The following is a 72,089-nucleotide window of genomic DNA, read 5'->3' on the forward strand; positions in this document are numbered from 1 at the left end:
GCCCCGCGCATAACAACTCAGCCTCAGAATGTCGGCCTCATACTCGGGCACTGTACGATCTCCCTAAGTAAGATTCAGGAACTCACGCCTCCTAGCATTGATATAGCTGGCTCCCACATACTTGCCTTGGAAAGTCATCTTAAACAAATCCCACGTCAGACTGTCAGGCTGCATGCCATCCCTAACCGTCAGCCACCACTGATATGCTTCATCGCGAAGCAATGAAATAGCCCCCTTGAGCTTTTGCTCGGCGATGAAATCAATATCATCCATAATATGCTCTGTGGCCTCCATCCAGTACTCAGCCACTTTAGGAGCAACTCCAGCGATGCCCCTAAATACCTCAGCCCCATTAGACCGAAGTCGTTCTATAACCGACCCACGGCCTCCAGATCCAATATTAGCCACATCGACCCTTTCTACAATTTGCAGCATGACCTGGGACAGTGCATCGTCCCCAGCTGCACGGTCCTGAAACTCAGCATCAGTCTCAGTAACAGGTGACACCAGCGTCTCGCTAGTGTCCAGATTAGGGATCGTATCAGATACGAAGGACACAGTTTGAATCCCTCTATGGCCTCTAACTCGGTCTCTAATACCTCGTCCATGAGTAACACATGTGCTCATCATAACTATCAAATTCATCTGTATTAAAAATTTTATGCAAATCAGTTTACAATTTCGATAATTATTATCAAATATTTTATGGAAAAGAGTTTATCAGCGTATTCAGAGTCTGTTATCGCAAGTCGCAGTTTTCAACAGGTTGTACTTTACACTACCTAGAGTGTTTCAGTAGAGTTTACTACCTATAGTTGTTTCACAGCATACAACAGTATTTCCAAACAGATTCAAACAAAATTCTAAGTATGCTTTCAAAGAATTCTAAATAGAGTTTCAGAAACTTACAGGATCAGAGTCGGAGACTCGATGAACCACATACTTTATCAGACTATTTTGAAAAAATTTGAAAATAACTCTTTAAAACAAATTTTGGAACCTAAAATTCACAACCGAGTTTTGAACCTGGCTCTGATACCACTAAATACAACACCCCAAACTCAGCCTAGACGTTATGACCGAATCTAGCAATGTCACATAAGAGTGTTTTAGGTAAACCATTTTGATCCATAAACCATGCCATTTGTTGTCTTTTACTTAGTCGTAAATCATGAAGAAAAAGTCGTATTGTTTTGAAAACATTTCTTTATCGCGGAAGCGTTTGAAACTCAATTGTTGATTATTATCTTGAGAACTCATTTTTATTTATGAAAATTCTTAGTTTATTTTAAAAAAACCATAATATTTAGGTTGTATTTTATAATCCACATCCACAGTTCAAAACCCAATTAAAATCCAAAATCACATCAACCCTCAACAAATAATAAATAAACCAAAGTAAAAGTCATAACCAAAATGAATGCGGACGTGGTCACCGTCGAGTCCTCCTCTGCACCGATCCACCTATTGCTGGGGATTACCTGAACAGATAAATAAATAAAGGGGTGAGTTTTCGCAACTCAGTGTGTACATCCCCACAGTATAGCATGCAAGCAAACAGATAACAGAATACAATCATACTTCGGGCCTAGGCCCTAACAGGATCATTATCAGATATAGACTTAGAGCTTCATCCCATCTCAAATATAGCATGCAAAATAGATCAGATCAACAGTATATGCCCACCAGCCCTGCACACCAACTCCGTCCAACCCAACACACCATGTGAGGACAAAATCGACCCACCCATCCCTACACACCATATACGGGGAAATAATCGTCCCATCCATCCCTACACACCATATACGTGTGGCATGCGCACGGCCTAGCTCATCAATCACATGGCCGTGTCTTACCACACGGCCTGTCCACACGCTCATGTGGCATCGACAGTAGTATTTTTGACTTTCACCGAAATACGATTTCAGATCGATTAGAGTACACACCTAGTTTCGATTGAAGCCTAACGCAATCCCGAACACTTTAAGACCTATAATCAGTATATCCAACCTATTAGAAACTCATAAACGAGTCTTTTCATTTAACCCCAAACGAAATATCCACTCAACGAATGATCAACTTACCCTTGAATGGAAAGTAGCGAACTCGAATCCTTAAAACGTTAATGGTTATTCTCCAGCCCCTTGTTCCACTCCTATCAAATAGCAGAAACCTCTTAGTAGACACTTAACTTGAACAATATTCAAGTCGAGTGAAACGAAAAACTTACCAATGAGGAGAGCGTCAATGAATCGTAGAAGCCCGTTAGAATGAGGAGAACATCAATGAATCGCAGAAGCCCGTTAGTACGAAATCAACACGAATGGGAGGAAGGTAGGGGAAATTTTGGCAAAACAAAAAAAAATGTGGAGGGAGGAAAATAGTAGGGAATTACGGCAGAGAGAGTTCTTTTGGGGAAACCACTCAGAAAAATCTAATAAACCCTACCACTACAGTTTTTTAGTTCGCCTCCAATTCTATCACGGCTTTAGTGGCAAAAATAATGCCCAAGCCAAGATTCGAACATAGGACCTCTAACATAAACCCTTGCCACTTAACCACTAGACCAGTAGGCCCATTCTATTAAGTTTTTACCAAAAAAATTCTTATAAGCCTATTAATCAAAAGTCAAGCTTTATTTCAATAAAAACCAAAATTTTGCCCAAGTTGAGACTTGAACTTGGGACTTCCCCAACACACCCCCAACACATTTAAACGCAATAACAAACAGATATTATGCAAATTCATGCCAACAACATTTTCAGTTATTTTCCGATGCTACTATTTCACAAAAGCTGAAACTACAGAAATTTGAGGTGTTATCGTTTTGATATGTTGAAGACACTATGGTCCATCTATGAAAAGTAATCTATGGCTATTGAAGATTGGAATGGATTCAAGTGAATTAATCCAACTCGTATTATGTGGAGATTTGATCGAGATTGTGCTGCTGATTTTAAGAGACCATAATCTTCATCAGACTATGCTTTTATTAGTATATTATGTAATTGCTATTTGTAAGGGAGTTGCTTTGTATTCATTTAATTTCTATATTAGCAAGTCGAAACCTATATATGGTTTGAGGCTTGTCTAGGTTTAAAAGAGAGCTTTATTGAGAGCACTTTGTTTTGTTCATTGTGGAACTATTTTTGAGAGTTCAATTGAATTGGAAACCATTAGAGTTTGCTGTCTAAATTCTTAAGGGGAGAATTTAGAGATGAATATTCTAGTCTTATGGTATAAAGTGATATCTCTATACTTGGGGAGTGATAGAATCTAATTCACTTGTTGTATATTGAATTAAAGATAATGAAATTAATCACTAAAATAAACTCCATAGATGTAGAGAAACCAAACTGCATAAACAAACCTTTGTGTTATTTGTTATTTTGTTTACATAAATGTTGTGGTGCCAAACCATAGTGGCCACTATGGTTAGGCACTTCCATTCAACTTTGATTGTTCAAGCAATTAACGACTTTAGATAATAACACTTTTAATAGTCCAACATTCAAAGATAAATAAATAGATAAAGACATTACTTTTATAAAAACTTCTAAATCAGACGTAGCTTTTTTAATTCCTAATTTACCTATTAAAATCATGTTTTACTTGTTTTAATTGGAATAAATTATTATTTTACTGAAATTATTAAATCGAATATTTTATAAATTGGTTAAAAAAGGTTTTATAGGGAATTTTTGAATATCATGTTTTAAAATTTCCTTATGCTTATGAATTCAAAAACGAATTTTGAATAAAATTGAAATTCTATCACCCTAGAAGTTGCAATTGTGGTTCAATATTTGTGTTGTGAACATATTGCTAGGAACGAAATCATTCATTTAGGTCAACTATAGGTTTGGATTTGTTTACTTAGAAAAAGAGAAGAAAATATTTCGAACCTTTTTTCTATCTACAATCTATCATCTCGCACATGGATCTATAGTGTGGTCACTAAATTTTATTTTTTGTTGCATCGATAATGTTTCGACATCTCAAAACAATCATATTATTTGTCATTAGTATTACAATAGTTAAATAATTACGATTTAAAAACTCTAACTAACAAGACAAATATCCTAAGCTATCAAATATAAATATTATATTCTACAAATCTGGATATTTGTAATCAAAATAGAAAATATGTAAATATCAAAGGATAAAGAAAGCATAAGTGTACCACCCATAACCCGTATCTGTCACCGGAATAGGGTTACGAAGTATTACGGAATATACAGATCAAGTAAACAAATATTTCATTTTATACAGTATTCATGTCAGAAATCAAACATAAAGTCCCTTGTATGAACCCTCGATGTCCAAAACATGCAATAGAAATGAGTCAAGACTAAACCGGGTACCCAGAGAATTTTTCACAAAATCTCAAAAATTTTCCTAGGTTTAGGGGTCACACGCCCGTGTTGTCAAGCCGTGTGGTTCACACGGCCAAGGGACGCACCCGTATCTCAGGTCATGTAACTCTCTGACATAGGTCACACAGCCAAGTTACACGCCCGTGTTAGGCCGTGTGTAAATACCTGGGCATCCTTTTTGAAATTTTAAAGATGTAGAGGACATACGGCCAGGTCACACGCTAATGTGCTGGGCCGTGTGTCACACATGGCTGATACACACGCCCGTGTCTCTGCCTCTCAGCCCATGTGGATGAAAATAGGCTATTTTCCAAGCCATATTTCTCACCTCATTTTGTCATCATTCTACACCAACACTTTAACATATTCACAAGCTATTATAGGTCATTTAACCCAACTCAAAATCAAGTCCTATACATGATATAATACCTCATATAATCAAGTATACACACTTGCTTAAATTACCAAATTCACATATATACATATCTTATCAAATATGCTAACTTAATTCAATCATCAATATGCCAATATAATTTCTATCAATCAACCATTTCAAACACATACCAAGTATATCCATCACAAGCCATTCTAATGGCTAGTTACACTTAAAGCATTTATATGCCTATATTGGCCAATTAACCTATACATGCCATTATAACCATAATTGATTTACGATATATATACCGAACTAAGCTAATGGATAGTGTGAGTGATTTTTGCCAAGCTTCCAATCCAACGAGCCTCCGAATTACTATAGAACAGGGGAAAATAAAACAGAGTAAGCATGAAATGCTTAGTAAGTTCGTATAACATGGTAATTAACTTACCACTCATTTAAATTCAATATAAACATACAAGGCACATTCAATCAACTTGATTACGAGCCCTAACACATATCTTCATCACCCTTGTTAGTCATATATTTCATATAAATATCAAGAAACATGTATGGTCTCAACAATAATTAGATTTTAAAGTACATATACTTTCCACATCATGTATTCATATAACATATACAAATCATATCCTTGTATTTCAAGTACATTTTCATAATAATTTGTCTCGCGTTCAGATTATTTCATGTCAGAACTTTGCCCATTAAATCATTTGAAATGTCAGTGTCACACGCATAATACACTCAAGGTGTACAAATCTATAATCATGGATGAACATATTCATCAAACAAATTCCATTTTCATATATTATCATCTTGTATTTTCATAATCATTTGCATGTATTTCAGGCAGATACGTGTATTAATTCATTTCATATTCATATTTTCTCATGTTAGTATTTTTCCCATTGAATCATTGAAAACATCAATGGATACACAGGTAGTACACTCGAAGTGTACAAATTAGAAATCCATCAATTCATATTCAGGAGTGCTCTTTAAAGCACATAATTAAGAAATCCTCTCACAAGCCATGTAACAGGAATCTCACAAAGGGCCATTAATTAGGAAGCTCACAAAGAGCCTATTAGGAAGCTTATCTGGGCTATACAACAGGAAGCTCATAAGAGCCATAATCAGGAAGTTCACAAAGAACTTTTAATCAGGAAGCTCACGAAAAGCCTTTAATCAGGAGCTCTGAATAGCCATATATCGGGAAATTCAAGCTAGCCATATCAGGACGCTCACAAAGAGCTGCATTTGTATCTGCAACATATGCAGGATCACAACCAATCATAAAATAGGATGCTCATAAAGAGCTGTGTTTGTGTCCGCAATATATGCAGGATCACAACCGATCATATAACAGGACACTCACAAAGAGTTGCGGTAGTTCGCAACACATGCAGGATCACTACCGATCAGAATGTTCGTAGGAACCATGTAACAAGAAGCTCGAGAGGTCTTATAACAGAATGCTCAAAAGAGCTATGGTGTGTCCGCAACATATGCAAAACCACAACTAATACGGGAAACTTGCATCCATCGATTTTCATTTGACCAATGGGACTTAACATTTGCCGGGCATTATCGGATGTTCAATCAAATTTAATATACATGACAATAATATAATTCACATATACATCACTTAATTTAAACATATAAACTACATAATTTAGTTACACAAACTTACCTCGACAAATATTCTTGTACATGAAATCTACTAATCCGACATTTTCTCTTTTCCTCGTTCTAACTCTGAATTTGGACTATCCGAATCTATATGAATGAATTTAACATTAATTTATGTTCATTTCAATTCAATTCACATCTTAGGTAAAATTACCATTTTTCCACTAAACTTTTAATTAATGACGATTTCGTAGGCTCGAAAAATGAAGTTCATGCAATTTAATCCTTATTCCAAGCCTAGCCAATTTTTACATGTAAAATTTACATCTCATGTATTTCATAAAATTTATAATTTTTTCATGAATTTTACATCTTTTCAATTTAGTCCCTAAATCATAATTTCGTCAAAATTCCTTTTACAAAAGTTGTTTATCTATCAACAACCTTTTATTTTGTACCATAAAACTTCATAATTCATCTATGTTCATCCATGGACAAGCCCTATTTCTTTGATGACTTTACAAATTAGTCACCGAGATAGCTAGATTAAGCTATTACGATCTCAGAAACATAAAAATCATTAAAAACGGGACAAGAAAACATACCTAATTGATAAAAATAAGCTTCTTGAGCTACTTTCTCTTAGCTAGGGTTTCCATGGAAATAATTTGGGAAGATGATGAAAAAGATGATATTTTTATTATTTAATTAATTATCATCTTTTATTTTTTTTTCACTTTCCAATTTCATCCTTTTCTTTATTTTATTTTCCATGGATGAATCATCATCCTTAACCACTAAGCATTTTTAAATGGTCTATTTACCATATATGGACCTCCACTTTAAAGTTCTATAACTATTTAATCCCTTTAGCTATTAGAACTTAACTTTTGCACTTTGTGCAATTTGGTCCCTTATCAAATTAAACAAGTAACATGTAAAATTTCTTTACGAAAGTTTTATACGACATTACTATCATACTATGGATCATAAAATAATATAAAAATAATTTTTCTTCCGAAATCAGATTTGTGGTCCCAAAATTACTATTCCAATTTTAACGAAAACGGGATGTTACAATAAGATTAGATTAGATTAGATTTCACAAACATATTGATAAAAAGGTAAAAAAAATATGAATTAAATAAAATTTATCATCTATCTAAGTATAAAAATCTTTATTTACAAATATTAAAATCCTAAATAAATCAAATAAACTTGAATAAAAATATATAATATAAATACTGTCAACTCTATTTATTACAACACCTTTTGTCTGCCTAGATCTACCTATCATAGAGAAATGACTATTATATACCTATAACAGCATGCTATTATAGAATAATAATTATTGTAAACCTACAATAAAATTCATATTGTGAATTTTAATCAAATAAAGAATGTGTGAATTATATTTAAAAAAGAAAATGAGAATCAAATCAACAAAATTAAAAGTCCTATAGCAGGTGTATGCATTATTACTTTTATGCACTTTCTTTTTTACATTTTTTCACAGGATTAATTATAAATTCCATAAATCTAACAAGTTCAATTAACTAGTATGAGTTATCAAATTAAATCAATTAATTTATAATGAATTAATAAATTTATTTTATAAGTTTATGATGTTTGAAATTCATAGTAGAATATTTAATTAGGAAATTATTAGTTTATTAAATTGATATACTTGATTTCACTTATAAAAGATTATTTTCATTTAATAAAATATGATTAATAGATTTTTCATGTAAAATTTAAACATTTTATAAAATAATATTTTAATTAAGATAATATTTTATTTAATAAATTATAATTAACAGACTTACTTATATGAAATAATTATAATTCTACTTAAAATTTTAGACAATATGTTATTATAAAAAAAACTAATTTAATAAATAATGTACTTCAGAACTATAATTATTGCTATTATAAGTGAAAAGCTATTATATAGGATTAAAATAAAATATAAAAAAATCAATTGTACTAAAAACTTGATTGTTAGAACGAAATTTTATTATAGTGGGTATACAGATGACTGATTGTAATTGTGAAAAATAGAATGCCGGTAATGACAATGTATAACAAAGAAAATAGAAAGAAAAATAAAGAACACATAGATTTTTACATGGAAACCCTTTCCGAGAAAAACCACGGGCAGAGCAGAAGATAATTCACTATATCGAATTTGAATGATTACAAGAGGAATGATTACAAGAGGAGTAGACTATATTTGTTTATAGGCTTGAAAAAACCATATTCTTATAGAAGGAGTGTAGTAAGGTTGAAACACATTATTCTAATCAATATCACATAGATGAAGTGTAATAAGGTTAAAAAACCTTATTCTAAAATAAAATAAAAGAAATGTAGTTTTATATGGATTTTACTTTTATTTTATTTTACCACTGTGTTTTATTTTAATAAGGATTCGGGTCACTCAATTTTAAAAATCTCCATTTTGACACGAATTTTTCAACAAACAAGTTCTTCATCGCAAACTCTCAATGAACAAGTTCTCCACCTCTTCCATAAAAACCCCTTAAGGGTTTAACTTCAACAATGAACGCTAACCAAGTCTAAGCAATGCTCAAACTTAGTTATGGGAAGTGACTTAGTCATCATATTTGCAGGATTTTCATGAGTACTAATTTTGCTCACAACATATCACTACGGGTAATAATATCACAAACAAAATGATACCGAACATCAATATGCTTTGTTCTCTCATGAAACATTTGATCTTTTGTAAGGAAAATGGCACTTTGACTGTAATAAAATACTATACTGATTTGAAGGTCTTTATTAAGTTCACTAAAGAGTCCCTTCAACCAAATGACTTCTTTATAAGTCCCAGTAATCGCCATATACTTAGCTTTAGTGGTAGACAAAGTGACTATAGTTTGCAAAGTGGTTTTCCAATTGATTGCACAACCTCCGATTGTAAAAATATAACCTATAAGAGATCTTCTTCTATCAAGGTCTCTAGAAAAATCAGCATCAACATACCCAATGACTCCATCTCTAGTTCTCCAAATTGTAAGAAAAAATTAGTAGTACATCGTAAGTATCTTAAAATCCACTAAACTACTTTCTAATATTCTTTACCAGGATTCACCATGTATTTGCTAACTGCACTAACTGCATATAATAAATTTGGATGTGAACAAACCATAGCATACATGAGAGATCCCACTGCACTAGAATATGGAACATGTGACATGTACTCAATATCACCATCTGATTGTGGAGACAAAGTCGATGTAAGTCTAAAATGGGCTGCTAAAAGTGTACTAACAGGCTTAGCACTCTGCATATTGAACCTGCAAAGAACTTTCTCAATGTACCCCTTCTGACTTAAGTACAATTTTCTTATTTTTCTATCTTTGAGAATCTCCATACCAAGCTAGGCTTTGACCTTTTTTATCTCTCATTTATCTTTCACTGCTATCAACATGTCATCAATATAGAGGAGTAAATACACAAAAGAACCATCACTATTTTTCTTAAAGTAAACACAACTGTCAAAGCTACTTCTTTTGAAGTCATGAGAAGTCATAAAGGAATCAAACCTTTTGTACCACTGTCTTGGTGACTATTTCAAACCATAAAGGGACTTTTTCAGTAAGCAGACATAGTCCTCTTTTTCTGAGATTATAAAACCCTTTGGTTGTTGCATGTAAATATCCTCCTCAAGTTTTCCATGCAAAAATGCAATTTTTACATCTAACTGCTCAAACTCCAAATCATGCATGGCCACAATACCAAGAAAAACTCGATTCAAACTATGCTTCACAACTGGAGAGAACACATCTATTAAGTCCACTCCTAGAATTTGACTGTAACCCTTTGCAACAAATGTTGCTTTATATATGGGTTCTTTAACTCCTAGAGTCTCTTCTTTCTTTTTAAACACTCATTTACAATGAACAGCCCTTTTTCCTTTAGGAAGTTTCACAAGATCCCATGTTCTGTTTTTGTGGAGTGATTCCATCTCATTTTACATAGCAAACATCCACTTTTTTTAGTCTTCACAGCTAACCACCTTAGAATAATTAGATAGCTCTTGGTTTGCATCTATATCTTCAGTCATATCTAAATCATAAGCAACTAATCAACCTCGACATACTTCTTTGGAGGTTTAATCTCCCTTCTAGTTCTGTTTTTGGCGATAGAGTATTATGGTGAAGAAGCAGCTCTATTCTAAATTTCTGTATTGGCTTGAAGAGTCGACTTTATTGTAGATTCTGGATTAATCTGATACTCCACCTACTTTTTTTGTTCTTTATTAGAAGAGTTTTTAGGAGATAATTTAGGTAGCATTGCAGTTTCATCAAAAACATCTCTATTAATCACAACTTTTCTATTTTCAGGACACCATAACTTGTACCCTTTTACACTAGTTTTAAAACCAAGAAAAACACATTTAATGGATCTCAGTTCCAATTTTCCATTATCAATATGAGCATACACAAGAAACCTAAAGATCTTTAAATAAGAATAATCAGCAAGATTACCAGACCATACCTCTTGTGGAATCTTTTTCTCAATGGCAACGGATGGAGATTAGTTGATCAAAAAACATGTAGTAGAGGTTGCTTCGGCCCAAAACAACTTTAGTAAGTTGGCATTCGACAACATAAATCGAACCTTCTTCATGATCACTCTGTTCATTCGTTCTGTAACGCCATTTTGCTGTGAAGTATGACAAACTCTCAAGTTTCTCACGATCCCTTCTGACTTGCATAGTTCATTAAACTTATCAGAACAGAACTCTAAGTCATTGTCTGTGTGGAGGTGTTTTATTTGTTTTCCCATTTGCTTCTCAATCATAGTTTTCCAAGACTTAATGCAAAAAACACATTTCTTTTCTGCTTCAGGAAAAATGCCCAAACTTTTCTGGAAAAATCATCAATAAGTGTTAGCATATAATTAGCTCCACCTCTCGAAGGCACTCTAGATGGCCCCCACAAATTAGAATGAATATACTTGAACATTCCCTTTGTGTTATAGATTCCTCTAGTGAATCAAACTCTCTTTTGCTTTCCAAAAACGCAATACTCATAGTACTTCAGTTTGCAAATTACTTGCCCATCAAGAAGTCCTCTTTTACTCAACTATGCCATGTCATTCTCACTCATATGCCCTAGACACATATGCTAAAGTCTAGTAATATCATCATCTGACAAGGAAGAGAAAGCGACAACTGTATCACTAGTAACAGTAGAACCCTGTAAAACATATAACTTGGCAGTCTTTCTCAGCCATTTCATCACAATAGTGGAACCTTTGGAAATTTTCAAAACCCTACTTTCAACTGTGTATTTATACCCTTTTAAATCAAGAGTACTCAACGAAATCAAATATCTCTTCAATTCTGGAACATGTCTCACGTCACTAAGTGTTCTGACAACTTCATCAAACATCTTAACTTTAATTGTTCCAACACATGTGATTTTACACGAAGCATTATTTCCCATCAAAATAACACCTTCAGACACTATTTTGTAAGTTATAAACCAATCCTGGTTGGGACTCATTTGGAAGGTGCAACCTGAATCAAGGATCCACTCCTCGCTCACTTTAAAATTGTTGGCAGAAGTGACTAGGAGTTCACCATCGCTGTAGTCTTCTACAACATTAGCTTCACCAAATTTTTTTTGGTTGTTTTCACTTTTTATTTGCAGCCTCCCTTTTGATCTTGTTCTGCAGCTTATAGCACTCAGATTTAATGTGTCCATTCTTCTTACAGAAGTTACAAATTTTACCTCTGTTTGAAGACTTTGATCTTCCCTTAGATTTTCCATGTGGATTCTATTCCTGTGTCCTGCCACGGTCATCATTAGCATTCCGATCTTATCTCTCATGAACAATGATACCCTCTGCTTGAGAGTCAAGTTTAATCACAAGATGTTTCATCTTATCATACGAGGTTAAAGAATAATAAACCTCATCAACTATGAGAGACTCGCAGCTATATAAAATCGTGTCTCTAAAGGTTAAATAAGAAGGGGGCAATGAACAAAGTAGAATAAAACCTATATCTTCCTTATCATACTGAACCTCCATGGCCTCCAAGTTTAAGAGAATTTCTTTAAACATTGTTAATTGTTAGTGCACAGACGCACCTTCCTCCAAACGGTAAGCATAAAGACACTACTTCATATGTAGCTTGCTAGTTAGATTTTTTTACATACATATTTTTTTCAGCCTCTTCCATAATGCAACGGCAGTCTTCTCCTTCATCACATCCTGTAAAATTTCATTAGACAAATGTAGATGTAACTGTATTAACGCCTTTCGATCTTTACGCCTCATATCTTCCTTCGTCAATGTCGAAGGCATCTTATCTATCTCTAGTAGGGCATCCTCTAAGTCCATCTAAGGAAGAACTGTCTGCATCTTTATCTGTCACAATGCAAATCTAGTGTTGCGATCCAACAACGAAATTTCATATCTCAAAGACGCCATTACCGTGATTGAGATGAACAACTCGGAAGTTCGATACCAATTTGTGAAAAATAGAATGTCGGTAATGACAATGTATCGCAAAGAAAAGAGAAAGAAAAATAAAGAATATACAGATTTTTACATGGAAACCCCTTCGGAAAAAAAACCACGGTCAGAGAATAAGATAATTCACTATGTCGAATTTGACTGATTACAAGAGGAGTAGACTATGTCTATTTATAGGCTTGAAAAATCATATCCTAATAGAAAAAGTGTAGTAAGGTTGAAACACCTTATTCTAATTAATATCAAATAGATGAAGTATAATAAGGATGAAAAACTTTATTCTAAAATAAAATAAAAGAAGTGTAGTTCTATATAGATTTTACTTTTATTTTATTTTACCACTATGTTTTATTTCAACAAGAATTCGGATCATTCAATTCTAACAATAATGTTTAACTCCCTTTTTATAAATATAAAAATAACTAAAAAAGGTTAGAGAAGATTCTAAAGAAATAAATACATCTAAATCTCAAGTTTAACTATTTTAATTTATTTAAAAAATTATGCATTTAGGTGTGCTCATGCTCATGCCTTATCTTAAACTTCTTCTGATTTTAAATTTGATAAGATGAAATCTTCATTCTCCTCAAATTGCAAAATTATGCTAAAAATCCATCTCTAAGCTTCTTTTAATTCGATTTTTGCTTTTTCCATGAAACTTCAAATATAATTCGAAACCTCAAAATTCAGCATTTAAAACCATAGAACTAAAAGGGAAAGTTCACTAGAATTGATGCAACACTCAGTCCTCTAAGACATGCACTTGAAAACAATTGAGAGACTTGTCCAATTGAGAGATCCTCAAGTGGGATCGATATAACTTGGTACCTATTCACATGTTATGCATAAAACTGATGTAAAGGCACTAATTCACATGTTATGCATTCATGAGATCAATCTCAATTAAAAAAAGCAGCTTAGACTTTAGAATGTGGTGATTTTATGCCATTCGGCAAGAAAGTTACTTTAGTTGAGGTGATTATTCCACTTAAGACTCTATAAGTATGACAATCATATGTTGTCTAATGAAGTAATCCGTTTGGGCGAGGCAATATTTAAAGTTATAAATTGACACTTCTCTTCATTCTCCTCTTTAATCGGAAAACTAGTTTGAGCGAAGTAATTTCATGTGATAAGAATAAATACGACTTTCAATTATAATAATTATTGTAAATCCATGTAGGAAAATATTTTTGAAAAATATATTTTTTTTAAATGTACTATTAAAAAAACAAAATGGGAAATTAATGTATGTTGCCATGCGTTTAGGCAAAGAAAGAAATAAGGTTAATACATGTGTCAGTACTGGATCTTGATCTCAATGAAGATCAATGAAACCATCTATCCTCCAAACAGATATAAAGATTAACATGCGTAGCTTCAAAGCCAAGAGTAATGGCAAATTTGTTTCCCGTATTTGGATTATCATCAGATTCAGACCAAGAACACAGTTCTAGTTTCTGGAATTTAAAGACATGTAGAGAGGTAAAGTGACAAGCTTAATTTCATTACACAAAAGACAAACATATTCAACCCGATTTGCGTATGTAAATTGTTCAGATCGTACCACTAAACCCACTTTCACACAGATCCTGGTAGCCTCATCGATCGGGATAATTGTTGCAGCAGCAGTGCGGTATCATGTAAAGAAGCGAAGGGATCAAAAGATCATTCCACGCTTAAGAGCAAGGGACACAGGCCATGGTCGCATTGAAAAGCTCGAAAGCTTCCCTCATTACGTAGGTAAAATAATTAACTCATATAAGATTTGTCACATGGTCTTGTATTGGCTTCGTTATCCATCAACGTGAAGCTTTGAAGCCCTCTTTGTCTGTTGTCTTGTTTCTTCCCTGTTTCAGCTAGGCAGATGGGATTTAAAGATAGAAGACATTGCCCTTTGCTCTGCAAGTTAGCAACAGAATACATCAGGAAATGCGATGGTTGCGAAGAGGATATATATACATATTTCTCTAATGAACCAGATGTGGATTCACTGTTTGTTAAGCTCGTGGAAGAGTTTGAGAGATGCATTCTTAGTTATTTTGCATTTCATTGGAGTCATGCAGATCTTATGATTAGTCAGGTCAGCATCAACATGTATATACTATGTTGGTACTATATTGCTTCAAATATATAAGAAAACTACAAAACCTATGATAGATAAATGTTCAAATCCGACACATCCGAGAAAACTACAAAAACTATGATAGATACATGTTCAAATCCGACACATCCAAGTTCAAATAACATATAGTAAATGACTTGTTTTTTATCATATTGTTTCAGGTATTAAGTTCTGATGCTGAACCCAAGAGAAAGCTCAAGCAGATTGTCATGGCAGCAACTAGGTTGGGCATAGTCTATTCTTTGATTATTGTTATTGTCAGATCATAATAATAACTAAAAAAATTTATTGAAATAAGGTAGATCTGAAGATTTTCGAATTAATATATCAACTTTAGATTATATCTATTTACGGCAAGAAACTTGGATTTTAAAACCTTAAAACTAGCGTAGCTATAGTCTCTCACCATCGTCGTCACTGCTGACAAGTAATACTGATTTCTACAAAAAGAACTTCGGTTTTCTAATATAGGGAACAAAGATTTGAGAGGGTGACAAAAAGTCTGAAGGTGGCTAGGGTTTTCAATACGTTGGTGGAAGAAATGAAAGCAATGGGACTCACCTCAACTGATGATTCCCGATGTACAGAGGTGATGGCTCCAGTGGCTCACAGTGATAGAAGCCCAGTGCTGCTACTCATGGGAGGTGGGATGGGAGCTGGGAAGAGTACCGTCCTTAAGGACATCCTCAAAGAGTAAGCTCGTCCTATATCCGACACTTATCACCGAGTAACTCGATCATAACGTAGCAGACAATTAGTCTCCTTTTGTTCCTGTAGAAGTAAAGAAACCATTTGTATGGATGACTATTTTAGTCAAGTAGACCTTCCATAAAGTTTGCTTTTGAAATTAGTAGTAAATATGAGTACTTACAAGGAACTAATGTTGAGTGTTTTGCTTAAAATATGAACAGAACATTCTGGGCTGGCGCAGCAGGAAATGCAGTAGTGATCGAGGCAGATGCATTCAAAGAATCAGATGTCATATACAGAGCCCTCAGCTCCAAAGGTCATGCAGACATGGTTCATACAGCAGAACTGGTAAGAGTCACTTTCTCAGCCTCATCAACTTTCACTGATAGTTTCTTTAGCAAACTGAATGATTTCAATTGCATAGGCTTAATGGCTTAATACAGTAGCTAGCAGTAAACAAAGTTTTCTCCCAGCATGTACAGGTTATAATCTATTGAAACAAAGAGTTTCAATGCATTTCCCCATCTCATTCACTCCACTTCGATCCTATGATTGGCATCTCTATCATCCAAGCTGGTTGCACTTTTGGCCAAAATGTTGAGATCAAACAACTCATGGATTAAACTTCCTTTATTTCTAGAAGTAACACTAGGTTGCCTTTCTTTTTTATGTGTATATGTTTTAGTAATTAACTAGACTCAAAAACTAAAACATAAAATCCATGCAACCTGAAGGAAAATGATTGAGTTGCATTATTAACTGAAAATGTCAAACATCTACATTTAGAAAATGCATACCAACGGCAACCAATTCAAATATTTTTCCAGCCTTTCCATAATGCAAGAGCCTCTGTAATCATATTCTGAGCTACTCTGAGGTTGGACTTTCTTCCATCAACCTTTAACCAATTAACAACATCCCAGTAATCCATGTCCTGTAATATCTTGTCACTGCCACATGTGGCCCTACAAAAGTTTCCTTCCCACATGAATAAGTGTATCTTTACATTCAACAGTAATAAATATTTCATTTTTCTGTTCTCCACCAAGTCAACATAGACTCATAGTTCTCAAACAAAAACTCAATGTTAAATGCACAAATCAACAAAAAAATACTTCATAGGTAAATGAATAACATGGTAACCATATTAATGCTTCTCATTGGTTTTAACAACTGTCCCAAACAGGTGCACCAATCATCTACAGATGCTGCATCATCCCTCCTAGTGACAGCACTCAATGAGGGGCGGGACGTGATCATGGATGGAACACTCTCCTGGATACCATTTGTTGTGCAAACAATAACTATGGCCAGATGTGTCCATCGCCGGCGATATCGTATGGGTGTTGGTTACAAGCGAAAACCTGATGGGACTGTAATTGAGAACTACTGGGAGCAAATTGAAGAAGATCAATTGCAAGAAGGAGGGAAAAGGAGGAAGCCATACAGAATAGAGCTGGTTGGGGTTGTTTGTGAAGCCTATTTAGCGGTTATTAGAGGCATAAGGTACTGCACCATGGAAAACATTAGAGACAGTTGTCTTAGTTTTAGTACGAAGTCTTTTCCCCTTTAGCTGAGATATTGATTTTATCAAGAAATTCAATATTTACAGGAGAGCTATAATGTGTAGACGCGCTGTAAGGGTGCAGTCACAATTGAAATCCCACAAGAGATTTGCAAATGCGTTTCCAACATATTGCCAACTGGTTGACAGTGCTAGGCTGTATTCCACCAATGCTTTGGAAGGTCCACCTAAGGTGAATTAACTATCCGACATTTTCAATCTTTATTTACTTAACAGGTGACATAAAACTGAAAGGAACACCTAGTTCACCAAAGAATTTTATCATGCAAGAAATGCTATTTGTAAATTGTTTGACATTTCAATACAGGAGGCTTTTGTCTCTGGTACAAAATTAGATGAGGAGAACTGGCTTTCTCTTAAAGCCATGAACCCTGCTCAATCTTTCAGGAAGATCATAAGCAGGCTTACCACTAGTCTAATTTTATTGGAAAAAAACCATAGTAGTATGAAAAACAGCTGACACTGTTGTAAAGTAGCAATCTACAAATAGAACTCCTTTCTAGGCATGCAAACTTCCATTTTCTTGTTCAGGACTGAACTCATTCAAGTGTCTGGTTGTAGAATTGGTGAGAGAGTGGTTTTGAACCCTCACAAGTCCAAGACAACTAAGTTGAGATTAAACCAAACCTAAGCGGAGAAAAATTCCAGCAGCCCAGTTTACTCCATTATAATCCTAAAACTGAAATCTAGGAGGAAGAGAAAATAGCCTTGTCTGTTACAGATAACTGCAGGCTGCAGCATGCAGGGATAAACAAATAAATTGTGAAGGAACTTCATTGCTAGCAAAATTACTCCATGCAACCAATTATGTAGCATTAACATGAAAATTTTTGTAAAGTTGATAGGATGGAAAGAAAGAGAGAGAACCTTGCTAGTTGATCCAGATGAAATTGACTGTTTAAAGAAAGTGGGCAGGCTGAATGAAGAAGCTGAGTCCATATATGAACTTTACAAGCACCCCAACCCGGCGTGTGAAGCTGGTTCAATCTGGAAAGACATTGTACTATCACCTTCTAGACTAAATATTCAAAAGGAGCTGAAGTTTACCATCCAGAAAGTGGAAAGAATGACGCAGCACAAAAAGAGTTAAAAGCTTATGAATATTCACCAAAAAATTTACATGCTGAAGGAGGTATCTCAATCCTTTTTCTATAGTTATGACCAAGAATGTCTACTAAGGTTGTATTAAATCATGAAGAATATGTGTAAATTTTTTGTTACTAGCTTAGCTCAGTTCAGACTCTGGAACTGGAAAACAGAATATTCCCATTAATTGTTTCAAATAATCTACTAGTATCGGTAGGTGTGGGGCTGAGCATTGGAACTCCAAAGAGGAATTTAAAAGTAAAAGAAAGAGAAATTACAGCAGCAACTTAAGTGAGATAAATTCTTACTTCACAATTCAATTAACGCAGACTGCGTGGTTGCAATTACCATCAAATTTAAAGACATGCATCCACACAAACATGCACATCTACAACAAAAGATGAGTATGGATGCTAGCTTTCAAGCAATAAAAAAGCATAATAAATATGATAATAACCAAAAGGATCTGCAGCATGAGATAATGCAGACCACTATCAACGAACCTGGACATCCCATTATTTTCCTTAATTACAACTAAGAACCTTTTCAACGTTCAAATAAAAAATGAATTGTTTAGCAAATGGTTGTCAATTGATGATCCACCCATTAACATGAAGAAAATAATGGTAATCCAGATTGTGAATGAAATATGTAACTAGGATCACAATTTATGATACCTGGAAGTTAAAAGTGAAGCATTTCACATATTCAAAAGAATCCCCATTTTCCGTAGAGTGATTCTGCAAATACAAACCATTGTAATAATGAAACCACAGCAATTTTTTCCCTTTTGGAACTGTTCTATAAAATACCATATTGTAGAGCTGTTCTTGAAAAAACAATTGTTCTAAATAGAAGCTGCTCTGAACAACAATTGTTCTAAACATAGTTCCTGAAATGCAATTATTCTAAACAAAAGTTATGGACATTAGCTATTATCAAGAGAAGCCATTCTAAGATGATAGCTACCTTGGATGACAACTGTTCTAAATGAAGCCTTGTTCTGAACATAGTTGTTTCAAATTTAGATTCTCAAACAATAATTGTTCTAAACAGTAACTATTCTAAACAAGAGTTGTTCTTCCAGAAGAGATATTAATAGAAGCAACTCCGCTACTTGTTTCGAGTTAAACTTTGTTACTATCTTTGGAAGTTTAAGTTCTTAAAACATAATCTTAATTATCTCCGAAAAAAGATAAGATATTAATAGCCAAAACAAAGTATCTACACACATCTACTCCTTAAAAGGGCTGGGAAGATAATGAAAGCCTTGTCAATATCACTGATGTTTAGAATTTGTATGAGTTTTGTACAGCAAAGAACGAGAAAGGTAAAATGGAATCATTGTAAAAAATAAAAAGAAAATAAAGAAATTTTCAAACGAAATCAATCAAGATGTAGCACCAAGAAGGCAAGTTTCTTTATTACACCCCTCAAGAAGGTGACGGAAGGAGACACCAATCCTGAAACAATCCATCTCAAAAGCAGGTCATGGTAAGGATTTTGTGAAGACATCAGCAAGTTGAACACTAACAAAACTGTGAGCAACAAAAAGATCTTCCTCATGAATCTTGGACTAAGCAATATGATAATTAATTTCAATGTGTTTCATGGAGAGTGAAACACAAGATTGACAAACAGATGTAGCATCGAGATTATCACAGTAAAGTGGGAGAGGATTAGGCAATGAATAGACAACTCACGAAATAAATTTATGACCCAACAGAGTTAGGCATTGGCATTCAAGATGGCACAATATTCTGCTTTTGTTGATGACCGCAATGCCCTACTGCTTGTGGGATGCCCAAGAGATAGGATTTTGGCCAACAAACAGAATGAAACCACCAGTGGAGCTCTGATCATCCTTGTTTCAGCCCCAATTTGCATCAAGGAAAGCCCATTAGAGGAGAATCTCGATAGATGAAGAGACCATGATCAGTAGTGCCTTGAAGATACCTCAACACATGCTTGAGGACTGTCAAGTCTTGTTCAGTCTGCTTGCTTGAAAACTAAGCTAACTTATTTACAGCAAAGGCTAGATCAGATCTTGTAAACTTAAGGAATTGAAGGAATCCCAGTATGACAAGATACTCATTTTGTTTCAAGAGTGAGGAATCTTCTTCTTGACTCAGTGAGAATTTAAGAGAGATATTTATTGCATTGGCATGAAATAACTTTTGCTCGATCAGGAACATCCAAAATGTAGTGATGTTAAAACAAAAATAAGCCATCATGCATAAAGCAGGCTTCAATACCAAGTAATCTATATCACCAAGAGCCCTCAACAAAAACCTATAATTAATATAGCCTCAAGAAACTTATTAATAGTATTCAAATTAGGACTGCTGATATTGAAACCATCAACATAAACCAAGAGGTAAATGAGTGCGCCTGAGTATCTTGAAATAAAAGGAGAATTATCAGATTGTGCTGGCTTAAGACCATAGATAGCCTTATGCAGGTGACAAACATGTCAACAAACCTTGGTGGCTGGCTCATGAAGACCTCTTCCTCTAAAGGATCCATTAAGGAATATATTGTGAAAATTTGTTGAAGTGGCTAATTGCTAATCACTACAAGAGAAAATAATATCCAGATTATAATATACTTATGATAATAGGTGAAAAGTATCTCCATAGTCAATCTTAGGTCGTTAGCTAAAACAATTCACAAGTTAAGCCTTGTAATTAATGGTGCCATCGGGACTGAAATCACCATTTCCATCCAACCACATTCTTAACTTCTTTCGTGACCAACAACCATGTTCCCTGTTTCTCAGGACAGTAAGCTCTGCTTGCACAGCTTGGGACCAACTGGGGCCTTTGAAGAGGCTTCACAAGTGGGATGGAGATTGAATTATCGGTTATGGAGAAAGGTTTAGTGGTATGGCTTAGGGTTCGTGATACCAGGAGGGCTGGAATAACTAATTGAAGCCTTGCCATACTCAAATTTTGTACAGCAGAGAATAAGAGAATCATTGACAAAATAAAAAGAAAATTAAGAATCATCACTATAAAGGAAAGCAATCAAGAGATAATAACAAAGAGGAAAGTTGCCTAATTACTCCTCCATTTATTCATTTTGCCCCTGACTATATTAACTAATTTTTCACTCCATGAAAAACCTAAAAGAAAAGCAAGCAATGAAGCATGTTAAATAACCACGTTTATAAGCATCAAGGCTCGACCACAACTCCACTCAACACAATCCAATAATTAGGTGAAGCTTTTAGGTTAGAAACCAAAATCGAAATAAAAATGCAGCAACTCATATTCCAAATAAATGCAGCTTTATAATTGCTTAAAAACTAGGCAAACTTGATAGTCACAACTTAAACCACGCATGATGAATTTGATCAGCCGTGCCAGTTACATCATTGTTCCACTTAATTATACGCATTTCAAAATTTTAGGATCAACAAATTCGTAAAAAACCTTAACCTTGGCTCCAGTTTTGAAGCAGTGTAGCTGCACAGAAGCTAATTCTTCAGAGCATTCCGCGCAACCTCTTTCTAACAGGCCACCGTTTCTTTGAATCTATTCCACCAAGCAACCCTATAAATACAAACCCTGGGCTTCTTAGTTTGCAATCTATTCCCTGGTGGGCAATGCATAAAGAACGAGCAGAACAATAGAACGCAGATAACATGATAAAATATCAGGGAGCTCTGATTTCATCTCATAATCCATTCAACTGAAAAATTACATCTAAAATCTGCCTTTAAACTAAGGAATATAAAAATTTAGCGTCAATCAACAACAACCAAAAAAAAAAACAACCCCTCGAAGAAAAGTTCCAAGAACAGATAAGATCCGATGTCATATTTTCCTGGGTACGGACCCAAATACACCAACTAAACTTCACTCGAATTTACAAAACTACCCCTACGTTGACCACCCTCTCTTCTCTCATTTCTTTCCCCTCCTCGACGTGGCTTTCTTCGCCGGTGACTTGACACTTTTCGGCTTTACACTCTTCGCCGGAGCTTTTTTAGCCGCAGGAGCCTTCTTCGCAGCAGGCTTGGGAGCAGCAGCCCTCTTTCCGGGGGACGTCCTAGTTGAAGTCCTCGAAGCCTTAACCGGCTTGTCCTTAGGCTTGGCTGCAGCTTTTGGCTTTGTAGCTGCAGTAGTCTTCGGCTTCACAGAAGCCACTGCCTTAGTCTTGGCTGGAGCAGCCTTCGCCTTAGAAGTAGCCTTTGGCTTAGCCGCCGGCTTACTCTTGGCCTTCGAAGTAGTTTTTGTCTTGGCCTTCGCTTTAGGAGTAGCTTTTGTACTCTTCCCTTCCTTAGGCTTTGAGGCAGGCTTAGACTTCGACTTAGTAGTAGCCGTTTTCTTTTTTGCAGGAGCAGAAGCAGCAGTAGCCGTCTTCGAAGATCTAGCCGATGGAAGTTTATACGAAGCCTTAACTTTGACCAACTTCCCAGCAGCCACAAGCTTCTTCAAATGGACAAGAAGAAGCTTCTTGAAATTCCCAGGAAGATTCTTCTGTTTCTCTTCAATGAACTTAGCAATGGCGTACTGACTTGAACCTGTCCTCTCTTTCAAAGTAACGATCGCATCTTTGATCATCTGTAACAAACCAATCGAGTATCAATACGCGATCAGACCCAGAATAGCAAAAAAAACAAAAAATAAAAAACAAATAACAGTATATTTTGTGAATCATGAAGTACCTCTTCGTAAGGTGGATGAGTAGGAGCAGCCCGTGGTTTCCGAGGAGCTGCAGCTTTCTTGGTTTTGGGTTCTTTGGTTTTCTTTGCTCTGCCAGATTTTGAAGTAGCTTTGGTCTCAGCAGTCTTGTCCTCCTCCGTCTCCGGTGCGGGGTCTGCCACGACTGCCGGCTCCTCGGTTGCCATTTGCTAGACGATGTAGACGAGAAGAATCCGGGATTAGGATTAGGGTTTCAGGAAAAATTGGGGAATCGGAAATATGATGAAAGGGGAATTTTGGATCTAATCTCAAAGCGAAGATGTACTGGTAATTTCGTTGTGGGAGGAAGGTGACGGAAATGAAGGGATTTAAATAGTCAAATGTGAGAAAGACGGTATCCATAAGATGAATTTTGATTGGTGGAGACAACTATCACGCGGATCCCTGTCTGTCTTAAGTTTAAATACGGATCGTTAGATAAGGCGATATCTACGGTTGAAGATTAAGGGGCGCAAGGGAATGGGTGGGGAGGAATGAGGAAGAATTGATGTTTTGAGCATTTTAGGTGTGCTTTTGGTCTCGATTGGTTTGACCATGACTTAAGTTATAGCTTATAATTTTTTTTGAAATTTTTTCCATTGTTAAGTTTATTATATAAGCTTTCTAATGAATATTTTTACATATTTTTTGGACAATTCATTTGTAAGATATTTGATTTTGAAGCTACATTGGTCAAAACCATGGTTTACCATGATGTTATTGTGGTTTAGGAGGAATTTAAGAAAATGCTTGTTATGAATCCAAAATTTTTGCATCTTATTTGATAATAGATTAACAAAGGAAACTAATGCTTCAAGAATCATGAAATTTGGTTAAGAATTGGATGGAAATTTTTCACTTCAAATGTTGTTGAAGTTGAACATGTCCTTTTGGCATGTGTGACAATACACATATCATTCAATTCATGGCAAATCAAAAATTGGAACCATATTTAATCCAAAACAAAACTTGATTTGTTATGTTGTATGTCACATTATTCATTACATTTGTTAACCTTAAACATAAAATGTGAATCAAACAAAAATTGTATATCCATTAATTAAGGTAGCAATATAAATCTTTCTTTTTTAACATGTGAACATTTGCTTAGCATGTATGCTCTATTACTATTGTCTAATTACACATTTCCTATACTCAAATATTCATTCCAATCATCTTATTCTATGATTATAAATTCAAAGTTCTTACTACACCACATCATATCTCATCAAAATAACCTATAGAATGCTTGGGTTTCTCAAAAACATTACATCTAAGCATATTTATTAATTTGGAGCAAAATCTTCTCAATGTAAAACTTATATGTAAGTTATGCATTAACTTCTCCACCTAAATGAAACATGTTAATGTTGATCTAAAGCCATATATATATGTAAGCCCATTATAAGTATAATCAAATCAATTAATTATATAGCAAGAGCATTAGAAGAATTAAGTTAATTTATCATCTAATTTTTGTTACAATGATTAGTATCTTCGATGTTGAACCTTTAACCTTAGAAAATTGAAAATGTTTGTTCAAGTATAAAAACAAACATCTTCTAAGACTTGTTTGATGTTAATCTTGGAGGATTAAAAATCTTTTGTTTAAGAACATCTTCAAAGCCATGCTTGATGTTCTCATGTAGAATTTTCAATGGATTTAAAAAGTTCATTTAGTAATTAGATTTGGGTGTAATTACTAATAATTACATATGTGATATATATGAGTAATTATTAAAATTAATAAATCTCATTGAATTGAGTTTATGAAGTGCACACAATTACTTGCTTTGATTCTTATGAGGGATTGAGAATTAAGGAATTGTGTGAGGTAATTAGCCATAATGAACTTCAAACTTCTTTTTTAACTCAATTTTGTAATTATATAACTATGAAATTACATTTTTATTATAAAATATTATATGAGAAATTAAGATATAATTACATTCTACTTGGTAAATATATATAGAGAATTAGAACACAAGATGGAGTAATTATTATCCTAACAATTATACTTCTTGAAGTATCCATATATGCTTTTACAATATATTTGATTCACTGAAATGGAATAGAATAGGAATTCTATAACCATTCAATGGGAATAGAATAGCGAGATAATAGGTTTTATGTTGTTTGGTTGGTTGAATAGAATAAACATGTAATAGTATCATATTGTTTGGTTAGGTAAAGCAATATTTCATAATAGGTAAGGAATAAACTTAAAATGACAATTTATCATTAGATTAAACTAATATTTTATCTAATTTCTTATTAATATCTTGTAATTTTTTAAAATCATTATATTTATTAATAAAATAAAATTGTAATAATTTATTTATTCCTTTCAAAAAAATAATAAATTATTTATAAAATTTTTAATGTGAATTTATTAAAATATTTTATAATTACTATAAATATTATATTAAAATATGATTCTAAAATAATAATTGTACATAATATATAATATTTAGCGTGTTAAAAAAATATTATTTATAGTATTCAACAATTATATAAATATTATTTTAATATATGATACAAATATTAAATGTTATTTAATTGTGAGAACTACTGAGCTTTTATTATGTGATGCAAGTCTCAAGATCCAATTTCAGACTCATGGATGTGATGGGCTTACATTACCTCAATGCCAATAACAAGGTCAAATGCTAAGTAGATCAAACCAAGATTCGATTAAAGACAATATGTGAGGATGAATCTTTTTGAGAAAACGAGGAATGATACACGCATGGAATGAGTGAAATTTATTAAAGTCAATTCAACCAAGTTGTCAATTTCAAACTGAAAAGATTAGTCAACTTGCGACAATTTTTTTGATAGGATCTAGACATTTATGGGCTTAGATGCCTACATAGTGTTTCTAGATCTATTTCTTAATTTGGAACGCGTTTTGAATCACTTGATTTCGAGTTCGAGAGCTCAAACTATGATCGTTTTAGAGAAAACTACACAAGCAAAATTTCTAGATAGGATTATGACGGGAATTATGAGTTTCCGACTTTTAATTCGAGTTTAAATCATATAGGGTTCAATTTTTAGGCTTAATTTTTATTATATATGATCCCAATAATATATTTATTAGGTATTATTATTTTATTACTTATTTATTCTGAATTTTGGATTGTTTAAGTATTTTAAGTTGTTTTGGAGTTTTTGTTTCTTGGTCAAACAAGAAAGTTTAGTTTAAAACTACTTCTTATTTAGATTAATTAAAGTTTCAGTATAGTTTAGAGTTTTATTTGAATGTACTTAGTTAGTCTATATAAAGGCTTCTTCCTTGTTCATTAAGCACACGATTGTTTTTCTTAATAAAGTTTTCGACATTGTTAATTTCTTTACAATATTTCTTTCTTGTGATTTTTAGAATTATTTTTCTTCTCGATTTTCTTCAATGAGTCATGAGAATTCATTCTTCATCTTTCAATTTGTCAAGGATTATTTATTAGAGGGTTGATTAGAGCTATTAATTGATTTGTTAAGTATTATTTCTTGAAGGGTTGATTAGAGCCATTAATTGAGTTTTTTGATCTTTATATCTCAAAGGGTTTAATTGGACACTTATCTATCTATCTATCACATCAATTGGTTTATCTGATCCCTCTTCCACATTCAAAATTTCGTTTATTTATTTAATTTTTTATTATTTTGAATATTTGTTTTTAGTTCTTAAATTTTTTATTTTAGTTTTTCTTTGTTGTTTTCTTTTCAGGTCAGATCTAAATATTCATTTTTTCTAGTCGAACAACTTGAATACGATCCTTCTTCCGCTTCCTCTGCCCAATTCTCTATCATTTGGTATCAAATTTGGGCATTTTAGGTGTTATTTGTGTTCTTATAAACTAATTTCCAGCAAATAACCTCAAAACAATTTTTTTTTTCTTTTTACCCAGAAATTTTTTCAGAAAAATTATTTTTCAGTGGGTAAACGTTTTCCAAATGATCTGAAGTTTAACATGCTGATTCTTAGAACTCTATTAGAATATAAAAAAAATATTTCTCACAAAAAAAATGATCGAAAAGTACAAAAACAAAAAAAAAGATGCAAAAAAAAGAAAAGAAATATTTTGTGGGTTGAATTTCATGTTGAAATTTTCCAAATCAGATCTACATTATTTGAGGAGAATCCAAGTTAAATTTTGTGATCTTTGGAAATCAGGAACACCTTGAACAAAAAAATTCAAGTTGTTTTCTATTGTTTCGGGTTTTCAGTTGGATAGTTTATTTTCTTTGATTTTAGCATTAAGTTTTCTTTTACTTTTAGCTTTTCTTATTCTTTTACGCATTCTAACACATTTTCACTTCTTGTGCTGATAGCTACGAAAATAGTTGTCTCTCATTTCTTCGTGCAACTTACTTTCTTTAAAGTCAAGTTTTTCATTGGCTTCTTATAGGCTTAGGTCAACTTTGTTAGAGAGTGATCCCGCATCTTTTGAATATTATTCAGTTTGATTACTCTTTAGAATTTGCAAGCGAGAAAATCTTAACTTCTTTTCTTTACATCTTAGAGTTGTTTATTTTTTATTGCGAGTGTATAATGGTAAAGTTTAATTTTCTTTGATCAACATTTCTTTTTTTTTTTAGTATTATTATTTCAACCTCTAATAATGGTACACAAACATTGTATGGAAGAGGTTCTGGAACCTCCTACTAATGGTGACAATTTGCTTGAGTCCCATTGTCTTCTAGTGCAACAATCCCATAGCATTCAAGTAACAGATGATTCTCGTAACATCCCAAACCTAACCTAGACGTTATGGACGAATCTCGAAAGTTACATTAACAGCGCTCGAAATTATCTACTTTTTGAAATTGACTAAGGTTGAAGAGTTTTGTCAAAACTTAAAAATTTGAATATTTAATGATTTTGTTTCTTTGAAAAAAATACTTATTAAAAATATAATCTTTTGAAAGTAAAGTGCGACATTATATTATAATGTTATTTTAAGTTATTTGTGTAATGGGCCAAAATTGTCCGGCCCGTTTAAAAAAAACCAAATTATACAACCAAATAACAATCCAAGATAAAAAATACTACCCAAATACATAACCCAAAACAACAAGCCCAACAAGCCCAAAAGTCTAAAAACCCTAGCCCAACTACCCTAAAACATTTCAGCAAACCCTAACCCCTCACCCTTTTTAGCCGCCGCTCCTAGCAGCCACCTAGGCTTGTCCCTGGCCGCCGCGCGCGTCAGACGCCACTGACACCACCTGCAAACACGCAACAAAGACAACAGAGTAGAGAAATAGGACAAAGAAATAGTAAATATATTGTAATATATTAGGCTATAAAAACCTAGAAAAATCAGTGTAAAAGGGGGATTTTGAAATAAATAAAAAAAGAGGAGAAAAAGATTGTATTACAGTCGAATATTAGAGAATCAAAAAGCAAAAAAACAGAAGAAAAAGGTCGATTTTGATCCCTGTTTCTCTTGTTCATTTCGTTCATTTTTTTTGTGATTTATCTCTTTATTTTATTACAAATCGATTTTAAACAAAAAATAAAAGAGAAACTTACCCGGATCTTTGCGGCCCCGGCCACCATCGACGGTGGAAGCCACAGTGGCTTCAAGGAGGCATGACGGCGACAGCCCAAAAATGGGTTTATTTTGAAATCCTAGCAGAGAAAAAAGGGGGGAGATCTTTGTTTTTTTTTTTAGAAACACTTGAAAATGAATTTTTTTTTAAAATCTGCTTAAATAGCAGTATCAAAACGGCGTCGTTTTGATCAGCCCCCAAATGCTCAAAACGGCATCGTTTTGGGGGGCCGACCCGATTACCTGACCCGCATGCTGAAAGATCCGCATGTTTTTACTTTGGTTGGATATTTGAGGATCAAGTCCTTCTGCTTCTGCGCGCGTTTAATTAAAGTCCTTATTTTGGTTTTTGTTATTTAGCTTATTACGATTTATACTCAAGTTTTGTTTAAATTTTCAATTTAATCCCTTTTATGGTTATTAACTCATTTACTATTATTTAAGACTTTAAATTTCATTTTAATTTCGACTCACCCTTTTTTTTACTTTGTTTAGGTTTCAATTAAGCCATCTTTATTTTAATCCATTTATTTATTTATTTATTTGTTTACTTGCTTATATGTTCATTATTCCTTTATTTTATTTGTTTGTTCGTTTGCTAACTTATATACATTATTCATTCGTATTTTATTCTAATTATTGCGTCTATTTATTTATTTATTGCCTTTTTCATTTCTTTTTTACTTCCACATTAATTATTTATTTTACTGATTTATTATTCATCATCATTATTTCATTATTATTTCACTTAGTTATTCGTTACCTTTTTATATATGCTTTTAAAATTGGATTATTTATGTTCTACTACATATATTATTCTCATTATTATTATTATCATTATAATTTAATCATCTATTTATTTATACACATTCCTTATATATTTTTAAAAATCAAATTATTTAGGTTTTCACTTATAGTATTATTATTGCCATATCAATTATTCTCTATACGTGATTGAAATTAGGTTATATTTAATTATTTATTTTGTTAGTTGATTAAATAAGATACATTATCCTCATTCATCAAGTATTGTATCTTATGTGTGTATATTATCCCATATCATTGTTTTCCACTTGGTTTACGAAATGTTGCTTTATAAGGTCCAAATCTTTAGGATTAATTCCTCCATTTTATTTCTAGTCAAATTAATATGTTTTAAGTTGGTTTTATAATTATTCGTTTAAAAATTCTTTAAAACGAAGGCAATGTTCGATGTTTAGGAATTCGGGGAATCGTGCCCTATCGTGCTGGGTTGCAATTTCCCGTTTGTTCAAAATAATCGAATAGTCCTTTGGAATTTTACTCATGTTTTAAAAATTCTTTAAAACGAAGGCAATGTTTGATGTTTGGGAATTCGGGGAATCTGCCCTATCGTGCTCGGTTGCAATTTCCCGTTTGTTCAAAATAATCGAATATTTCTTTAGAATTTCACTCATGTCTTCTAAATTCTAAAACAAGGCAATGTTCAATGTCTAGAAATTCGAGGAATCGTGCCCTACTGTGCTGGGTTTCGATTTTTTTGTTGGACTAAATAATTGGGCATCCTTTTGTAATTTTCAACATATAAACTTTTGGAACTCGAAATTTATCGTGTTTTTGAGGATATAAAGGATCGTGTCCTATCGTGCTGAATGTGATGTTGTGTTCCTCTAAAACAAGAGAATTTTGACGACCAACTTGGGCTATTCAAATGTTTATAAAAGGAATCACATTTCGAAAACATTTTTAAATCTTAAACATAAGGACAATATTTAATCGATTTGGTACCAATTTTGGGCGTAGTGAGGGTGCTAATCCTTCCTTATACGTAACCGACTCCCGAACCCTTTTTCTCATATTTACGTAGGCCAAAATTGATTTAAATAGGATAAAATATTTTAAGGTGACCCAATCACACCAAAACAAAAGATTGGTGGCGACTCCACATTTGGTTTTCAAAAAGTCGATTCTCGTTTTTTTTTTAAATTTAAAAAATGGTTTTGACAGCTTGGCGACTCCATTGGGGACTTGAAAGTCGAGCCATAAATTGATTGATTTTTGTCCTTTGTTCGAAAATTGAAAATTTGTTTTAAACTTATGATCCCTTCATTGCATTTCATCCGTTTTTCTGACAGTTTTCATTATTTTATTCATATTTTTCTTTATCGCTTTGAGTTTTTTTTTATGCATATATCCTCGCACATTGCATTGCATGACCGCTGTGGTCATACCTTTAAGTGGGAGTGAGAAACTACGCCTTCGTGAGGTTTTCACCTCCGTACGGGCTAGTGGATTACTTCCGGGATGCATCGTACCTATGATTTTGTGAGATTTTCATCTCCGCATGGTCATAGGGAAATATATTCCCCTGAACTGAACTCGATCCATATGAGCCTATAATGGGTGAAGATTGAAGAATCTGCCGGTTCAAGTACCCTTTCTCTAGAACCAAGGCACATATAGTGAACCTTGAGAGTCCACCTTAGGTAGAACCTTGCCCAAATTTAGTGGTCACCCGAATAGGTACTTTATCTGTTATTTATTTCTTCTGTACTAACATGTTTTGTTTTTATTTTGTTTATGACTGCATTGCATTACATCATCATAGAAAGGAGGTGTTGATTCATATTTGATTGCTAAATAGAGCAGTTTGTTATAAGAAAATGAATTTCTTGATAAAGTGGATTATAATACGGTTGTCTGAGTATGGTCCAAGTAAACACAATGGAAAAGGCTGATGGTTCACGGAGGAAAAATAAGACTTTACCTGAGGATTCAAGCCGATAAAGATTATTCGAGAGCCGTCGCGTCTCGACTTTCTTAAAAGAGCTAATCAACATTGCAAGGATAATAAGTCGCAGCCTGGATCAAGCAAAAAGGAGCTAGTGAAGGCATTTATTAGAAGCTTGCGAGATTTGACTTTCATGAAGAAAAAGGATTGGTGTCTTCGCCTGGAATATGAAAGCAAGGTAGTATATGTAATCTGTTTTATGAAAAGGAATTTGTTTTCTAAAAAAGTTGTTTTAATGGAATTGAATTCAAAATCAACGCCTTTCTTTCTTTTGCATTCATATCATGCATTTGCATTGCATTGCATCATTACATCATTTGCATTAGATTTTCATAAAAGGGTCCCTAATTAGTTGAAATCATTTCAGTTAATCTGGGAACCAATAAAAACTTACCACCCAAGCATCGTTACGGTACCCGTGCTAAGGCAAAAGATATGGACCAAAGATTGGAAAGACTTGAACAACTTCAAAGAGAGATGCAAGACCAGTTACAAATACAAATGCAAGAGCAACTAGTGAAGATCCAGCAAGATATGAGGGACCAAATGCTAGAGTCCCAAATGAATATGATGAATCAGTTGTCTCAATTGCTGACTAAGGGACTAGAAAGAGGGAAAAGCTCCGTGATCAATGCTGGGGAGGACAGTGAGAAGCCTCTCTACCCTCCGGGTTTCACCCCGAAAATGCTCAGACCTGTCCGCAAGGTGTATCTATTGCTATCAGATCCCAGCAATATCAGGTCGGTACTTCGGCACCAGTGGATTACTCGATAGGCTCAGGCCCTAATCTGAGGGGCAATCCAACCACTCCTTTAGTTCCTGATCTAGACGAAATGGTAGGAATAGAAAAAGTAAGGGTTGAACTGCCAAGAAAACTCAAAGATCGATACAAGTGGTTGGAAGAAAAACTTAGAGCGATAGAGAATGCTGATTCCCATTGTGGGATTGACGCCAAAGATCTCAACTTGGTTACAGATTTAGTACTTCCGCTGAAATTCAAGACCCCATAATTTGAAAAATATAATGGGACTAGTTGTCCTAAAGCTCACATCACGATGTTCTGCCGAAAAATGACAGGTTACATTGATAACAATCAACTGTTAATTCATTACTTCCAAGATAGTCTGATTGGGTCAGCTACCAAATGGTACAACCAACTGAGCCGTGCCAAAGTTCATTCATGGAAGGACTTGGCGCAGGCTTTCATGAAACAATATGGCCACATGACAAACCTGGCGCCCTACAGAATTACACTGCAGAATATGGAAAAGAGGCAAAGTGAGAACTTCAGGCAATATGCCCAAAGATGGAGAGAGGTAGTGATACAAGTCCAACCACCTCTTCTGGAGAAAAAAACTACGATGCTTTTCTTCAACACTCTGAAAGCCTCGTTCATTACCCATATATTGGGAAGCACTACCATGAGCTTCTTAGATATAGTAATGTCTGGTGAGATGATTGAAAAAGCAATCAGAAACAAGAAGATAGACGCAGGAGAAAGCGCCCAGAGGTCAACCCCAAAGAGAAATGAAAATGAAGTGAATAATATGAGCAAATGGTATCCCAAATTGGTCAACGCAGGCCAGCCAAGGACTATTACCACTAACTATCAAGGCTCTTCAAGGCAGGAATCCAACTCGAGGCCAAATACAGAAAGGCTCCGGTTATCACCCATTCCGATGTCATATAAGGAGTTGTATCAGAACCTTTTTGATGTGCATGTGGTGTCTCTATTCTACTCGGAACTAGTGCAACCTCCATTCCTAAAATGGTATAATGAGAATGCTCAATATGAGTACCATGCGAGAATAACAGGACATTCAATCGAAAACTACACTACATTTAAAAAGTTGGTCGAAAGGTTCATTGAAATGAGAATTATGAAGTTCGACGATTCCTCAAAACCTAATCGCTCTGACAATGCAGTAAATGCGATATTCAAAAGTGAGGGCAAGGGAGTTGCGATGCCTTGAACAAGTCAAAAGCCCAAAGGAATATTGGGGAATCTGAACGACGTATCAGAAGAGAGAACCCGAGAATAGAATTTTGTGAGCATTTGCCCGTACATACTTGGGAGTGTTTTGAACCATGAGACTGTGGAAGAGACCCCTATATTTTTAGAGCTAATCTAGAGTAACATTCAAAACACACTTGTTGCTTTAAGCCTAGAAGCAACAAGAATCCTTTTGTGAAATAGGCTTATATCCAAAATCTTTATTTCAATAAAATACATGTTTGTTATCATTTTTATTAAATATTCTTTTATTCTTTCCATTTCATACCGTACAAACAATTATTCTTAGATTCTTTTATTTTTTTTTGAATATTCTTTCGAATATTTTTCATTCATGATCATACCATACAAATAATCATCCTTAGAATCATTTATTCTTTGGCATATGTCTTCAATAGGTCCCAGATATCAACGACATGAGCGACGTTGCTACTGACCCAGAATCTCCTTTTGAGCGAGATATGTATCTTGAGGGATCTCAGGACTTGGAAGATGACAGAGATTGTAACATATCTCTTGGTTTGTTAAGGATGGTAGAATAAAATAAAAAATAGATCCCACCTTACAAAAGTCGGTGGACATTGTGAGCCTAGGAAAAGAGAAAAGGGTGAAGAACAGAGCCTGTAGCACTACAGAGTCAAAAGTGAGACGTCATTTCTAAGAATTTAAAGATGTTTTTGCACGATCGTATCAAGATATGTCTGGTGTACTAAGACGTGAGGATGTTGCAGGGTTTTTGAATGACATATGCTAATGGTTTTACGATGGCCAGGCTAATCACGAGATTTGGGTTTTGCTGGTCCACCGTAGAAAGAGATTGCATCAGTATGCCGTAAATGCCAAATTTATGGAGAGAAAATTCATGTGCCCCTTCATTCTTTCGACTTTCTCTATGTAGGGCATGGAGGTTATTGGGCCGATCTCGTCGAAAGCTTCTTGCAGGCATCAATTACTTCACCAAGAGGGTAAAAGTCGCTTCATATGCCAATATTACAAAGTAGACAATCAGCCAAAAATAAAAAAAGATCATGTGCCCAAAAAGATCATATCCAACTACACAATGTCAGAAGTTCGCAATTTGTTCGAAGAACAGACGCCACATCACCTCAAAAATAAACAATATAGTGGAGGTAGCCAAAATGTATAAGAATAAAAATAACAAAATAAAGGCCATAGTGAAAGGAGATTGAGACTTGTAAAGATTGGCATAAAGAAGTTACCATTTACCCTCTATACTTATTAAACGCTGATCAGTACTTTCGTCGAGGCAACACATTACTCGTTTGTTTTATGGGATAGAAACGATTTTGAAGACGAGATTTATTTTCTCTAAGTCTTGTCAAAACTGAAGTTGGATAAGGCAGAATGAATCCAATCCTGATACGATCAGTTGAATTTGAAGAAAGGAGGTTGAAAACTATCTATCGTGGTCCAATGCACCAAAAATAAATGATGTGAGCTTACGATAAAGACGTTCATTTTAGAGAATCCCATGAGGGAAACTTGATATTGTAAAAGACCCTTCTATACGAAAGGACTTCAGAGGAAAGTTGATGCCAAACTGGGAAGGACCTTATGTAGTAAAAAAGGCCTATTTTGGAGGAGCATTGATGGCAAAGATTTTCCCAATCCAATGAATTCAAATCCAGTCAAGGAGTATTCTACCTAAAAAGGGATAAGCCAAGGTGAAAACTTGCAAATAACACCTTAAAAAGAAAAAGAAAAAGGAGAGGCCAAGGCGAAAACCTGAAAAGGGCGCTTTGAGACCAAAGGGGATTTGAGTTGAAAACTCGAAAATGGCGGCTCAAATTTGGATCAAAGTGGGGCATACAATAGTCTTGCTATGCCTGAATTAACAATGAAGAAGTATGCTACGTCTTGGGGCATCGAAAAAGTACTCTGGATCCCTTAAACACAGATTGAGCTCAAAATGATCTTTAAGAAGTTCGTACAGAGAAGCTCAAGCTACAATATCTGGGGCACCTAGTTTTCCTATTTTACCCATTTTGAATTTACTATCTTTGATTACCTTATTCTTTTCAAGATACGTCCCAATAAATTTCTTTCTTAATTGCATTCCTTGATTAACTTATTTGTTTCGAGCCATGCTCTCAATTAATTTCCTTATAGTCCATTGTTACAATTTTTTTCAAGCATTTCGCATTGAAATAATGATTAGTGGATTAGTATCACTTTCATAAAAGAAGTTTTGCATATTACTCTGAAAGTTTCTAAATGATACAAGAACTTGACTCAGGACTATTGTTTAGAACTTTCCAAGCCTAAGGGTTGAAAATATTGAAGTCTAAATTGAGATTATCTCTTCAAATTCTCAGTCTAAAATGTTGGCTGAATAAAAGATGAGATATCGCGTCGGTGATACAATCTCGATGAAAACGAGTAATGTCAATGCAAGTGTAAAAAGAGATCATTCTCGGGAAAAGAAAAATAATACTCTGCACTGATGCAAATATCAGGCATATACATCTGGTCATTACACCTAGGGAATGGTGTAACAGATCAAATTGATTGAAGATGATACAAATCCTATACCTCTGAGTCGCAGTAGGATAGATAGTGAACCTTATTCCCTTGAAGCTTGTGGGAGATACAAACTTTATGTCCCAGAAGGTACGGTAGAGGGGACTCTGAAATTATAGCGGGGCAAGCTTGCTGAGCAAAATGTGATTGTTTCTTTAACTTTTCTGTCAAGAATACCAGCCGAACAAGATGGCAGCGTAATACGTCAGTGATAATGTCCTGATGAACAACGAGCAATGATACCTTAAGCCTTTTAAAAAGGATCATTTTTATTTCTGCATTCATATATCATTCATAACACATCTAGTTAGGAGCATTTGATTTATTTCGATCATAGCATCCTAATTATTTGACATAAGTATCACATCTAGTTGGGAGCATTTGATTCATTTCGATCATAGCATCCTAATTATTTGACATAAGCATTATATCTAGTTAGAAGCATTTGATTCATTTCGATCATAGCATCTTAATCATTTGGTATAAGCATAGGAACTTGAAACTGATTCTACAGATTATGCCCTTAGAGGACGGTGTAGCAAATCGTTAAATTTACAGATCTTATCTCCCTAAGCAGTACGGAGTAGATCGAAGACAGTAAGCCTTAACCCCTTAAGTAGTAGGGTAATAGGTTGAATTACAGATCTTATCTCCCTAAGCAGTAGTGGAGCAGATCAAAGGCGGTGAACCTTAACCCCCTAAGCAGTAGGGTAACAGGCTGAAGATTGTAGATCTTGTCTCCCTGAAGTTACAGTGGAACAGATCGAAGATGGTGAATCTTGTCTTCCTAAACCATAGTGGAGCAGATTTAAGTTACCATCCTATCTCCCTAGGCAGTAGTGGAGCAGGTTAAAATCAACAATTCGTATCTCCTTAAAGTTTTAGTGGAGTAGATCGAGGCTACAAATCTCTTCTCCCTGAAATGGCATTGGAGCGGCTCGAAGCCACAATTCGTATCTCCTTGAAGTTCCAGTGAAGTAGATCGAAGCTACAAATCTCTTCTACCTGAAATGGCACTGGAGAGGCTCGAAGCCACCATTCGTATCTCCTTGAAGTTCCAGCTGAGTAGATTGAAGATGCAAATCTCTTCTCCTTGAAATGGCACTGGAGAGGCTCGAAGCCACAATTCGTATCTCCTTGAAGTTCCATTGGAGTAGATCAAATCTATAAATCTCTTCTCCATGAAATGACACTGGAAAGGCTCGAAGCCACCATTCAAATCTCCTTGAAGTTTCAACGGAGTAGATCGAAGCTACAAATCTCTTCTCCCTGAAATGGCACTAGAGCAGGTTAAAATCAACAATTCGTATCTCCTTGAAGTTTTAGCGGAGTAGATAGAGGCTACAAATCTCTTCTCCCTGAAATGGCGTTGGAGCGGTTCGAAGCCACAATTCGTATCTCCTTGAAGTTTCAACGGAACAGATTGATGCTACAAATCTCTTCTCCCTGAAATGGCTTTGGAGCGATCAAAACTACAAACCTTATCTCCCTGAAGTTGTAGTGGAGCAGGTTGAAGTCACTAGTCTTATCTCCTTGAAGTTACAGTGGAGCAGACTGAAGATAGCAAATCTTATTTCCCTAAAGTTGCAGTGGAATAGATTGAAGCTATAAATCACAGATCTTATCTCTTAGAAGTTGCAGTAGAGTAGATCAAAACAAATCTTATCTTTCTGAAATTACAGTAGAGTTAAAGCTATAAGCCTTATCCCATTGAAGTTGCAGTGGGACAGGTTGAAATTATGAATCTTATCTCCCTAAAGTTGCAGTGGAGTAGATTAAAGCTATAATCTCTCTGAAGTTACAGTGGAGCAGGTTGAAGTTACAAGTCTCATCTCCCTGAAGTTACAGTGGAGCAAAATGAAGATAGCGAATCTGATCTCTCTGAAGTTACAGTAGAGTAGATTAAAGCTATAAATCCTATACCTCTGAAGTTGTAGTAGGTCAGATCAAATCTACCATGGTGAATCTTATCTCCCTGAAGTTGTAGTAGAGTAGATTGAAGCCACAAACCTTATCCCCCTGAAGTTGCAGTGGGGCAGGTCGAAGTTACAAGTCTTATCTCCCTGAAGTTGCAGTGGAACAGACTGAAGATAGTGAATCTTATCTCCCTGAAGTTGCAGTGGAGCAGGTTGAAGTTACAAGTCTTATCTCCCTGAAGTTGCAGTAGAGCAGACTGAAGATAGCAAATCTTATCTCTCTGAACTTGCAGTAAAGCAGATTAAAGCTATAAATCCTATACCTCTGAAGTTGCAGTAGGTCGGATCAAATCTACCATGGTGGATCTTATCTCCCTGAAGTCGTCGCGGAGTAGATTGAAGCCACAAACCTTATCCCCCTGAAGTTGCAGTGGGGCAGGTCGAAGTTACAAGTCTTATCTCCCTGAAGTTGCAGTGGAGCAGACTGAAGATAATGAATCTTATTTCCTTGAAGTTGCAATGGAGTGGATAGAATCGACAAACTCTATACCTCTGAAGTTGTAGTGGATTAGAAAGAGGCTACTTGAAGAAAATAAGCTCCAAGAGGCCAATATACTGCAAGACCAGGCAAATTGGCTCTCTTTAAAATCTTTGCTCTATTCTCATTACACGACAATGAGCAAAGAGGGGCAGTTGTAATGGGCCAAAATTGCCCGGCCTGTTTTAAAAAAAACCAAATTATACAACCAAATAACAGTCCAAGATAAAAAATACTACCCAAATACATAACCCAAAACAACAAGCCCAACAAGCCCAAAAGTCTAAAAACCCTAGCCCAACTACCCTAAAACATTTCAGCAAACCCTAACCCCTCACCCTTTTCAGCCGCCGCTCCTAGTAGCCACCTAGGCCTGTCCCCGGCCGCCGCGCGCGTCAAACACCACTAACACCACCTGCAAAAACGCAACAAGGACAACAGAGTAGAAAAATAGGACAAAGAAATAGTAAATATATTGTAATATATTAGGCTATAAAAACCTAGAAAAATCAGTGTAAAAAGGGGATTTTGAAATACAAAAAAAATGAGGAGAAAAAGATTGTATTACGGTCGAATATTAGAGAATCAAAAAGCAAAAAAAAAGAAGAAAAAGGTTGATTTTGATCCTTGTTTCTCTTGTTCATTTCGTTCATTTTTTTGTGATTTATCTCTTTATTTTATTACAAATCGATTTTAAACTAAAAATAAAAGAGAAACTTACCCGAATCTTCGTGGCCCCGGCCACCGTCGACGGTGGAAGCCACGGCGGCTTCAAGGAGGCATGACGGCGACGGCCCAAAAGTGGGTTTATTTTGAAATCCTAGCAGAGAAAAAAGGGGGGAGATCTTTGTTTTTTTTAAGAAACATTGGAAAATGAATTTTTTTTAAAAAATCTGCTTAAATAGCAGTATCAAAACGGCGTCGTTTTGATCAGCCCCCCAAACGCTCAAAATGGTGTCGTTTTGGGGGGCTGACCCGATTACCCGACCCGCATGCTGAAAGATCTGCGTGTTTTTACTTTGGTTTTTGTTATTTAGCTTATTACGATTTATACTCAAGTTTTGTTTAAATTTCAATTTAATTCCTTTTATGGTTATTCACTCATTTACTATTATTTAAGACTTTAAATTTCATTTTAATTTCGACTCACCCTTTTTTTACTTTGTTTAAGTTTCAATTAAGCCATCTTTATTTTAACCCATTTATTTATTTATTTGTTTGTTTACTTGCTTATATGTTCATTATTCCTTTATTTTATTTGTTTGTTCGTTTGCTAACTTATATACATTATTCATTCGTATTTTATTCTAATTATTGCGTCTATTTATTTATTTATTGCCTTTTTCATTTCTTTTTTACTTCATCATCAATTATTTATTTTAGTTATATCTTTACTATGGCTACTGTTTTATTATTCATCATCATTATTTCATTATTATTTCACTTAGTTATTCGTTACCTTTTTATATATGCTTTTAAAATTGGATTATTTATGTTCTACTACATATATTATTCTCATTATTATTATCATTATAATTTAATCATCTATTTATGTATACACATTCCTTATATATTTTTAAAAATAAAATTATTTAGATTTTCACTTATAGTATTATTATTGTCATATCAATTATTCTCTATACGTGATTGAAATTGGGTTATATTTAATTATTTATTTTGTTAGTTGATTAAATAAGATACATTATCCTCATTCATCAAGTATTGTATCTTATGTGTGTATATTATCCCATATCATTGTTTTCCACTTGGTTTACGAAATGTTGCTTTATGAAGTCCAAATCTTTAGGATTAATTCCTCCATTTTATTTCTAGTCAAATTAATATGTTTTAAGTTGGTTTTAAAGTTATTCGTTTAAAAATTCTTTAAAACGAAGGAAATGTTCGATGCTTAGGAATTTGGGGAATCGTGCCCTATCGTGCTGGATTGCAATTTCCCGTTTGTTCAAAATAATCGAACATTCCTTTGGAATTTCACTCCTGTTTTAAAAATTCTTTAAAACGAAGGCAATGTTTGATGTTTGGGAATTCGGGGAATCGTGCCCTATCGTGCTGGGTTGCAATTTCCCGTTTGTTCAAAATAATCGAATATTCCTTTAGAATTTCACTCATGTCTTCAAAATTCTAAAACAAGGTAATGTTCAATGTCTAGAAATTCGAGGAATCGTGCCCTACTGTGCTGGGTTTCATTTTTTCGTTGGACTAAATAATTGGGCATCCTTTTGTAATTTTCAACATATAAACTTTTGGAACTCGAAATTTATCGTGTTTTCGAGGGTATAAAGGATTGTGTCCTATCGTGCTGGATGTGATGTTGTATTCCTCTGAAACAAGAGAATTTTGACGACCAACTTGGGCTATTCAAATGTTTATAAAAGGAACCACATTTCAAAAACATTTTTAAATCTTAGACATAAGGACAGTATTTAATTGATTTGGTACCAATTTTGGGCATAGTGAGGGTGCTAATCCTTCTTCATACGTAACCGACTCCCGAACCCGTTTTCTCATATTTACGTAGGCAAAAATTGATTTAAATAGGATAAAATATTTTAAGGTGACCCAATCACACCAAAACAAAAGATTGGTGGCGACTCCACATTTGGTTTTCAAAAAGTAGATTCCCGTTTTTTTTAAATTTGAAAAATGGTTTCAACAATTTGAAAATAAATATTTTGTATTATAATGATTTATTAAAAAGGTCTTAGATAAAAATCTTTCACAGTGGACTTTCATAAAACTACTTAGAAAATTATGAATTATATTTTTGTTTTAAACCATGTAAAATCGTAAATAGTTTAAATAAACTCCATATTTTAAAGTACTTGAAATGACATAAATTTTTAATGCATACATATCAATTCTAAGTTATAAAATAACCAACAACCCAAAATAAAAGAAGTGCTCAAAGTGCAAAGTCCACAAACAGAAATCACATAGTTTAAAAATCCATAAAATAAACTATCCGAGAGGCTCCACCGAATGCTGAATCCATGCCCTATGTCTGAGTATTACCTGAAAGGTTATAACACTTAAGGGGGTGAACTTTTAAAGCCCAGTGTGGGTTTTTTAACAAATAAATGTAAATAAACACACAATCATTAATCAAGTTAATATTTCACTTTATGCACATGATCATGCGATGTTGTTTTATGAAACATTTATGCAAATTTATTTAAAACATCCTACCCATCACCGTTACACACCAAAATTGAGTTCCCTAGAACTCGCCTATCCAGACACTCCAATTTATGAATAGTATCACAGTAATGTAATAAATCGCCACTTAATAATATTGTGGACAAGCCACCACTTTTTTAGATAAACTGCCACTTAAGAAAATTGTGGACAAGCCAACACTTTTGCAGATAAACTGCCACTTCTTCCTCCTTTCACATATCCCACCCCATGCATGTGATATGGCCACAAAAATTACTTTTTCACTTTGGCATGTGAGACATGCTATTATATCACTCATCACTTAAAATCACAGATGCATGCTTAACATGCTAATCACTTATTTACACTATATATATATATCAATATTTCACATTTTATAAATAATGCGAAACTCACATATGCCATAACATCACATAACATGATAATGAGATTTTCATACATTTTATATCAATAATTATAATCAAGATCACACATCATACAAATAACAAAAACAACAGTTTAGTTTCATTTACTTGGATGTTCCAATTCGATGGGTTTTTATTCCTCTTTTCGAATTCATAAAGTATTCTTGATAAACACCATTTAATAATACTAATAAAATTTTAACAACATGAAACATATTTTCATATATTTTTTAATTATTGTAGAACCCACACTTGATTGTAGATTAGATGTTTACAACTCTTTAAGATGCCTACACTTGGATCTATCCAATGGATCACCCTTGTGAATTAAGAATCATGATTCCTTTCACGAGTTTGACAATTTTCCATGTTGATGTCGATTAGCCTCTATATCGGTCGAAAAGAAGAGATCGGTGGATCATCTTGATTTTGGTCCAAAAAAATTGAACGATCTAAAGAGATGGTTGATTAAGAGTAAGTTTACGAAATAAAGACTTAGAATTTAAGAAACTAAGTGAAATAAATAGTGCAGAATTTTATTTACTAAAAGAAATGATATATGTTGAAAAATGATAAAGGAAATAGGAGGAAACACAACCGTCGACGGTGGTGCTACGGCGAAAACGATGGCGGTGGTCCAACGATAGAGGCGACAGTTCGAAGAATGAGAAGAAAAGAATATGGGTTCGATCATTCACTTAAAAGAGGAGAAATGAGAAAAGAGAAAAATAAGAAAAATAGAGGAGTTGCGCAGTGGTTGTCGTGATGGTGGAGGGTGGCGCTAAGGGCGACAATGGAACAAAAAGAAGAAGAGAAGAGGAGGATGGGTAATGAAGTGGTGGTGTTTAAGTCGAATGGTGGTGGCTAACAGTGAGGAAAGGAGGCCAAAATTAAAATAATGGTGGTTCAAGGTGGTGCAAAAGGGAATGGGGAGAGAAAAGAGAGGAGAAAGGAGGGGAATGGCAATGAAAAGGAAAAGAATGAAAAGATGGAACAAAAGAGTGTTCTTCATCTTGTCTAGGTTCAATGAACATCACATAAGGTAAGGATGAAGAGAATGGTATGTTGAGGGGATAAAGAAGCAAAAAAGGGATCATGGGAGTGAAAAAGGGGCTTAATGGAACAAAAGAGTGTTCTTCATCTTGTCTAGGTTCAATGAACATCACATAAGGTAAGGATGAAGAGAATGGTATGTTGAGGGGATAAAGGAGCAAAAAGGGGATCATGGGAGTGAAAAAGGGGTTTAATAAGGGAAGGTTGACTCACACATAAGGAAATAATTTTTCCCCATGCATGGTAACTTGGTTGGATGGCAAAGAGTGTTCGCACTAGCTAAAGTTGTCAAAAAAATTAAACAAATATTTGGGAGTGTGGAGAATTGAACATAGGACCTTTAGGAAACTAATTAAGCTCTTAATAGAAAATATTTAAAAACATGGGATGACTTTTGCTAAGGGTTTAAAACAAATTTGCACCAAATAGAAATTAACGAGAGGGAAGAGATTCGAACTCAAATCATCAAGGATGGCTCCACCACAACTCAATCATTATAAATGATATTTATTTATTATCAAATGTGCTAAGGTCATTTAAAAAAAATTCAGACGTGACCATTCTCGGTTCATTAACCCAATTTCTACTAACCTGATTTTTGGGATGTGACAATTCTGGTAAAGTGCAGAGAACTAATATCTTCCACTCGAGGTGATTGATTCAAGGAAAGTTGTGTTCTTTTATTGTTGATAGTGGTAGTTGTGCCAATGTGGTGAGTATTTTTTTAGTGAATACTTTATCTTTACCTTGTCAAAACCATCCTAAACCATATCACTTACAATGGCTTAAAGAAGGTTTGGAAGTTAAGGTAGTTAAACAGTCCTTAATTGCATTTAGAATTGGGAATTATTCTGACGAGGTTTGATGTGATGTAATTCCCACGCATGTTGCCTATTTTCTTCTTGGAAGACTATGGCAATATGATCCTGATGTGTATGTCGTGGAAAATTGAATCGTTTCTCCCTTGTGTTTAAAGGAAAAAAATTACAGTTTAGCCTTTTTGGAGCCTAAATATGTGTATAAGGACAAACTGAAAATGATAGAGAATTGATTGGAGAAAGCGAGAGAAATATCGTATGTAAGTTGTTCGATTAGAAAAAGGAAGATTTGGATCTGACCAGAAAAGAAAACACAAAATAAATTTAAGAAAACAACGAAAACAAAAATAACTAAAATAAGAAATTTAAGAACTAAGAATAAATATACAAAATAATAAATAACTAAATAAGTAAACAAAATTTAAACATGGAAGATGGATCGAATAAACCAATGGATGTGATGGATAGATGGATAAGTGTCCAATTGAACCCTTTAAGATATAAAACCCAAAAAATTCACTTAATGGCTCTAATCAACCCTCCAAAAAATAATCCTTGGCAAATTCAAGGATGAAGAATGAATTCCCACGAGTCATTAAAGAAAATCAAGAAGAAAACTATTTTTAAAAATCATAAGAAAGAAATCTTGCACAAAAAATCTAATAGAGTTGAAAACTTTATTAATGAAAACAATCATGTGCTTAATGAATAATGAAGAAGCCTTTATATAGGCTAGCTAAGTACATCCAAATAAAACGGTAAAGTATACTAAAACTCTAATTAATCTAAATAAGAAGTAGTTTTAAACTAAGCTTTCTTGTTTGACTAAGAAAAAAAACTCCTAAACAACTTAAAATACTTAAACAATATCCAAAATTCGGAATAAATAAATAATAAAATAATAATAATGAATGATTTATTCCTTTCAAAAAAATAATAAAATTTTTAATGTTAAATTTATTAAAATATTTTTTATAATTATTATAAGAATTTCAAATTTACAAATATATATGCATCTAAAGAGTCTATAAATATGAAAAATAATAATGCATGTTATTGTAATAAAGAAATTTTGGACCAAATACATTTCGCCATGTGTCTATTTAAAGTTGCTATGTATTAGAAATATTAACATCAAATATCTTATTATTATTATTTTCTTTAATTAAATTAATTAAGATATATATTTGAAAATTAAATCCTTTTGTTAGGTTTTGGATGCCCATAATGGGCAACGCGGCTCAAATTTAAAAGGAAAAAAAATTGAAAGAGAAATCTAAAATAAAAAATAATTGGTGGAAGAAGTGATATTAAAGAAAAAAGAGGACAAAGTTGGAAAGTTTTTTTTCTTTTTCTCTCTCAAATATTTAAAGGACTTAAAAATTTAGTTTAAAAAGGATTATTTTTCTACTTTCTTAAGTTTGGATTTAAAGTTGTGAAACATAGACGATTTTTGAGTACGTGATTTTGTTTTCAATCAACATGTTGAATCAATTCAACAATTATCTGTTATATGTTTCCAAATTTTAATTCATTTTAAGTTTTGAATACTAATTATGGTTAGTATCTTATTAGTATAATTTTTACATCTTTCATAATTATTCTTTTAAATTCTTTAAGAATTATCTTATCTATAATTAATTTAAATTAATTAAGAGATAATTAATAAAATATATCATATCTATAATTAAATTAAAACTTATTAATTGATATATAATGAATGATATTTTACCTCTAATTAATATAAATTAATCATGAGTTAAGTTATAAATAAAATAGATAAATCCTTGTAGATCATTCCAATAAATTAGTTATATTCTACAATAACTCCAATAGATAATTTTGAAGCTTCTACCAGAAAAAGTAGTTTGGAAGTTGACAAGTTTAGAAATCATAGTTCAAAAAGGAAATATCCAAAGTAGCCAAAGAACTTGAAGAAATATTAGATAATGTTGCACCAATTCTAAAGAAATAATGTTGCACCAATTCTAAAGAAATCTCAAGAAAGATTTCATGTATTTATTGGACAAGATTGCTCATTAATAATTGTTTGATACACCTACAACTACCAAAAGCCCTAGAAAATCATAATTATCTCTAAAACTCTTCATTGTCAAAAGAAATCAAGAATATTTTCCTCCAAGCAAAACTCTCTCTAGTATTCTCTCAATGAGATTCTTAGTGGCTTGTAACAATAGGAATCTGGTACCACAACATGCTAAGCACAAACCTAAAAAGACTTAATGTTGTTTTTGCTTCAAATAAAAGGAACAATAATCCTAAAGATGTGAGAGCACATATAATTCTCAAGGAAGCTGTTTTTGCCAAACTGTAAAAATTCACCATGAGGTGGTGTATTCAATGACTTATGCCAAGCTATACATGAAGAATATGGTTCAAGAATTTTATGCCAACTTGTGAAAATCCACTATGATGAGAATGAAAAGCATTACAAATAGGCTTATGTAACGAGACATGCTTCACTTTTAGCTTGACAATCATCAGTTGATTCCTAAAGCATCATAGGGAAGATCATGATGACTTTGTTCCTAACTTTGGTTATCTTGCTTACACCTTGGCTAAGTGTGCCAGAAGGCTTGGCCAAAGGAACAAGAGTTCAGGACATCTAAATTGCAACCTACATATGCAATACTCCAAGCCACTGCCATAAGAATTTGGTTGCCATCGAAGTAAAGCGTGTGTGTCAACAAGAAGACAACTTTAGTTCTTTGCAAAGTAGCATCCTTTATTCATTTTGATTTAGGGAAGACACATACTACTGTTTCCCTCTTTGATCTTTTAAATCTTATCGCTACAAAAAAAAAATTGAGGAAGATATTCTTAAATGTAAGCAACCTGAACTGAAGTGTTCAAGCAAGCGAAACAAAGGAAAATGTAACACCCCAAAATTTTGGTATAAAAAAATTGAGTCATCCTAGGAATTCAAATTGAGAGATTTTTTATAATGGATATCAGGTTATTATAAAATTTGGTATAGGTGGGTTTTCATTAATTAGTTGGTATTGAAGAATAAGTATTTTGGGTTTTGGACTATTTTATAAAAAAAATTCAAATTAGGTAGTCAAATTTCTTAATATTAATTTTTAGAATTAGAAAGCATGAGAGGTTTTTATGTGGTAAACATCCCAATGACATTTTAGCAAAATTCCCATGAGCTAAATTTCACATAACAGTTAGTTATTTCACATTCTCTCATTCACATAAGACTTAGAAATCTATAAAGAAAAATATTCTCTCAAATTATTTTCAATCTTGGATCAAATTTCATTCAATCTCAAAGAGGTAAGTGTGATTCTAATTGTTTTCTTCATATCAACTAGTCTCTAGACTAGATAGTGAAGTATTGAGACATGGGCTTTTGTGTTTCGAGACATTTTAATTTAGTAGCCAAATTAGGTACAAAGGAGGAAAGTCTTGAGACATTGGACTATGTATCGATACATTGGCCCAACTATCGAGACCTGGTGTGTGGTTTGTGTAGTTTAAGCCTCTAATTATTGTTTTAAAGCCCGTTTGAGCCTTGTTTTTGTTTGATATCTTATGGATGCATCGAATGATTAATTGGATATGTATAAGTAAAGCTTAAAATATGTATTGATTGAATGATTGATTTATTATTGTTGCTGTGGAGATTAGAGTGACGCTCTTTATTTTGACCAAGCCACCAAACCGAGTAAGGAGTGTTGATCTTACTTGTTAAGGGATAATTTAGATTTTGTGGTTTCTTAATGGATTTCGGTCAGGAATTAGGAGTTTTTAAGTTATAAGCTAATGAAAAATCATTAGAAACTAGATTTCTAATGTTTGCATTGGGTTCTTAGTAAAATTCAGTGAGTTCTTAAAAAAGCGAAGTGAGTTTCACTATATCAAATGCATCCATATTGGTTGATTTAGGAATTTTGTTATTAAAGTCTTGTTAATCTTATTGGATTTTTTTATTTGAATGTGTTTTTGAAGCAAAATAGATTGTTGAAAGCTCAAAAGCTAAAAGTAAGACAAAGATTGTGGAAGTGTGGTTGATTCTAAGCATTGTACACTTGGAATTGCAATTTGTGCACACTAATTGTAACACCTCTCACCCGTATTTGATACCGAAATAGGGTTACAGAGAATTAATAGACTTATAACACATATAACTATACTTTTCTCATGCATTCAATCAATTCATACAATAATCATTCAATCTCAATCAATTTGTCCCTTATAATAGCCTACGAGGCCTTAAACATGCTTTATGAGCGATTCGGGACTAAATCAATAACTTATAAAACTTTCATTAAACTTTGAAAATTTTTCTCATAATAGAGGACACAAACCCGTGTGGGAAGGCCGTGTGCCAATTAGGGGGTATTCTGACTTGTACCATACGGCCAGTCACACACTCGTATGTGAGACCATGTGGAGTATACTGACTTTACTTTAATTTCAACACCAGGGGTACACGGCCGTGTAACATGACCATGTGTCACACATGGCTGAGACACACGTCCGTGTCTCTGCCCGTGTGGACAAAAATAGGCTATTTGCAAAGCCACTTTGACACTTTGCCACTTTTTTTTACATACCTGTACAAGCATAATTTGTAACATTTTATAACTCAATAGGCAACCAATTCATCGTATTTCATACACATAACCAACCGAACATGGTATTCAAATACCTAAATTATAATCAAACATTTTCCATTCATATGCCTATCATATATCAAGACAACATTTGCATATTTCCATTCCATTTACTACTTGCCAAAACATACCATATTTGAATACATAAATGCAACCAAAGCATTATACCAAGTTAAGCCAAATCACATGGCTTTATCATATACCACAACATGTACCAAAATCACCATCTCAAGTAATCATAACTATCATCTTTATAACTAGCCTATACATTCCATATTTACATATATCCATAAGTTCAAAGGTACCAATCGGTAACTGGATAGTGTGATGCGTAACTCCGATTTAATCCGAATCGAACGAGCTATTGAACCTCTATAAAACACGGAAAAGAAACAAAGTAAGCTTTATAGCTTAGTAAGCCCGTATAATTCAGAATTTAACTTACCATTTATACATAATCAAACAATTAAACAAAGTATATCAAATTCACTTACCAAATGCCTATACACAAGCATTCATCAAAATGTTAGTCTCAAGTACGTATAATCAACCTTTATCTCAATTTCATACATCAATGTATTATATCATACCAATTTCATGTAACATGTATAACATATGTAACAATTCATTCTCATTCATATAATCAACAATTCATTTATATAACTAGGAATTCATCCGTATATTCATTAGCAGAATTATGCCCACTGAACCTATTAGAATATTGATAAATACACGGGTGATCCACACTAAGTGTATTAATCAGTAATTCGTCACTTCATCATCGTATTCGCTCTTTCGAGCTATGATCAGTAAGCTCCTTCTGAGCTGATGAACAGTAAGCTCCTTCTGAGCTGATGAACAGTAAGCTCTATTGAACTGAAACGGTAAGCTCCGATAAGCTGAAAACAGTAAGCTCTTATGAGATGATATATTGGTAAGCTCATACGAGCTGCGGAGAGTCCGCAACACATGCAGGATCTCAACCTAAACAGTAACCCTTGTGACATGTCACGTTCAAATGGGGCTTGGTAACCATCAGACTATATCAATAAGGCATTCATATTTCAAGTAGATCAATTACATACATTCATTTCAAATAATTAAAAGTATTTAAAAGTTCGATTTTAATTATACGAACTTACCTCGAGTTACTCGGATGAAAATTATCGACTATTCGTCCACTTTTCCTTTTCCCCGTTCTAATCCCAATCTCAACTTATCTTGATCTATATATTATCAAAATCAGCTTATTTAATCAACTATTTGTTCAATTTAGTCCAAAACACACATTAAGGCTATTTTACACATTTGCCCATAAAATTTTACATTTTCACAATTTAGTCATTATCACATAAAATTGCAAATTCATGCAATTTAGTACAAACCCATGCTTAGCCAAATTTTAATGGAGTCCCTAGTAGCCCATATCTTTTATTTATTCACACTTTTACCCAAATGATTTTACATTTTCACAAATTAATCCATTTTTGATATTTTTGTCAAAAATCACTTTACAAAACTAGTAAATCTATCAATAAACCTTCATAATCTATCATCAATATCAATTTACTCAAACATTCAACAATGAAAACATGTTAAATCTTTAACAGTTTCAAAATTTAAAGTGTGAGCTAGATAGAATACGAAGCAACAATCACAAAAACATAGAAATCATTAAAAACGGGTCAAAATCACACTTACATGCAAGAGAACAATGTAGCCGAATGTTGAAGCTCTATTGATGGTGTTTTCTTGGCTGATTTTTGGTGGATGAATGCAACTAGGAAGATGACTAATTTGTTTTTCTTATTTTTACTAAGTTTATTACCAATTTACAACTTTAACCTTAATAAATAAACCTTAATACACTTAATATTGTGCCCATAGTTGTCCACTCAAATAAAGAATGGTCTTATTACAACATAAGGACATCTAATTTAATATTCCATAGCTATTTGACACATTCAGCTAATAGAACATCACTTTTGCACTTTACGTGATTTAGTCTTTTTTCTCAAATTTACCATTTAAACTATAAAATCTCTTCACGAAATTTTCACACATACATGCTATCATGCTGTAAACATTAAAATAATAATAAAATAAATATTTTGACTTCATATTTATGGTACCGAAACCACTGTTCTGATTTGACTAAAAATGGGCTGTTACACTAATTCTATAAAACACTCCATGAGATTGTTTAAATTAATTGCTTAGGAGATGGTTTGCCAATCTTGTTAGTTGAATTGTTTATCAATGGTTGTTTGGACTAGATAAGATGTCAATTTGTGTATATTGGCATTAGATGAATGGTTTTATATATTAAATCCTTAAAGTGTGTGCTATATATAAAATGGATAATATATGCTATTGTTTGGTTTCATGTTGATATGTTGAAATGTTGGTTGTGGTAGTAAATTTATTGATGATCTTGAAATTACATCCCTTATATCGATATTGGAAAAAATTCGGGTATGGTTTACATGCCATAAAATATTGAGATATTTAAAGATTTAATTATGCGAGACTGATTTTGCACCCGAGAGTATAGTATAGTTGTGCTTCGGCCATTCATGAGTTTTGATTAATTAGAGAATGTAAATTTCGAAAGAATTTGATATAAACCAAGAACTGTTATGTAGAATCATTAAGAACAAAACTATATGCGGAAGGGTACTTGAATCCATTGTTGGAGATTGCCTAGACGATTTTTTGATATTACAAGAACATAGTTTTTATCTTTGTATAACTCTCTGATGGGGATGGAAAAGAAATACGAGATATTTCAATTCATTGGGGACCATTACCTTTTTGTAAATAACTGGTTATTAAATCAATTTAAGGTATTTATAATTTGGCCCCTCATCAAATTATAAATACAACTTATGGTATCTGCACATTATTTCCATGATACTTTTAATACCTATGACACTTATAACATAATTGATCACTTAATTTTGTATCACACTTTATAATAGCATTATACATCATATACATGTGCCCATTGATCGCGATTTTCGTGTTACAGGTTTTAAATATTTATAAAGAATCGTTCTTGAAACTAATTATTATCACGATGTAGGCAAGTGTACCTATCGAACGGTAGTATAGTTTTAGCAAGACCGGATTGTCGAACCTAAAGGAACTAAAAGTACTAGTAATGACTGTCTTTTTATTATCTAGCCTAAGAATAAGAGGGTTTTGTTTTAACTAATTAATTATATAAACTAAGAATTCATAGAAAATAGAATTGGTGAATTACTTTTGGAAAACGATTGAATTAAGACAATACCTAAGGAAAAATCCACCTAGACTTCACTTGTTATTCTGGCTCAGAATCAGACTATTTATTCATTTAACTTGTTCCGTAGAGATCCCTAAGTTATGTTATTATCCCTATTCAAGATTAATAAAGTCTAATCCCTAGATTGAATAATTGAGACTTTTCTCTAATTAACACCTTAGGGTTGCATTAACTCGATCTATAGATCCCCTTATTAGGTTTCACCTTAATCCGGCAAAATCTTGTCACCCTATCTCTAGGCGCGCAATCAACTCTGCTTAATTATGACAAATGTACTCTTAGACAGGGTCTATTCCTCCTCTGAATAAGAGCTTATCTTGAATCAGTATCCTGGGATATCAAAACAAGAATTAAGAACACATAATTAAGAACAAGTTAAATATTTATCATACAATTCAAAAAACAATAACAAGATTCGCCTTAGGTTTCATTCCCCCTAGGTATTTAGGGGATTTAGTTCATAACTAAAAAGGAAAACATCTTAGAAGAATAATGAATACAAAACATAAAGAAAACCCAAAACTCCTGGAAGGAAATTGATGGGAGATCTTTAGTCTTGATGGTGAATCTAGCTTCTGAGATGGATCAATCAGCTTTCCTTGAGCAGTTCCCTGCCTCCTTCTCTCTGTCTGTTCCTTATTCCTCCTCTAGAGTGTATTTATAGGCTTTAGAATGCCTAAAAACCCTCGAAATTAGACTTTTTTGAATTGGACTCAACTTGGGCTCGACAAGGACACGCATGTGTGCGTCGTACTTCAATTCTGCCAAATCAACACAGCCGTGTGGTCTGCCCGTATGAGGAAGTCAAGGCCGTATTGATTTTGTACTTTGGCCCATTTTCTCCGTTTTTGGCCCGTTTCTCGTTCCTTTCGCTCTCCTATGCTCTCCTAAGTATAAAACATGAAATTAAGGCATTAGGAGCATCAAATTCACCAATTCTAAGGGAAAATCATCCATAAAATGTGTTAAGCATGGGGTAAAAATATGTATAAATTACGGTTTATCAAATACCCCCACACTTAAGCATTTGCTTGTCCTCAAGCAAAATCCTCAACTCATAATCAAAATAAATTCTTCTCAACTTATAATTTCTATCGATAATATCTCAAAATAATCCATAGGTAATCATACATTGAAAATTCAACTGAAAGAACATCAAATTTTCAAACATTCCAAGTTGAGCACTTTATCATGAAAAAATATAGGTGTTTAAAGACAATAAATGAAGCACTCAATAGTCAATAATGAAAAGTCATTACCATAGGCTTGCATGAAAATCAACTCTCTACCACTATAAATTTGATATGATACATCAATCAAAAGGTCTTTAGAGGGTTGTAACGTGGCTTTGGTTAGGAGATGTGGTCACAAGCTAAAAGAAATGGTTAGAATTGAGATTAAATTGAAAAATCACTTAACTAGAAAAAGATTTAATCATCACTTGCGTACAACTAAGCTTTTTCTCAGAATATAGAATTTAAATACTTAAGCTCAAAAACAAAAGATTACTACTAATGTGTATACACAGTTTTTTTTAAGAACAAGTTAAATAACATAGACTAACTATTAAGAACAAGACATAGCTGAGCAACTATTTCAATTCAAATCTCGACAAAAATAGGGATCAAATTCAATTTAGGGGATTTCAACAATAATGGGTTAGGGGATAATATTAAGGGTAATACAAGAAATGGCTTGTTAGGCTCAAGGGGGTTCACTAGGGGTTAATCGTAGAGGTAGGCTTCTCATGGCATGAGTGGGTTAATTCTAAGTGCCTTAATCATTTTGGCATATCAAATCAAATGGTGTGGTCTTGACATGCATAATCAAGCAAGTTCTAGAATAACAGTTCAATACTAACGCGCTCAAAGTAATATTAAAAGTGAGCATGAAAGAATTAATAGATGCTCAAAAGGCTCAAAAATCTCACAAGAATTATGGCTATTTGATGTTTAAAACTTGTGAATTCCAACTCAAAGTAATACCTAAACTTTGGGAAAACAACCTAAAATTTGAAATTCCTAAAAAAAAATCAAATGCTTGATTCCCTAATGTCTTAAAGTTTAAACAATCAATGCATAAATGCCTATGTTTTAATTCAAGATATATCAATAAAAGTCATGAATCAATCAAAATTTATCCTAAACATGATATGAGAGCTTTTCAAGAGAACAAAACAATCATTCAGGGATTTTTCTGATAGTAAAATGAATACCCCCCACACTTAAGATGTACATTGCCCTCAATGTACAAAGATAGATATATAGAAAAGAATGTCAAAATAAGATAGGGAGAGAATTGAAACTTCCTGAGTGATGAATGAATTTCCTTGAACTGGAGTTTTGGAGAATAATCGATGTGAGGGTAGAAGAGGATACTCCAGCGATGGTAGAGTTTCATTAGTCCATAAGTCTTGTGCCAAAAGAGTATTATATCTGAAATTGGTTATGGTCGTGGTCAAGCAGGACATGGCAGTCGTGGAGAACCTTTCCCAGTAGAGTTTTGAGTCCCTGAGTAATAGTGAGCTTTGGAGCTTTTTATGACTGTGATAGCATCAAGAACTCTTTTAAAAAGTATATAAGGAAGAATGATTACTCGGTAGGAAATAGGCAGAATTTAAAATCGTTAAATAAAAATTATAAATATTAGTAAAAATAAGATGAAAGAAAAATAAAAAGTAGTTTTAAAATAAAATAAAAGTAAAAACATAAATTGATAAATAAAATTTTTTAAACATCTTCATCGCTAGATGGTTCGCAAGGTGGGGGTGGCGATGAGATGTGGAGGTGCTGATAGATCTGCTGTAGAGTAGCATTAATGTTGTCAAATCGTTGAAAACACTGCGGCTCGAATCGAGTGAGACGTTAAAAAATGTCAGTATATGATACCGTCGCATGAACTGGATGAGAGGGTGGTGGTGGCTGAGACGGTGGGTCCTCGTGCTGTGGAGGGACATCATCAGTAATGTCCTCGGGGGCCTCCTCCTCGGTAGATTGAGCGAGACGATATTGAGGAGTGTAACAGCCCAAAATTGGGTCTAGTTGGAACAGAGGTTTCGAGACCACAAAATTTGAGATAGAAATAATTATTTTATGATTATTTTGAGGTCTATGATATGATTGCATGATTGTGTGAAAATTTCATGAAGAAATTCTATGCATAAAGTGCTTAATTTGAAGTTAGGGACTAAATTGAATAAGTTGCAAAACTTGTATTCTAGAAGTTTCTAGTATGAAATTGCTTTGAAATATTAATTAGGAGGTCTTAAATAGAAATTTGACCAATTTCAAAATTTATGGACAAATATTGGACATGAATGGAATTTTTGGAAAGTTTAATAGTAAGGGCATTTTGGTCATTTAGGGGTAAAATGAATTAAATTTTTTCTTCACCATGGACGTTTATACCAAGGGAGACTCCATGTCTAGGGTTTCCAAGCTTCCAATCTCGATTGTAAGTCCGTTCTAGCCTCGTTTTTAATGATTTTTACGTTTTTGGAGTCCCAGTAACTTGATTTAGCTTATGCTAGCAATAATTCAACCTAGGGTTCATATTTGGAAAAATAACCATAGGTGAAATTTGTGTATTTTGGTGTTTTATGACAGAATATGAGGTTTTAAATTATGTTAGACAACTTGTGCTACTCGATTTTAAGTGAAAACGAGCAAAAAGGCTTAATCGGTAAAAATACCTAATAGTCATAAGTACATTTTAGAGTGAGAATTTGATGTTGCCATAGAAGGGAAAAATTATCATCATGTCATAAAACATAAGAAAATAGGATGAAGTTTAATTTCCGAACCTTGGGGAAAAAGTGTAAATATGCAAAAGTTTAGGGGCAAAATTGTAATTTTTCCAAAGTTTGAGTTAAGGACTTTTTTGAATAGTACATTAATTAAATAAATAAAATATGATGTTTTAGATCCTGGAAAATGAGATTTGAACCTAGAATGAGAGAAAAATCGAAAATTGGGAAACTTGGTAAAATGATCGTTTTAGTATCGAGGTAAGTTCATATGTATAATAAGCATTAATTTATGCATGTTTCAATGTAAAATTGATATATTTATTATGATTTCTGAGGTGTTGAAAGTATGTAAGTTGGTATGATAATAATACAACAATAATGTTATAATTTATATTTGAAAGTTAAATTTAGTGAATTAATTGAATTATGTTAAATTAAATGATTATGGTGCCAAGTTTATGAATTGATTTAAAAATATGTCTATGGTACATGAAGTGCATTGAATTATCATACATAAATGTGATTTCTATGATTATGGATATTATGGGAAATTATAAGTTCATATGATTTTTAATAAGGCAATGTGTAATTTAATGTTATTGCCTTGATACTAAATGAGACGTAAGTTTATGTATAAGTAATACATCAATATTACTTGTATTATGATATTTTATAATAATATTGGAAATATGTTTATGGATAATTACTTGGAAAAGAGAGAGAAATCCCGGTTGAACCTTCGGAAAGATTGGATGATACAGATAGTATGTAGCTAGGTCACATGTATGGTGCTGAGTGCACATCATGTGTACAAGAGAGCTACAAGACATTATGATGTAGCTAGGTCACATGGGTGATACTATGTGTACACTATGTAGACAAGAGAGCTACGGGATATATGTAGCTAGGTCGCATGCGTGGTTCCAGGTGAAGGACACCATGTAGACAAGAGAGCTACGAGATAAATTGGCTAGGTCACATGGGTGGTACTGAGTGTTCACCATGTGTACAACAGAGCCGAACTATATGATGGGTGGAGCTATGTACTGAAACCACCAAGTATCGAGGATTGATCCGAAGTGTTCAACGGGAGACTCTCTATGTATTACTTTTGTGATTTTTGTGATGAATAAGTGCAGGAACTTGGTTATGTGAATGACGTGTTCATTAAGTGACCAGGAGGTGGTAATGTTATAAACAAGTAAGTTATACATGAGGATGATTTCATGGTGACCTTGTGATCATGGGCCTATACTTGTGATGTATGAAATGTGGTGAAAATGATTTGTGATATGTATGTTAAAATGAGGTTAATACAAAGAAAGTGTGAAAGAGTGAATTAGCAATAAAACTATTTTGGACAGTAGCAGTGACGTGAATTTGAAAAATCACCAAAAATAGTATAAATTGAATCAAGACTGAATGAGATATCAAAGTAAAGCTTAATGCGTCTATTTTCATATAAAAGAAACAGAGCAAGAAAAAGAGTTCTATATTTTGAGATATTTATGTTTTTGTGAGACTAGTTCAGAATGATTATGTGATCCCCTGTTCTGACTTTGAAAAATCAAAAAAAATTGGATAAAAATAATTATAGGCTTAAACTTATATTTTTAAAATCCCTAATGAGTCTATTTTCAAGATAAATCAACAAGAATATTATCCGATTTCTGTACTGTGAGATAATTAATTTTTAGTGAAGAGAGGTCAGAACTGTCAGAAAGTGAAACAGGGGAAATTTTAAGGAATAAATTGTACTAATTGGCTGAACCAAAAATTATGAAAATTTTATGGTGGAAATATATATGAGTCTAGTTTCACGAGAAATTTACAGATCTTAATTTGGAGCTCTTTAGCTCGAATTATAAATAAGTAAGTGACTATGACTTGTGTGGACAGTTTGATGTGAGCATTTATTAGTAAATTGTGAAATCGTACTTACAAGAATGCTATATACATTAAGGATGTGGAATGGAGAGGAGGAGGAGGAAAATAAATATATGTGGAATACATGGAAACTATGGTATATGAAGTAGTGATATAATGAAATAAATGATATGTGTTTATAAGAAAATAGAAAGAGAATGATATGTATCATGACATGTATATATATATATGACTAGTCTCAATGTAATGCTTGTAGGGTATGGAGTTGAATTAAAATGTTTTAGGAAAACATATTATTTGCGCATCTGAATTGTGGTATTTTATAAAGATATGATCTAGTTTTAAATATGAATGCTTGATGATTAAGTTGAAGATATTTGGTAAGATGATAATCTTGGTATAAATGTATAAGTGGTACTATAATAAACAAGGAAAAATGAGTATGAGAGACACATGTATGATGACATACGAATGCTATGTTTGTGGTTTAATTGAGAATATTTAATCATTAAATGAATACCATGTTATATGCTTTTGATTTTGTATAAGTGCGTAAGAGATTAAGGTTGACCAAAGTTTGGAAAATAGCCTAGGTATATTCCACACAGGCAGAGACACGACCATGTGTCTTAGCTGTGTATGGAAAATGACTTTGGGACACGGGCGTGTGGAGCCTTAAGCATGAAATTTCTAAGATTTTCGTAAGTTCTCGGTTTAGTCCCGAACCCTTTCTAAAGTAGGTTTTGGGCTTCGTAGACTCAAATAAGGGACTATGTGTAAGTGAATGAACGTTTTGATATATGAATGAAAATTTATGGCCCGTATTTTAGTTTAATGTTTGTATGTTTGTCCGGTAACGCCTCGTACCTTATCCCGACCTCGGGTACGGGTAAGGGGTATTACAAGGAGGGTAGGTTCCTCGGCACTTTTCGATCATCCTCATGATAAGCATGCTCGAGATGCCTTGTGGAGACATCTGGCCAATGAGGGTCAAGGATGATTCTTGGGCCACAATGTGGAGAAGCCTGAAGTGTCGAGCCAACCGAGTAACATAGGGGCCAATGGAGATGACCCCCTTCCTATACCGCTCCGTCTAGTGTTGAATGGCGAGGGCAATGAAATAGGCAAGGTCGATGATGTGCCCGCGCGACATACACTATAGAAAGTAGGCGTCGTGAGTGTTGACGACACCAGTACTCTCTCGTCTTTCTGTAATCGTGTGAGCCAAAATGGCGTGTAGGTACCTCAGAGATAGAGGGAGAACCGATGCAATGGAGTGGCTAGGATTATAGGTGGCTGCACCTGGTACTAGTGCATCCCAGTATCGTGAAGGAGAACGATGGATTTGGCGGTTAAGAGTATCTAAGTTATTTAAGAGTATCTAAGTCATTCTCCTCCTTGAACTCCTCCGTATATAAGCCTAGTGTCATATCAAATTCTGGGACGCTGAGTTTGTGGACTAATCTGCCTAGGTGAAATTGCACCGTGCCAGGATTATCGTAGTTCACCATTATGGTCTGAAGATGAAACGTTGAGCATAGTTCCATTGTGAGCTCGAGATACATTCGCTCGATGATTCCAAAGAAAATCTCCTAAGGATCGGTGGTTAGGAGGGCCCGAATCACATTAGCCAACTGAATTTGTTCTACTGCAGCCTAGTCGATGCAGCGGCTCGCAATTAAAGGTTGGGCCCGGAGTATTTGGAAAAGTTCTTCTTGGGGCCCGATGGGGAATTGCAGGAAAGGGTGGCGAATTTTCGCGGTGGAACCCGAGGAAGATGACGCTCCCTTCCTTTTTTTTGAAGTAGGGATAGCGATTTTCTTTCCTCGTGAAGACGACATTGTATACCTGCAAGCAAAACCATTATTTCATCGTGAGGAATGTTCAAGGTAATACAAAAGCAAATGCAAAAAGGCAGAAGTCATAAATTAGAAGTAATAATCTCAGTCACAACTTCTAGCAAACTTAATCAAAAATAATTTTATAGTGTATCATTAGCATGACAATAGTATGAGTTTCCTAAAAAAAATGGCAAATAATTCTATGTTAGTACATTTTATTGATGGAGAATATTAACCCAAAAGTCATGAGTATTTTCACGTTAAACTAATAAAATGTAGTAGATAAATCATGCAACGAAGAAGAACTTCAACATGAAAAGATAATAACTACTCTAGATATGAAATGTGAGTGATAAAGAGATGACAAGAACATAAAAAATGCATAGTACTATGATAACTTAACATGAAAAATGAGTGCAATTAAAGGGAAAAGAGTAAACAAACGCTAGAAAGGGGAGAACGAGCGTCAAAAATAGAGTTGGAGGCAGCGCACGGGCGTGGCGAGGAGGGCGTGTGGACTTGCAGCGGCTAGGATTAGGGTTTTTCGGTGAAGAAGACAATGAATAGTGTAGCCTATTTATAGATTTTGGGGCACACGGCCAGGGAACATGCCCGTGTTCCCCAATTTTTTCCCGTGTGACTCGCGAAATTTGAATTTGGGTGCGTCTGACATTTTGTCCACGCCCGTGTCCCTTGGGCTTGTGGGTGCACACGGCCGTGTCGCAGGACCTTGTCTGGCTTTGTTCGCTTCTCCCATGCCCGTGTTAATTTAACAGGTTTGCCCACGGTTGCTTGGCACGTACATGTCGCACGCCCGTGTTAATTTGACAGGTTTGGCCATGGGTTCAAGGCACGGGCGTGTCGCACGCCTGTGCTGTTTTAGTAGGTTCATCCACGGCCATGTCGCACGGCCGTGGCGATTTTTCGTTGCCCGTGTTGGGGAAATCCTTGCCCTATTTTCACACGGCCCTAAGCACGCTAGTGTGCTTGGCAGTGTCTGTGTGGTAAACCTGTATTCAAGAGCTCCGTTTGTAAGTTAGGTGTTAAACACTAAAATTGAAAGAAGTTAATATAGTTAGTGCTTGAGTTGCCTTTCGAGAAGCGCTTATTTATAGTCTAAGCTCGACTTACCTCTCCATTGAATGGTCATGGTGGTTCGAGGAGTTTATACTCCTCATTCTTGCTATCATTCTCATCAAAATAAGGTTTTAGACGGGTGTTGTTTACCTTAAAAGTGCCGAACTTGGGATGACTTACCTCGACTGTGCCGAATGGGAAAATGCTAAGTACCGTAAGAGGGATTTCTTCATTCAGTTTGGTAGTGACAATGTGAGGATCTGCAGCATCTAATAATACTTTATCTCCAACCTTAAGTTGATTTGGGAAGGTATTGAGCTCGTTCTGGTGTAGGTTTAGTTTATCATGTTTTCTCGGTTTATGCATTCGCCATTCATCTAGCTCCTCGATTTGTAGCCTTCATTCTTCATGAATAGGTCCTCTACTATTACTTGAGAATGCATCATGTGCTTCATTCAGACTCATTTCCTAAAGTAGGTTGCACCATATTGTCAGTTTTAGTAGAATGGTTTAGACCATCACTTTCAATTTCTGATGTGTTGCCAGAATTGCGAGCTTGAAGGGTGATTGTTTCGTCTCCCACACGGAGTGTGAGCTCACCTGTGCCAACATCAATAATCGTTTTAGCAGTTGCCAAAAAGGGCCTTCCTAAAATTAAAGGAGTGTTGCTATCCTCCTCTATTTCTAGAACAATGAAGTCAACAGGAAATATAAATTTATCGATTTTAACTAGCACATCTTCAATAATACCCCTAGGAAATCTTACAGTTTTATCTACTAATTGAATGCTCATCCTAGTTTGTTTGGGTTTCCCAAGACCTAGTTGTTTAAACATTTTGTAAGGCATGACGTTAATACTAGCCCCTAAATCAGCTAATGCATTATTAGCATTTAATCTACAAATTAAGCAAGGAATTGTAAAACTCCCTGGGTCTTTTAATTTGTTGGGTAGCTTATTCTGTAGAATAGCTGAGCAAATTGCATTTAGTTCTACATGTGACGCCTCGTCCAACTTCCGCTTATTTGCTAAAAGCTCCTTTAAAAATTTCATTGCGTTTGGCATCTGCGATAGAGCTTCAATAAACGATAAGTTAATATGTAATTTTTTTAAGAGTTTAAGGAATTTACCAAATTGTTCATCTGAGTGGACTTTCCTTGTCGCGTTGGGGTATGGCACACGAGGTTTATATTCGACATTCACTGATTTGTTTTTATTATGACCTACCTCACATTAACCTCTGCTCACCATAGATTCTTGCCTCGGTTTTGGCTCAGGCTCAACGAATCCTTCTTCATCTTGAACATTAATCACGTTGAGCTGTTCCCTTGGGTTAGGTTCAGTATTACTTGGCAAGCTACCTTGTGGTCATTCAGAGATTAGTTTGGAAAGCTGGCCTATTTGAATTTCGAGTCCTTGGATTGGCGCTTGTTGATTTTTAAGTGCTGTCTCGGTGTTTTGAAAACGAGTTTTTAACATCGAGATAAATTTAGACAACATCTCGTCAAGGTTCGATTTATTTTCCTGTTGATAGGGTGGTTGTTGAAAACCCGGAGGATGTTGTGGTCTTTGATTTCCTTGACTGCCTTACGAGAAATTGGAATGGTTCCTCCAACCTGCATTATAAGTGTTACTATATGGGTTATTTTAGGATCTAGAGTTATTGTTACCCATATATTGGACTTGTTCCTCCTCGATGCTAGGGTTGAAGGGTTGATACTCTGTGCATGCTCCTCCTCCATTCATCTCGCACCTCATTACTGGATGTACCTAAGTAGAACCAAGTAAACCATCAATCTTTTTATTTAGAAGTTCTACCTGGTTTGACAACATAGTAACCAAATCGAAGTTATAAACGCCTACTGTTTTAGTTGGCTTAGTCCTCATGACTTGCCACTGATAGTTATTCAGTGACATCTCCTCTATAAACTTATAAGCAGTTTTAGGTGTTTTATTATTGATGGTTCCGCCAGCAACTGCGTCAACCATTTGTCGAGTCGAAGGATTCAGGCCATTATGGAATGTTTGAACCTGTAGCCAAAGCAGTAACCCATGGTGAGGGCACATTCTCAGTAAGTCTTTGTATCTCTCCCATGTATCATAAAGAGTTTCTAAGTCCATCTGCACAAACAAAGAGATATCATTACATAATTTGGCCATTTTAGCCAGCGGAAAATATTTTAATAGAAATTTTTTAGTCATTTGTTCCCAAGTAGTGATTGATCCTCGTGGTAACGAGTTCAACCACTGTTTAGCTTTATTCCTTAATGAAAAGGGAAACAACCGAAGACATATGGCATCATCAGAAACGCCATTGATTTTAAATGTATCGCAGAATTCCAGAAAATTTGCCAAGTGAGTGTTTGGATCATCATCCTGCAAACCATCAAACTGAACAAATTGCTGTATCATTTGAATAGTGTTAGGTTTCAGTTCAAAATTATTTGCCGCAATAGCATGTCTAACTATACTTGACTCAGTTCCTGTTAAAGTAGGTTTAGCATAATCATACATAGTACGAGGAACAGGATTTTGATTTTCTAGTTCAACGTGTATCGCAGGAGGTAGCTGATTGTCTTGGTTTTTAGCCATCTCCTCGGTTGGGGTTTGACTATCATCCTCTTGCTCATTTTCTGTGTATCTTAAGCTTCGCCTTATTTCTCTTTGGTTTCTGCGAACTGTGCGATCGATTTCTTCGTCAAAAAGTAGTGGTCCTGACGGGTTTCTTCTAGTCATAAACTATAAAAACCTGCCAAGAGAAAGAAAAAGTAAATTAATAAATAAAAATAAAATAGAATTAATTTGCAAGAAAAATAAATGGCTAAAGTAATAAAAATTGAGCGTTCCTAATATCTTAGTTCCCTGGCAACGACGCCAAAAACTTGATCGCAATTTTCGTGTGACAAGTTTTAAATATTTATAAAGAATCGTTCTTGAAACTAACTATTATCACGATGTAGACAAGTGTACCTATCGAACAGTAGTATAGTTTTAACAAGACCAGATTGTCGAACCCAAAGGAACTAAAAGTACTAGTAATGACTGTCTTTTTATTATCTAGCCTAAGAATAAGAGGGTTTTATTTTAACTAATTAATTATCTAAACTAAGAATTCACAGAAAATAAAATTGGGGAATTACTTTTGGAAAACGATTGAATTAAGACAATACCTAATGAAAAATCCACCTAGACTTCACTTGTTATTCTGGCTCCGAATTGGACGCTTTATTCATTTAACTTGTTCCGTAGAGATCCCTAAGTTATGTTATTATCCCTATTCAATATTAATAAAGTCTAATCTCTAGATTGAATAATTGAAACTTTTCTCTAATTAACACCTTAGGGTTGCATTAACTCGATCTATGGATCCCATTATTAGGTTTCACCTTAATCCAGCAAAATCTTGTCACCCTATCTCTAGGCACGCAATCAACTCCGCTTAATTATGACAAATGTACTCTTAGACAGGGTCTATTCCTTGTCTGAATAAGAGCTTATCTTGAATCAGTATCCTGGAATACCAAAACAAGAATTAAGATCAAGTTAAATATTTATCATACAATTCAGAAAATAATAACAAGATTCGTCTTAGGTTTCATTCCCCCTAGGTATTTAGGGGATTTAGTTCATAACTAAAAAGGAAAACATCTTAGAAGAATAATGAATACAAAACATAAAGAAAACCCAAAACTCTTGAAGGGAAATTGAGGGGAGATCTTCAGTTTTGATGGTGAATCCGGCTTCTGAGATGGATCAATTGGCTTTCCTTAAGCAGTTCCCTGCTCCTTCTCTCTGTCTATTCCTTCTTCCTCTTCTAGGGTGTATTTATAGGCTTTAGAATGCCTAAAAACCGTCGAAATTAGCCTTTTCCGAAGTGGACTCAACTTGGGATCGGCAGGGACACGCCTGTGTGAGTCGTGCTTCGATTCTACCAAATCAGCACGGCCGTGTGGTCTGCCCGTGTAAGGAAGTCCAGGCCGTGTTGGTTTCGTACTTTGGCCCATTTTCTCTATTTTTGGCCCGTTTCTCGTTCCTTTCGCTCTCCTATGCTCTCCTAAGTATAAAACATGAAATTAAGGCATTAGGAGCATCGAATTCACCAATTCTAAGGGAAAATCATCCATAAAATGTGTTAAGCATGGGGTAAAAATATGTATAAATTACGGTTTGTCACCCATAATTGAGGATTTTAGTCCAACGATCTCCCACTTGGGCAACATATGTTTCCTGATAAATGTATAACCTTTTGTGCTCAAAATTTGCTATCATATAACATGTATTCTATGTTAAATATGATCCTATTTTCAATCAAATTTGAGAACTAATCTTTTAGTTAAACTCTTTTAATATGTTTCAATCAAACACTGATTAGTTTAGATTATTTTATTATTATTTGACCTATGAATTTAGCCTATAAATAGACTCTTTTACAACTTTAGAAAATACACCCATTAGATATTAGAACTCATAACACATTTAGAGAATTTTGTATTTACGTTTTTAGGGTTCTTTGTTTTTAGGTTTTTAGGGTTTAGTTTTTATCTCCATCTTTTGTAATCTTCGTTCTTTTGCCATTATAGTAAAATTATATTTGCTCGTGGATTTTTATTCTCTTTGGAGGGGTTTTTCGACGTTAAATTTGTGTGTTCAAATTTTCAATTTATTCTGCTATTTTTTTACTTGTTGCTTAATCGGGTCGATCCTAACAAGTGGTATCAGAGCTAGTTAAATTTTCATAGATTAGCTCATTCAGAGATGGCAACAATAAGGTTTGAAATTGAGAAGTTCGATGGTGAGTCAAATTTCAATCTATGGCAAGTTTGGATGATGATAATTCTAGTTCAATCCGGCTTGAAAAATGTTGTTATCGGGAAAAAGCCTGAGAATCTAAATAAAACAGAATGGAAAGAGCTTGATGAAAAGGCTTTGTCTACAATTTAGTTGTGCCTCGCAAATATGGTATTGCAGGAGGTATTGATGGATAAAACCTCATTCGCCTTGTGGAAAATGTTAGAAACTCTTTATGCGACTAAGTCTTTGGCTAACCGTTTAGTGTTGAAACAATGTCTATTTACATTTCGCATGAACAAAGGTTAGCTTCTTAGAGATCACATCAGTCAATTCATTACTCTTTTAAATGATTTAAAGAATGTTAAGGTTCACATTGACGATGAAGATTAGGCTATGCTATTATTGTGCTCTTTACCCCTTTCATACAAGTCTTTCAGGGAGACCTTGATTTATGGCAGAGACAAACTCTCGTTCGAAGATGTGAAGGGTCATTTTTTGAGTAGAGACAAACTCGACAATGAGTTTTATTTGGATAGAAAGACAAATAGGCAAGCTTCCGTTTTGGTAGCATCAAAGAAACGAGACAAAAGGTGTCGCTATTGTAAAAAGTTAGGTCACGTCAAAGCAAATTGTTATAAATTGCTAAAATAAAAGAGCTGCTGAGAGTAACGAGGAAGATGTAGTTGGTGCTAATTTGGCCGATGAAAACGGTGATGATTTCTTGTTATTGTCAACGAGCGATAACTCCAAGCTCATGTCTGAGTGGATCCTAGATTCGAGATGTTCTTTCCACATGTGTCTCGATAGAGAATGGTTCTCCACATACAGTTCGGCTGAAGGTGGAGTTGTGCGCATGGGAAACAATTCATCTAGTATGGTAATTGGTATTGGTACTGTTAAAATTAGGATACATGATAGCACGATTATGGCACTCTCAAATGTCAGGTATGTACCTGATTTACAAAAGAATCTCATCTCATTAAGTATTTTAGACTTGAAAGGATGCAGAATCAACATCAAGTTGAGCAGCATTAAAGTATCTCGTGGAGCTCTTGTTTTGTTAAAAGGTAAAAGAACCGACAATCTTTATATTCTGAAAGGTTCTACAGTGACCGGTGAAATCAGACGTCCCTCGTCTGTTATGGAGTCGAAGTCAACTCGTTTAGAGCAAAGGCAACTTGGTCATAGAGGGAAAAATGTATGACCATTTCATTGAAGAGAGGTTCTCTTTTAGATGCAGGTTTTGAAAAGTTAGGGCACTGTGTTCGTGAAAATTAGACTTGAGTTAGTTTTGATTTGGTAGTGTACAAGTCGAAGGCTAGAAGTCTTCCATTTTCTAAGCACAAATTCGACTCATTTAATTTCCTGCATAGTTCAAGATAGGCTCGTGGCGAGTTTTGACAAAGATACACTACAGCAAAACAAATTTTTAGCGGCGTTGAATGAAAAACGCCGCTAAAGAACGAGCATTAGCGGCGCTTTTTAAAAACGCCTCTAAAGATCGAGTATTAGCAGGGCTTTTTTAAAAACGCTGCTATATGTACACCTTTAGCGGCGCTTTTTAGAAAACACCGCTAATGCTTGATCAACGCCGCAAAAAAAAAAAAAAAACTCAACGCTGTTGTATTGAGCATTTAGTGGCTTTAGCAGCTTTTTTTTTAAAAACGCAGCTAAAGATCGAGTATTAGCGGCGCTTTTTTAAAAACGCCGCTATATGTACATCTTTAGCGGCGCTTTTTGAAAAATGCCGCAAAAGAATTTTGCAAAACACCGCGAGCTTTTAGTGGCTTTAGTGGCGCTTTTTAAAAACGCCGCTAAAGATTGAGTATTAGAGGCGATTTTTTAAGAAACGCCGCTATAAGTACACTTTTAGCGGTGCTTTTTAAAAAATGTCGCTAATGCTCGATTTTTAGCGGCGTTTTTTGAAAAACGCCACAAAAAATGAAAAAAATTAAAATACTATTATTTAAAATAATTTTAAAGATTTTTGGTATATGACTAAATGTTTTGTAATTTATATGTTAAATATTTTCTTATATAATTGTAAAAGAGATAGTATTAATTTTAAAATATTGAATTATTATCATTATAGTTTAGGGTTTACAGTATTTGATTAAGGGTTTAATGTTTATGAGTTATTATTTTAAGGTTTATGGATTATGGGTTTAGGGATTATGGTTTAAGGGTGGTTTAATGGTTGGGGTTTAAGGTTTAGGTGTTAGGGGTTAAGGGTTAGGGGTTTATGGTTTAGGGTTTATGTTTTAGGATTTATGATTTAGGGTTTAGAGATTAGGAGTTTAGGGTTTAGATCAATTAGCATTTTTTAATTTAATTTATATGATAAATATTTTCTTATATAATTGTAAAAGAGATAATATTAATTTAAAAATATTGAATCAATTATCATTATAGTTAAGGGTTTAAGTTTATGAGTTACTATTTTAAGGTTTATGGATTATGGTTTAAGGGTTGGGGTTTAAAGGTTAGTGGTTAGGGTTTTAGGGATAATGGTTTATGTTTTAAGATTTTAGGGTTTAGAGTTTAGGGATTAGTGGTTTAGGGTTTAGATTAATTAGTGTTTTTTAATTTATATATTAAATAATTTCTTATATAATTGTAAAAGAGATAATATTAATTTTAAGATCTTAAAATTATTATTATAGTTTAAATTATTTAAGAGATAATAGATAAACTTTATATATATATATTAAATGGTTTACGATTTAACGTTTGCTTGATATTTGTTAAAAGATGAAATTTTATACAATCAATTAATACTTTTATTTTCAAAAATATTTAATCTAAACCATTTGATATATTTAAATATTAGATTTTAAAAAAAATATTGATAAATAAATAAAAACATTGATAACAATTAAAAATGAAATACAAAAATAAAAATGAAATATAAAATGGAGATTAGTGGCGTTTTTATGAAAAACGCAGGCAAAGATATGAAAAAAATATTCAATAAAAAAATGGCACCGTTTTACCCCTAAAAGTCCCCCCTGAAACCCATAATTTTCCCCCTAAAATCGGTATCCTCAAAACCCTTTAGGTGTTTCTCTCTGCCGCTTTTGCTACTTTCCAATTTTCCCAGGTAAATAGTTCTCTTTTAAAAATCTCGAATTCTTCTTGCATTCCTGTGCTCCACTGATCTGAATCTGTCATGCTCTTTCTTTTTCATTGACCCATTTCATTATTCCACTTCACTTTGTTCTAAATTTTCGGATTTCCATCTGGGCTTATATCTTCCCTTGTTTTTATTTTTTTGGGTTTTCGTTGTAATAAGTTTCAATCTGCAGCCATAGGAAAATAAAAAAAAGGCCCCCAAATTTGCTGGCATGAAGAAAACTGTTAAATATGACTCTTATTTTCAGTCAAATTTGAAAAATAGTCTTTCAGTTAAACTCTGTTTACTTGTTTCAATCAAACACTGATTAGTTTAGATTATTTTATTATTATTTGATCTATGAATTTAGTCTATAAATAGGCTCTTTTACAACCTTAGAAAATACATCCATTAGAGATTAGAACTCATAACACATTTAGAGAATTTTGTGTTTACGTTTTGTGGGTTCTTTGTTTTCGGGTTTTCGGGGTTTAGTTTTTATCTCCATCTTTTGTACTATTCGTTCTTTGCCTGTGGTTTTTTATCCTCTTTGGAGGGGTTTTTTTACGTTAAATTTCTGTGTTCAATTTCTCAATTTATTTCGCTATTTTCTTGTTCGTTGCTTAATCGGGTTAAAATCCTAATAAGTGGTATCAGAGCTAGTTCAATTTTCATAAATCAGCCCGTTCAGAGATGGCAACAACAAGGTTTGAAATTGAGAAGTTCGATGGTGAGACAAATTTCAATCTATGACAAGTTCGGATGATGGAAATTATAGTTCAATCAGGCTTGAAAAAGATTGTTATCGGGAAAAAGCCTGAGAATTTAAATAAAACAGAATGGGAAGAGCTTGATGAAAAGGCTTTATCTGTAATCCAGTTGTACCTCACGAATACGGTATTGCAGGAGGTATTGATAGAGAAGACCTCATCTGCCTTGTGGAAAAGATTAGAAACTCTTTATGCGACTAAGTCTTTGGCTAACCATTTAGTGTTGAAACAACGTCTATTTACGTTTCGCATGAACGAAGGTGAGCTTCTTAGAGATCACATCAGTCAATTCATTACTCTTTTAAATGATTTAAAGAATGTTGAGGTTCATATTGACGATGAAGATCAGGCTATGCTATTATTGTGCTCTTTACCCCCTTCATACAAGTCTTTCAGGGAGACCCTGATTTATGGCAGAGACAAACTCTCGTTCGAAGATGTGAGGGGTCATTTGTTGAGTAGAGACAAACTCGACAATGAGCTTCATTTGGATAGCAAGACAGATAGGCAAGCTTCCGTTTTGGTAGCATCAAAGAAACGAGATAAAAGGTGTCGCTATTGTAAAAAGTTAGGTCATGTCAAAGCAGATTGTTATAAACTGCGAAATAAAAAAGTTGCTGAGAGTAACGAGGAAGATGTAGCTGGTGCTAATTTGGTGATGAAAATGGGGATAAATTCTTGTTAGTGTCAACAAGTGAAAACACCAAGCTCACGTCCGAGTGGATCCTAGATTTAGGATGTTCTTTCCACATGTGTCCCAATAGAGAATGGTTCTCCACATACAGTTCGATTGAAGGTGGAGTTGTGCGCATGGGAAACGATTCATCTAGTAAGGTAATTGGTATTGGTATTGTTAAAATTAAGATGCACGATGGGACGATTAGGACACTCTCAGATGTCAGGTATGTACCTGATTTACGAAAGAATCTCATCTCCTTAAGTATTTTAGACTTGAAAGGATGCAAAATCAACATCGAGTCGAGCGGTATTAAAGTATCTCGTGGAGCTCTCGTTTTGTTAAAAGATAAAAGAACTGGCAGTCTTTATATTCTGGAAGGTTATATAGTGACCGGTGAAATCGGACGTCCCTCGTCCGTTACGGAATTGAAGTCAACTTGTTTGGAGCGGAGGCAACTTGGTCATAGGAGGGAAAAAGGTATGACTGTTTCGTTGAATAGAGGTTCTCTTTTGGATGCAGGTTTTGAAAAGTTAGGGCACTGTGTTCGTGAAAATCAGACCCGGGTTAGTTTTGATTTGGCAGTGTACAAGTCGAAAGCTAGAAGTCTTCTAGTTTCTAAGCACAAATTCGACTTAGTTAATTCCCTGCATAGTTCAAGAAAGGCTCGTGGCGGGCTTTGGGAAAGATGGCGTTGTGGAAATATGAGTCAAGGTGGAGATTTGTTAAATATGACTCCTATTTTCAGTCAAATTTGAAAAATAGTCTTTCAGTTAAACTCTGTTTACTTGTTTCAATCAAACACTGATTAGTTTAGATTATTTTATTATTATTTGATCTATGAATTTAGCCTATAAATAGGCTCTTTTACAACCTATGAAAATTGTAACACCCCGTGCCCGAGACCGTTGTCAGAGTCGAACACGAGGTGCTGACCGACTTAGTTCATTTACTTGCACAGTTCATTTTAAAAATTTCCAGACAGCTGGCTAACTGTGTCGCTGTCACCTTAAAAATCATATCTTGAGTTCCACAACTCGAAAATCAGTTTCGTGATTTTTCTACAAAACTAGACTCATATATGCATCTACAATTGTTTTTCTATAATTTTTGGTCGGGCCAATTAGTACAGTTTATTAGTTAAAGTCTCCCATGTTACAGGGATTGACTACACTGACATTCGCGCATTACGACTTGGATATCTCCCTGTACAGGGCTTCAATACTGATGCCGTTTGTTTCTATAGAAACTAGGCTCAAAGAGGATTCTATACATATATGGAATGACTCCTAATTATCTCTGGTTAATTTATAATGAATTTCCGAAGTCGGAACAAGGAATCCAGAAACCGTTCTGGCCCTGTTTCACGAAAACCTAAATATCTCTTAACATACAACTCATATGACCGTTTCGTTTCTTCCATATGAAAGTAGATTCATCAAGGTTAATTTAAATAATTTATTCACTATTTAATTCCATTCCTACTATTTTTAGTGATTTTTCACATCCACATCGCTGCTGCTGTCAGCATCTGCCTTTAAGGTAGACTTTACCTATTTCATAGTTTCCATGATTCAATTAGCCCTTTTTTTTTGCATACATAGCACAAAGTATAATCATGATTAACCATTCCAATGGCTAATCGTTTCCAAACATTTCCATACCTCTTAGTGATCAACATACAAAACGATTATAGTACTATGCTAAAAACGTATATAAGCCATTTTCGCATGGCTATCCAAATTTACACAAAATCCATGGGTACATGACCAACAACAAGAAGGGTAGTCCTATACATGCCATTTCAAAGTTCAACCAAAATTGTACCAAAAGGGGGCTTTGATAGTGTGGGAGACTTCGACTTCCAAAAATCCCGAGTCCGATAGCTGACGAGCCAAAATCTATAAAACAGAGAAACAAAGAAACGGAGTAAGCAATTTATGCTTAGTAAGTTTTGAGCAAGGGATTCCAGCACAACAAAAGTATAGCATTCATATAGCTAAACGGATAATTTCATATGCACAAATTCTCAATATCATACTTACTTCACATTACCAACCCTTATGTTCATACACAAAAGATCAACTTAGCCAAAGGCCGGTAGCTCATTTATCGACTGAGCGAATACAGATTTGTAAGGGATCAACTAATTCAAAGCACACACGAAACATACCTCATCGCTGGGATTTTACGAGCGTATTAATTTAAATTTTTTTACAGCAAGATCACTCATTTCCAAATCAAGCATCTTCGGGGTTTAGCCGGATATAACCACTCGCACAAGGCCTTCGGGTCTTAACCCGGATATGGTCACTAGCATAAATGCCTTCGGGA

The 72,089-nt window shown here is 34.2% G+C and overlaps 2 protein-coding genes, 1 long non-coding RNA gene and 1 other non-coding gene across 4 annotated transcripts; 2 read left to right on the forward strand and 2 right to left on the reverse strand.

Moving 5' to 3' along the window:
• The first annotated feature begins 14,219 nt into the window (after positions 1 to 14,219).
• On the forward strand, positions 14,220 to 18,686 carry LOC107894145 (calmodulin calcium-dependent NAD kinase). Its single transcript, XM_016819395.2, has 9 exons — positions 14,220 to 14,403; positions 14,508 to 14,661; positions 14,778 to 15,001; positions 15,205 to 15,266; positions 15,515 to 15,736; positions 15,955 to 16,081; positions 16,920 to 17,239; positions 17,346 to 17,490; positions 18,157 to 18,686. The coding sequence occupies exons 1-9, from the start codon at positions 14,314 to 14,316 to the stop codon at positions 18,406 to 18,408; spliced, it is 1,596 nt and encodes a 531-aa protein (XP_016674884.1). The 5' UTR covers positions 14,220 to 14,313; the 3' UTR covers positions 18,409 to 18,686.
• Positions 14,312 to 20,101, reverse strand: LOC107894355 (uncharacterized). The gene is made up of 6 exons (XR_001683216.2): positions 19,809 to 20,101; positions 19,082 to 19,144; positions 18,186 to 18,305; positions 15,915 to 16,698; positions 15,605 to 15,814; positions 14,312 to 14,820 (listed from the first exon to the last, which is right to left on the reverse strand). It is a non-coding gene; the product is annotated as an uncharacterized lncRNA (long non-coding RNA).
• Positions 20,102 to 22,051: 1,950 nt separating this feature from the next.
• LOC107894274 (histone H1) lies at positions 22,052 to 23,402 on the reverse strand. The gene is made up of 2 exons (XM_016819578.2): positions 23,077 to 23,402; positions 22,052 to 22,972 (listed from the first exon to the last, which is right to left on the reverse strand). Exons 1-2 carry the CDS (start codon positions 23,257 to 23,259, stop codon positions 22,313 to 22,315), a joined length of 843 nt encoding a protein of 280 aa, XP_016675067.1. The 5' UTR covers positions 23,260 to 23,402; the 3' UTR covers positions 22,052 to 22,312.
• Positions 23,403 to 62,453: 39,051 nt separating this feature from the next.
• LOC121205116 (small nucleolar RNA R71) lies at positions 62,454 to 62,560 on the forward strand. The gene has a single exon (XR_005900199.1). It is a non-coding gene; the product is annotated as a small nucleolar RNA R71 (small nucleolar RNA).
• The last annotated feature ends 9,529 nt before the right edge of the window (positions 62,561 to 72,089 follow it).

This window comes from Gossypium hirsutum, chromosome A08 (assembly GCF_007990345.1).
Source record: "Gossypium hirsutum isolate 1008001.06 chromosome A08, Gossypium_hirsutum_v2.1, whole genome shotgun sequence".
In the NCBI taxonomy this organism is placed as follows: domain Eukaryota; kingdom Viridiplantae; phylum Streptophyta; class Magnoliopsida; order Malvales; family Malvaceae; genus Gossypium; species Gossypium hirsutum.

Coding starts and splice junctions, on each gene's coding strand:
- LOC107894274 (XM_016819578.2), bottom strand. CDS start 23,259: ATGGCAACCGAGGAGCCGGCAGTCGTGGCAGACCCCGCACCGGAGACG. Junction 22,973..23,076: donor CTCATCCACCTTACGAAGAG/GTACTTCATGAT, acceptor GGTTTGTTACAG/ATGATCAAAGATGCGATCGT.
- LOC107894145 (XM_016819395.2), top strand. CDS start 14,314: ATGGCAAATTTGTTTCCCGTATTTGGATTATCATCAGATTCAGACCAA. Junction 14,404..14,507: donor ATTTAAAGACATGTAGAGAG/GTAAAGTGACAA, acceptor ACTTTCACACAG/ATCCTGGTAGCCTCATCGAT. Junction 16,082..16,919: donor TGGTTCATACAGCAGAACTG/GTAAGAGTCACT, acceptor TGTCCCAAACAG/GTGCACCAATCATCTACAGA.